Raw genomic sequence first — 71,434 nt, 5'->3', positions numbered from 1 at the left:
AAACAAAGACATATTTACATAATTATGCAACGAGGAAAGGTAACCTACAATAGAGGATATAGGGTTGCATAGCAATTTTTCTCATACTTCCGACTGCTTATCAAAAATTCCGATTGCTTTTCTCTTTCAGTATATTCTTCTTTTGATCCGATCCTCACCCCTCACTAGAAAATTCAAAGATAACTACAACTTCCTCTTCAACTAAACATACACACACACACTGGAAACAACGAGGCTTGAGCTAAGCCTTGCTTATTCAAAGAATTCCTTGTCATCTAGGTCTTAAAACTAACAAAGTACCTCTTCTAATTCTTTTGTGATCAACATTTGTAAAGTTTTCTTTTTGGAGCAAGCATCTCTAAATGTTAAAACACCACAATTGCGTGGAAACATTCTACAAAGTGATTGTAGACCCTTCTTCAACACATTAACCGCAATGTCCCAAAGCATATATAGGATCTATTATAACAAGCAAAAATAGGTCTCTTCCCTGCCCGCCCATTAATTGTAAATTTATCCTAGTAATATGATAACAAAAAACCTTAATTATTCTCAATTACGGACCCTAAGGAGAAAAACCTCTTAGTTCAAAATCCGAAATAGTAAATTGCTAGGCTCAACCTTATCGTGATTTAAAAAATAATAGTAATGACAAATCGATTGAATATGAAATTATATAGTAAGTAGTAGATTGCATCCCACACTAACCTTATACAAAAAACCATGAAATCCAACAAGAAATTCATATCAAAACACATAAATATAAATTCAATTGCATAATAGCAATACCATATCTGGCCCATAGCTGAGGCTCAACTCCGCTGCATTCACGGATCAAGATAGGAAGCTTTGGGTTCAACGTCTTCAAATCTTTGTAATTCCTCTGAACAAACTCTCTGCACCCAAAAAATTTGTCATCGGTGTAAGAATTAATGTTAGACAATTATAATTAGGAGAGAGTATGATAATAAGGCCACGGGGCAGTATGTTTAGTAGCGAAATTAGGGGGTTTGGTAAGGATTAGAAATGAGATTTGCAATCTCTCTTTATTAGGATTTTTTTAAAGGGTATAGTACAAAGTTTGGAGAAATTAATGAAGATTTATTACTTATTTGAAAACCCTTAGGAGGTTTGCCCCAACCTCAACTTAGATGCCATGGAGATCCAGACTACCTCAAAGTAAACTATTCCTCCATCTTGTTTCTATTTTTAATCATTATTTTTCGATCCAATAACTAAGTTATAATTAGGTTAGTAACAGTTAAGATCAAATATAAGTCCACATTTCTACATTACCTTTGAAAACAAGTAGAATTGAAAACGTAAGTGGAAAAAAATTCAAAAAAATACGGATATTATTAGTAAACAAATCAAAAGAAAAATCTTATACCTGGTTTGGGCACTTGCAGGAGAAGTTTGGCAGAAAAGGAGTCGAAGCTCCTTCATATTTCGAGATAGATGTCCCCGCCAAGCCATCTTTCTTATTCTTTCACTTCTTCAATAATCTGTAATACCATAGACAATTACACATAATAAAACACAAGAAAGAACAGAATTTATGGACAGACCAATTCACCTATATAAAATTCTAAACTAATTCCTTTATTTTTAACTTTCCAGTTTTAAAACAAACAGAAAAGGGAAGAAAAAGAAAGGTGTGATTTGCAACAGGATATCTGTAATTTTGAGTTACACATGCTCATCAATATATAGCATCTATAAATGCTCATCACCGCAATGGTGTGAAAACATCTCACAGATCTTGCAAACCCTTCTTCAACACATCAACCACAATGTCCAAAGTAGATAATGGATTTATTAGAACATGCAGAAAGCTCTTTTCTATGACCACAAATTGTAAAATTACCAAGTAATATAGTAAGAAGAAACCTAATTATTCCCAATTATTGCCCCAAAAGAGAAAAACCTCCTTGTTCAAATTCACTAGTTGTAAATTGCAACGCTCGACCTTATCCTGTTTTAAAATAAAAAAATAGTAACTCAATTGAATATTAAGTGATACAATGAGTAGTGGATTGTGTCAATTGAATATTAAATGATACAATGTGTAGTGGATTGTGTCTCATACTAACCTTCACAAAAAATCATGAAATCCAACAAGTGATTTAAATCAAAACATACATGAACATAAATTTGATTGCATGATAACAATATCATATCAGGCTCACAGATGAGGCTCAACTTCACCACATTCACGAATCAAAATCTTTGAGTATAATTCTTTGAAATTCCTTTGAACAAATTCTCCATGCTCCAGAAAATAGTCATCCAATTGGGAAATAATGTTAGATATTTGATTATCGTTAGGAAAGAGTGTGATGATATAACAAGGCCACATGTTAGCACGTATAGTTGCTAAATCAAAGGGTTTGATTAGGATTAAAAATAAGATTTGTAATCTCTCTTTATTAGGATTTTTTTTAAATAGTATAATATGGAGTTCTGAGAAATTAACAACGTATTACTTATTTGAAAACCCTTAGGAGGTTCACCCCAACCTCAAATTGAATACCATACCTCGAATAAGACCATTCCCTCAACTTGTTTATATTTCAAATACTTTTTTTTGGATCCAATAACAAAGATATAATTAGGTCAGTAACAATTACAATCAAATCCAAGTCTACATTTCAACATCAAGTTTCAAAACAAAGAAATAGAATTGAAATTATATGAGGAAAAAAATTCAAAAAACAAAAAAAAAGAGAAAAGAATATTATTAGTAGATAAATCAAAAGAGAAAACTTATAGTTAATTTGAGATAGATTTCTTTTCCAAGCCATCTCTTTTCCTTTATTTCTTTCATTCTTTCTTCTTCGGTAGTTTGTAATATTATAGACAATTATATATATAGCTCAAGGGCCCTGAATGTTTGCTTTGCAAAATCCCGCAAACACAAAACTTTGTGTTTGCAGTGATTTGTGCTTTGAGATGCTTGGTAGTACCAATTGGAAAGTCTTGCAGAACTTTCCGAGTGCTTGGTTGTCAAATGAAAACGCCAACAAAAATAATAATAATATTTTTTTCAAAAAAAGAAAAATCTAGAGTTTTGTTGGATCATATAACACTCCAAAATAACTGTATTTTAGACCTCCAAAATCTATCAAGTAAATTTGTTGGGCCATATAACACTCCAATTACTTTACACATCCAAATCCGATTCATCATTTGCAATGGTTGGTCTGACCAACCGACACGCAATTTCACATGTTTAATAACAACCAGGTAGAAATCAAACTTTGCATTATATTGATCATTCCTAGGATTACAAATTGAAAAGGAAGTTTATATGACAAGAATGACTTCTGGAAAAAAAAAAGGCATTAAGCACTTGGCAGAACCATCACTAGTAATATTCAGTATAATAAGAAAGAAAGAATGGCTCAATCATCTTTACATATAAAATGAAATACAGTAAGAGTTGACAAAAAAAAAAAATATACAATATCAAGGCACTTCGCAAGGATTTGAAAGACTTCAATTGACTCCTCTAATTCCAGAACACATTTCAATAAAAATCAAAGCGGAAAAACATAAACCCTCACTTAAACTGTTCAAATGTATTTTTACAATAGCTACATGTCAAGAAGTCCCTAGTTTGAATCATTTAATAACATGGAAAACATAAACCCTCACTTGAAGCCTATCTGTCAACTGCATAAACCCCCACTTTTTATTTTTGTTCTTTTTAACCATCGCAGGGATGGTTGAGTGGCAGACTTGGGTGTCATTAGGTTTGCTCCCTAGTTGGTCTCAAGTTCAAATCCCACCAACTATATTCCTGTGGTGGCCATGCACTGGCTTGGACCAAGCAGGCACCAGCCATAGCCTGGGTGCAGGGTGTAGGGACTAGTCAGGATACGCGCAAGCTGGCCCGGATACCCTACGTTATCAACAAAAAAAAAATTTTGTTCTTTTTGGATGACCAATGTAAAACATACCCTCACTTCATATTGACAGAATTTCAAGGAAAACATACCCAACTAAACAAATATTTTGACAAGTGATCTACATTACATGATATAGGCCCAACCTAGGAAGATGCACATATGTTGAATCCCCATCCATAATTTTATTATGCACCATCTTATCCATCCAAACCCAGATATATGACAGAATTTCAAGGAAAACATACCTAACTAGACAAATATTTTGACAAGTGATCTACATTACATGATATAGGTCCAACCTAGGAAGATGCACATATGTTGAATCCCCATCCATAATTTTATTATGCACCATCTTATCCATCCAAACCCAGATACATGTTACCAATCCAAATTATGTCAAGCCACTTGGACCAACCCCCAACCTTGTTCAAGACAGTTCCAAACTCCAACACCCCACCACACTAAAACAGGCACAATCAAGTAGGAAATGTTATGGTGGCTAGTGGGTACTCCATATGGTCTGAACTGCTCAAGTCCACACACTCCACCATATATAAAGCTTGCCTGTTAATGTAGAAATAACAGAGTAGTACACAGCAGATTGTTGAGCAGGCTATCCTGAACAATCTACAATCTCAAAATGTAAAGATGAAGCCTCCCCCTCCCCTCCCCCCCACACCCACCCACCAAGCATAGGAGTTGGAACCACTAGACATGATTCATCTGCAATCACAAACTCCCACCTAAAAATGAAATCAACCAAACAAATCTTGATGCATCTTGCACCAATATAACAAAATGATAAGATCAACAATCATGGGAATTTCATCTAAAATTCAAAGCATGGGAAACCTTGAGGTTTCTTCATATATATGATAAATTAAAATAAAAGAGAAATCATAAGAAATTTCCTGTGATAAAAGAACTAAACCCTAGCTGACCTTCCAAAATTTAAGAAGAAAATCCAGAAATTTCGGTTGATAATTCTAACTGGTATTAAATTTCAGAACTTCTCAAATTTGGGAAGATCAACCCTAATAGATAAAACACAGTTCTATTCGAAGATCAATCCCTTGAGAAACCCTTGTGAGTCCAAAATCAAGGAAAAACACAATGTTGTTTGATCTGAGAAACCGTAATGGAGAAAACCTTAAAGTTTGCGATCTCTTGTGCAGAGAGTGGAGGAGAGATTGTGTGAGCCAGAAAGATCTATCTCAGCTCTGTATGTGAGAGAGGTGGAGAGAGAGAGGAAAATGGAGTCTGTGAGTGAGAGTTTACCTGCAGATTTGGCTTGAAAGAGATGGACAGAGCCAGAAGGGATAACCGAGAGAGAAAGTCTGTGAGGTTCAGCCAGGGATGTCAATGGATAGTCGAAAATTCGAACCCGATTCGAATTCGAAAATTTCGGATAGTTTTATATATTCTAATCCTTATCGGATACAGATTCGGATATTAACCTTTTGGATCCGATAATAAATATTATTTTATTTTTGTTATTTATTATATAAATAATATAATATATAATATATATATATATTTTTAATAATGAAAAATCAGTTGAATAAGGAAAAATTATGTTTTTCTTTTTCGAATTCTAATCGTATATTATCCGATATCCGATAAGATAATCAGATTCGAATTTGGATAGAATTTTAGAACATTCGTCGGATTTGAATTCGGATATCAGATAAAAATTTCATATTCGGATTCAAATATTGATGTATCTAAACAATAAGCATCCGTTGACAACCCTATGTTCGTTGGGTTCGAATTCGGGGTTCGTTGCTCGAGAATGAACTCGGTTAGTAAGAGTAGATTAAGATGAGGACATTTGAAAGTTGAAGTAATAAGTAAGGTAAAAAAAAAAAAGGAGAGAAAATGACAGATTTTGAAAATTTAAAAAAAAAAAATCATATATATATATATAATATGAACATGAGGGTATTTGATCATTTTTCATTAGTCTATTAGTAAATATCAAGGTCAATGGGGCATGTTATTATTTTAAAATTTTAGGGAGACTTCTCAAATAATATAAATGTGGAATGGGATTTAAAAAAATTAAAAGTGGAACATAATTGAATTTGCTACTTTTAACAAATTCACAACGAACCGTAACATGAATTGGTTCGATTTGAACTAATTCGTGGTTCAATTCCTTTTTAATGAAGTGGGTAACTCAGGTTCAGCCCACAATAAATCTCCCACAAAGTTTTCTGCAAGTTTTTTAGCTGGAATACTTTGTGTGTGATTTTTACGTTATTTTTGTGGGGTTTAACGAAGGAAAATAGTGGGACCCACTTCTAGTTGCAACAAACAAGCACACATAAAGTGGAAAACCGTGGAAAAATTTGTGTTTATGACGTTTTGTGACCTTCCACGATGCAAACAAACAGGGCCAAGAAAAAAAAATCGTGGATAGATTGATTCACCTAAGAAGCGAATTATAATAACAACAGTAAAAAAAATAAAAAATAAAAAATAAAAAATAAAAGAGATGGCTTAGAGAGGACATCCATCTTGGAATGTAAAAGAGCTACATACTTTTCTGCGAAACTTCTCATGCAAGTGCTCAAACTAGACATGAATTCTTTCATAATTTATCTACTACCAATCTTGGTATTTAACAAAAAAAAATCTTGTTATTTTTCAATTTCGCTTCTTTACTTTCAAACTCCATGCAAAAATGTATATTTGGATTTGATTTTAACTATAATAAATCTAATTATAGTTTAGTGATCAAATTCGAAAGCAAAGATTGAAAATAGACCCAATTGAGAGAATGTTTTAATTTGAGATAAATCATGATACTTGACTTGATGAGATAGCAAACTTGTGAGGATTTTCAAAAAATTAATAATTCTTTGTTGATTTATCAACACTACACACTAATTTAAAGAAAATGGATTATGAAAATATTTATCAATATGCACCAAGTAACCTTATTATATACATGGTTCAAAATATCAAAATTTACAAATTGATGAGTATTGGTATTGCTAAGACTGATACAAAGTATCGAATCTAAAACATTGAATGTTTCAGAATGTATCAAATTGTATCGGAGCGTTTCAAAATGTATTGGAATATTTTGCTTGAGACCATCGATTTTTCTCTTAATTGAAACATTGCCTCAGTATGAGATTTTAACCCATGATTATGTCAACATACTCTCTCCTAACTATAACCATATATTTAACAGTAATCGAAGGTGCCAACTAGTTTAATTGGTAAAGTTTATGGGTAATAATATCGGACCTGAGTTCAATTCCACATCATCAAGTTATTGATCTCATTAAAAATAAATATTGATAATTCAAAAAAAAAATTATCTAACATTAATTCTCACTCTAATATTTTTTTAGGGGGCACAAATAATTTATTTAGAAGAATCATAAAGATTTGAAGACATTGGATCAAAATTTTCAAACTTGATCTATGATGCAAAAGGGTTGAGCCTCAGTTATGGACCAACCATGGCATTGTTATTGTGTAACTACTTTTATATTTACATATTTTGACTTGAACCAAGTGATAGACTTTATGATTTTTGTGTAAGATTAGTGTGAGATGCAAAACATTACTTATTTATTTTATTTTATTTTTATAAATACACTACGTTACTTAATACGTATTCATTTCAACGAGTTTTCCCATCCGTTTTTAAATCATGATAAAGTTGAGCCTGACAATTTATGATTTTTGACTTTGAACTAATATGCTTCAATCCTTTAAAGTCATAATTAAAAATAATTAAGTTTGTTTTTACAATATTAATAGGGTAACTCTACAATTAATGGATAGAGGAGAGCTTCTTGCATGACATCATAAATCTATTATCTTCTTTGAACATTGTGATTGATGCTTTGAAGAGGGGTTTGCAATTGATATATGAGATGTTTCCACACAATTTGGTGATGAGCATTTAGAGACACTCCAAATTGATGAGCATGTGTTCATCAAAATTATAGAGATCATATATATAATAATACACTACTCAAGCAACAGAGTAGCACTTCATTATTGTGTTTTTAAAGTCTGTTCAATCACTCACTTACTATATATTAGCTTAACTAGAACAAGATTGCAATCATTTCACCTAAAGACCATAAGTCTAATATGTAATATGGTACGATAAATCATATGATAGAGCTTTTTATGAAACATCCTTATAAAAAAAGCAAGACCAACATCATTCAACCTATTGTAAAATAGGCAGATCAAGTTTCTTGAAAAATTAAAATATAATATAATACTTTTGAACTTGAAAGAAAAATCCACAAAAATATGTGTCTTAGCTTTACACTTGAAATGTAAAAACTTATCTACAAAGAACTTTTAAAAAAAATGACATTAAAAAATTAAACATTAAACCAAAAATCTTATCAATACCTCTTTAGTTCAGGTCTCCAAAAAATTTATGCATGGATCGCCTTGGAAGAATGAAAGTTTTCTTGTAATCATTCTCAGAAACAAAAATAAAATAAATAAAGATTTTCAGCATTCACTCAAATGTATTACAAAGATTGATAAATAATTCAAAAATAAATAGCATCACTTTCTATAAACAATTCATACTCTCAAGCCCCCATTTCTCTACCCCAAACTCTACTTAAATTTTTACTTAATTTAACCTTCTCTCAACCCAAGCTTCTACTCAAAAACTTTCACCCACCCCTTAACCTTTAATCAATAAAATCCTTACTCATTCTCCCATCTTCTAATCATCAACTCACTCAACCCTCAACCATATTGTTCAACTCTCAAGTATCAAGTTCATTCAAGCATCAAGGGACAAGATGGGTGTAGTCTAGGTTTATTATTTAATTTGCATCCTCTACTTTTAACCCTCTAATTTTATTTTTCTCTTTTAAAAATCTCATAGGATGTAATGCATACCATCTTCCACTTCTGGTAGGTTGGACTAAGGTTTGATCGAAATGGTGGGGGTTGAAGCCCTTTTTTCCTTAATCTCATGCATCATGTTGTACACAATGCACATAGTCACATATGCATGGTAATGATGAAGAAATGTGTCACCCTCTTGATGGGGTGAAACACTAAGTTTTTAGCCATGCATACATGCATTAATGTTGGCGCCTCAAGGGAACTCCATCATGGAGTCTCTTTAATAGCTCAAAACCAACATTTATATTTATAAAAATAATGTGGTTATATAAGTCATAATTTTTCATAGGATGCCCCTAATGTCACGTTAAAATTAAAATCCTTTGTCTAAGAGAACATTTCACTCAATGCACACACACTACCCCTATCATACATTCTCATGCATTTTTATTGTTTCCTTAAGATTTTACAAAAAAAAAAAAATGACCAAGCAAGATAATCACCTTTGGTGGAGAGGATGGGTGCCTAACACCTTCCTCATCCTCTAACCGGACCTCATTACCTAGATCTTATATAGACCATATCCTTTTCATATATGAGAGTCACTAAATTGAAAAAATCAATTTAAAAAAAAAATCATTTCGACTACCCATTTACACCCATTTCCAAAAAAGAATGGTAGCGACTCCAACAACGTAGCATTAAGGTTCCATGATGAATATCTCATGTCTACACATGTGTTAAAGAAGGTAAAGTTAATATAAAACAAGATGTAAATGGTCATCGGGATTTGGAAGTAAATTTAATAAAAATGTCATCGAGAATTGGATGTAAAGCTAAAGTTAATGCAAGAAGAGATATAGATGGTATGTGGTATTTAATAAAGGTGAATCTCAAATACAATTATATGGTTAGTCCAACAAAGTCAAGATTTTATAAGAGCAATAAAAGATTGAATGAGTAGGTGAAAAAATAACTTGAATTGAACGATAGTGTCGGGATATCCGTATGCAAATCATTTCTTTCATTTGCAGCTTGAGCGGGGGACATTGAAAATTTGTCATTTAGTGAAAAAGAAGCTAGAAATTATGTTGAAAGTATAAGACGTTTGAGGCTTGATAAAGATAATGTTGAAGTGATACACCAATATTTTATGCACATGCAAAAATAGAACTCAAACTTTTACCATTTGATAGACATTAATGGTAATTTGCGTTTAAAGCATTTATTTTGGGTTGATGCAAGATCTAGGGTAACTTATCAATATGTTGGTGAAGTCATTTCATTTGACACTACATATTTAACGAATAAATATGACATGTCGTTTGCACCTTTTGTCGGAGCTAATCATCATGGACAATTCGTATTATTGGGTTGTGACTTGCTTTCAAGTGAATCAATAGAGAGCTATATATGATTTTTTATAGTTTAGTTATCATGCATGTCAAACCAACCACCTAATGCAATTATCATTGACCAATGCAAATCTATACAAGGAGTCGTATCTGAGGTATTCCCTAGGGCTCAACATCATTTGTGTTTATAGCACATAATGAATAAAGTTCCTGAGAAATTGGGTAGTTTCAAAGAATGCAAAGTAATTGTTAGAAAATTGAAAATGGCAGTGTATGATTCTTTAAAAGTGAAAGAATTTGAACAGGCATGGGGGGAAATGATTGAAGAATTTGCATTGCAAGATAATAATTGACTTTAATCTTTATACGAAATTCGACATAAATGGGTCTCGATGTTTGTGAAAGATCACTTTTGGGCAGGAATGTCCACGACTCAACGAAGTGAGAGTATGAATATTTTTTTTGATAGTTATATGAATTCAAAAACTTTTCTAAAATAATTTATTAGTCAATATGAGATTGCATTGGAAATGAAGTATGAAAAGGAAGCTTTGGCAGATTATAACTCATTTCATAAAGAACGGGAATTAGTTTCGAATATGCCTATGGAGAAGCAAATGCACTCACTTTACACAAGCAACATATTTGTAAAATTTCAAGAAGAAATGAAGAATGCAGTAAATTGTCGATACACACTTCTTTATCAAAATGGGCTTCTTTTTACATGTGAAGTAAAAGAAATGATGACAATTGAGGGGATTAGTGAACCCATCATGAAGAAGTTTGAAGTTTTTTCAATGTAGTAAAAGTAGAAGTGCAATGCATATGTCATTCATTTGAGTTTCAAGGTATTTTATGCAATCATGCAATATGTGTTCTTGATAATAATGATGTCACAAAGCTTCCGTCTCAAAACATTGTAGAACGATGGAGGAAGGACTTCAAGCGTTTGCATGGCCTCTAGCATTCTAATGAAGTTGGTAGATTTATATGTGACCCAATAGATCGTTATGATGACATTTATAAGTAATGCCACAAAATTATAGAGACTAGATCCGTGTCAGATATGAAATACAACTTAACATTGAATGCTATTAAAAAAGTGAAGGATGAATTGCTTGCTTTCAATGAGAAAAATCCCGAAAAAATTCAATTGGAATCGTTGAAGAAACAAATACTGTCAATATTATTGATCCCATTCAAGTTAGGCGTAAAGGTCGGTCTCATGAACTAAGGTTAAAGTCTACGGTTGAAAAGGTAATGAATGCAAAAAAGAAAAAGGTTAGTATTTTTTTTGTATTAAAAAAACTGAGTTTTTTTTAAAATGTTTTAAGCTATGATTTTAAAATTCTATTATAGACACGAAACAATCTAAATAACATATCGTCATATTCTGTCCATGAGACTAACAACAACCAACAGGTTAGTATTTGTTGTTTTTCCTAGATGTGGGTTTTATTTTAATATAAATTATTTACTAACAATGATTTTATATAAATATTGTCTAGATAGCTATCCGTGGAAGAAGTGAATTATATCAACCAACATTCTATATCTTTTACGCAACCAAGCATCCAAGATTGAGCATCAAGTTAACCCATTCATTAAAATACAAGAAAATGTAAATATAACAGTAAGTTAAATGATAATAAGTACGTATATGTATTGAATATTTATTGTTGAGTCTAATTTATGTTAATGTTTAAAAATTTGTAGGAACAATTCGAGTCGATTGGTAGCAAAGTTGGGGTGCAATCATCTATTAGTAATCATTCACCTTCTTTTGTACCAATGGACCACCAATTCATGTTCCAAGATTTGTCATGAAAATTTGGTAATATCTATTAGTGTTGAGCATTTTAAGCAAAAATTTAATTGAATTCTGTTAGTATCTTTTGGCTAACAAAGTTATTTTAATTCAGGGAATTACTAGTTATGAAACGAACAAATTATCGGGGAAGTTGCACATTTTGTTAATTTACAAAATTTTGGAGACTTCTAGTTAGCAAGTCACAATTTGTGTTGAAGTTTGGATCTATTTTTTGTATTACAGGTGATTTTCTCATAAGTAGACAGTATATAACATTTGTTCCAAAACTTTTGTGTTGTTTTTAATTATTTTGAGTAAATTAATTCACTTGGATATGTTCTTTTAAATGTTAACTTTATATGGAAAGTTAATTATATACCTTATATTTGTGCAGGGCGAGGGCTACACGATGTCAAAGTACCGACCCAAGATGGGAATATATTCCTTAGGCTTCTAATGACATGTGGTTATTGGAAGCCTTGAGAGCATTGTGTTATGGGATTAGAGAAAATGAACGTGTTTTCAATTGGAATATCCGGTTATAGAAATTTGGATTCTTTGTGGATATTGGGTTTGATATAATAGATATCTTTTTTGTATGTTTTGGAGTGATTATGTAATGGTCTTGATGTCTAGAAAAATAGTTACTTTTCATTTGTATTAGAGAAAACTTAATTAAAAAGTTATCTTAATTTCTCTCTAAACTAGTTAAAATGTAATTTTTATGATTAAGACATGATTTTTACTATAGAAGATTGACATTATAATGCGAAATTTATGTTTCTTAAGATTATGTTTTTTTCTTCTCTCAATTGTATTTTTTGACAAAAAATATCTATTGCTCTTTATTCATGCATTCCTTTGGATCAGGGTTACAATGACCCTGATCTTTCAAAATCGAAGTTTCCTCTCTTGCATGAGTGGCATTTTCGATTAGGGCTTGATCGTTATTTATGAATCATTGAAATGATATATGTCTATTATCACCCAATAGTGAGATGACGCAATCATAATTTGTTTTTTGAATTTCTAGTTATAGGTTTTATTGCCTCAATTGTGCATATAACATCGAATTGTAAATATAATCTAGTTTGTCTTACTTACAGGTTCTTTCTTGTGTGTGTGTATTATCCATCGTTGAATTTATGGAATATCTATTAATATAGGTTGAGAGGTGGATCAAGAAATTGGAGGAAACAGAAATTAAACGTAGATTATCAATCAAAACAACTTTCATTTTGGTGTCCTTAGTGGTAACTTACAGAATCCTTTAATTTCTGTCTAGAATTTTCCCTTCTAAATTTTTGTCTGATGCACACATTTAAAAAAAAAAAAATTAGGTAGGATATCTGTGGGTCGAACACATATACAAGTTGGACAAGGTTACATACAACAAGTACCATCCTTATACATCATGGATGCTTAAATATACAACTGCGAATAAAGACATTGTAATGGGAGATACACATTGACTTTTGTACCAAATACTCAAACTATAAATTCAACAATTGGACACAAAAAAATAGACTTGAAATCAAAGAAATTGAAAGAAAACTGAGTCCACTTTCCAAGTATAAATTGAAGACTAATCCATATGAATATAATAAAATCAAATACTCTTTTACAAGAATAAAACCAACCCACTTGAAACTACAAAATCTACAAGAAGACGAAAGAGGTGAAGATATGGGAGGTAACCCATCTCTATTTAGATCATATAGAGAATCGACAACTAGGGTAATGTTAGTGATATATTTACAAAGGAGAATTAGTTAATTAACATTAAAAAAATGTCATTACTTGTGAAGATGGGTTAGCTGACAAGATGAGAGGCATAAACTAGAGCTACTGCTTGTGCCCACACCTTCAGTCGAGCTTTCACATCTCTTGGATCATCATCTACAACAATTAATTAACAAATTCATTAGTTTTGAAACTTCTTTTGGCTAAAATAAGATAATTCATGGTCTTTACAGATAACAACAATAAAAACAAGATAGAATTATCCAAATAGAGAAATAAAAGAATCTAAGGAATTAAATTATCTAATCCCCAAATCATAATTATTCAATAAACTAGGATTATGGATCTTATTCTACCATATTTTTTTAATGTTAACATAATTTCATATATAGTAGTAGATATCATATTTGGGCCTAAACCACTTCTTGAAATTAGGTGTAAATTATAATATGGGACAGAAACAACTATGAGAAATTCGTTAGGCATTGAGCATTTAGCCACTGTTAAGTTCCAAATATAATTCATATAATAATCTTTCCATATAAACACTTGCATTAGAAACTGAGTATATATACTTTCAGAAGGAAACGGAGAACTATAGAATAAACCATTTTTTATTGTCAAAGGTTCATGGACCATCAAGACATAATTGTAGAAACTTTATAAATATCAATTATTCATAAAAAGTTATCAATATTGTTGTATAAAGAATCATACCTGATTAGAGCTACCTATAAGGTCAGAAATCCAATCTGAACATTCATCAAATTGGTCACACTGTCAGCGTCCATGGTAGCCATTTCTCATCTTGCGATAACAGCGAGAATAGACCCTTCGAAAATGCTGAGAAAGCGACTAATGGATGTATGAATAAATGATGGTGTAAATTCCAATTGTCTAGGCCCCCATGTAGCTCTTAACAATTTACTATATAAAAAAAGAGACCCAAAATGAACAACATCATTCCCACTCAATTCTTGATGGTGGCTTTGATGTACTGTCTTGAACGAATTGGTCCACACCTCTAAAACTATTCCAAATTCTCCAGGCCACATCATCAAGAAACTTGTGCTTAAAATAGAACCTGAAAAGTTTCATTTTTCAAAAGAAAAAGAAGAGGATAAGAAAGTAGTAATATACATGGTTCAAAGTTTTTTTCTGGTCTGTTTTTGAATTTTTCGGCGGAACATTTCAGTTTCGGCTAAAACCAAAACAAAAACAAAAAATTGAATGTTTCAATCGAGTGCATCTCAATTTTTCTCTCGACTGAAACATTGCCTCAAGACAATATTTGAAACCTTGGTAATACATATCACACATCGATACTAATAAAAAAAACTTATGGGTGAAATAAACTAAAAGCTTCGTCACTTTTGCAGTTGTGTGGTGTTTCTATTTTTTAATTAGTATTTATTACTTACAATTTTATAATCAAACATGTTGCTGAAATACCAAGCACGAAATCATTGAAGTTGAGATAATTAGGAGAAAAAATATATATTTAAAAAAGTATATTGGCAGAAAATCTAATCGAATAAGCACCAGCCTTCCATCATTAATGCTTTAAGTAGATTTAACACTTGATTCATAAAAGCACACGATGTTAAATCAAGTTTGTTAAACGGAAATAACATGCTCCAATGGGCTTTATAAAAATCAAGCATGAAATCATTGAAGTTGAGATAATTATGGGAAAAATTATATATTTAAAAAAGTATATTGGTAGGAAATCTAATTGCATAAGCACCAGCCTTCCAATCATTAATGTTTTAAGTAGATTTAACTCTTGATTCATAAAAGCACACGATGTAAAATCAAGTTTGTTAAACGGAAATAACATACTCCAATGGGGTTCATAAAAATCACAAACAGATTACAAAACAACTAATTACATAGAAACTGAGGCATGGAGCAACATCAGTTAATGACAAATGCATTGTTATCAATTGTTGCTCCTCAGGTTGCTCCTCTATTCCACCTGTTTTTTTTTTTTCAACTCTTATTTATATTGGAAAAAGAAAATTGTCGCTCCTTGATGTAAGACAACATGGTAGGATAGGCTTCTATTAGGTTCAAACAAGGGTGAAAATATGCTTGAATTTATGATTTAATGGGCTTGGAAAATAGAGTTAGGTTTATTTATTTATTTATTTATTTATTATTTTTTTTTATAGGTGATTTTTAACCACGTATTATAGAATTGAAGTTAAAGGGTGGGTGTAAGGATAACATGAATTTTGAGTTTAGGATTTTTTTTTTATAGTACCCCATAACCCTGATAAAATATGAGTTTCACTCTTAAAGATGATAACATGCATCCAAAACAATTAACCTTCATTCTCCTTTCTATCATTTCATTGGAATTAAAGTAACTACGGCCCCGTTTGATTCAGTTGCCTGAATTTGCTGTCAGCTTTTACTGTCAGAATCTACTGTTAGAATTTGCTGTTAGAAGTTGAAACACTAAAAAACTTGTTTGATAGAATTTTGTAAAAGTGTTGTGCTATTGACCAGAATCTGATAATTATTGTTTGATACAGTTTCTAGAATCTGTTGTATTAGGGTAAAATGATCAAAATATCCTTAAGGTTGATAGTACACTCAAAATGCATAAAAAATTATCAGAATACCACTATAAATATATAATTACAATAAATATAATAAAATTATATAAAGATCATTAAAAAAAATAATTGTATTAATTTTAAAATATTTACAATTCTAAAAAAAATTATAGAAAAATTTATAATTCTATAGAAATTTCAGCAGCATCTCCTCTTAAAATAGACATATGAAATTTTCCTGATAAATAAAATAGAAAGCACACATATACATTTATGAAAACATTAAATAGAAATAGATATAAATTCTTGCAAAAAGGCTCGGGTCCCCATCATTCTGAGTTATAGCTAAAGACAACCATATAGGATAATTATAATTAATAACATATCAGTGGCCAAAGCATGATTCCAAAACCATAATATTAGAAATTATTACTGAAATGCCTTAAGAATAAAATCACAGAGATGCCCAAATTAGGACATCTGTATCAATGACTACATTGACCTGCTATAAGAGAAAATCCCAAAAGACTATTATCAGAAACAAAACATGAATTCTACTCACATGAGATAGAGCTTGACCAATAAATTTCAGTATAGAATCAATTTTAGAAGACTATTGAATCCTACAAAACAAATAGAGAACAAATAACTACTATTTATTTTAGAAATATTTGTACTTTATAACTTTTTGAAGGAAATAGAACTTCTACAATGCCAAGAACATAACCAAATACATCAATTTTCCAAAAAGCAGAAGAAAAAAAAATCTAATAAAAAAAAAAAAAATTCAGAAAAAAACCCAAATACAAACTCCCTTATTTCAACCTATAAAAACTCCTATATTTCTTAGAATCTGCAAGTTCCCACAAATACCCATATTTATTTATGATGGGGTCACTAAAAAATCAAAACAAAATATACCTAAAAACAGAAAAGGATCAATTGAAGATCATAACATATTTTCCTAAACAATGAAACAAAGAAACAGAGAAAAAACTCAACAAAAATAGTTTCATCTGAATCTCTGAAATCAAAACAAACAAAATCTACCTAAAAACACCCTTAAATCAGAAAATAAAAAATACTCAATTGAGATTTTCAGGTTTAGTGATCATCAACGAACATTCTACCGACAACAAATAAATACAAGAAAAAAAAGGTAACACATAGAACAAGAATAAAGGTGAGAAGAAAATTACCTTTATAGAGAAAAAAAAATAGATAAAGAGCTTGATAGAGAGAGGGGTTGATCACCGTTTTGATAGAGAAATTGAAAATTCCTGACTTGGAATCTTGAATCGACAATTGGATTCTTCTTCTAGAGGGATGTGGTGTGTGAGGTTCAGTTGAGATGAAGATCTAGAAGGATGTCTGAGGTTATATTGACAAGAATAGCTACGTGAGGTTATATCGACAAGAATAACTACGTGTTGCTGAGAAGAAGAGAGAGAGAGAGAGGATCAGTGGTTGTTCGAGATTTTTTTGAGAAGAAGAGATGAAAAGAATAGCAGATGTGTGATCTGTTGAGAAAAAATTGAGCTACTGTGTGCGAAAAAAACAAGCTCTGCTATGTGCAGTTCTTCGACATAGAAGGGAATGAGAAAAGAAGAGAAGAAGATATTATCGAGGCATATCGGTCATTTGATGTGAACGTTTTTCGGTGGTGGATTCTCCCTCAAATGCGAATGATAAAAGCACCTTTTATCATCTTTTTATATATGCGTTTCGAAACGCAATTTCAAAAAGCTCTTAAGTCACGTTTGATTCAACTTCTCAACGTAGACGCAGTAAAATATGCGTTTTGAAGCTGTATCAATCGGGCTATATCATATTTATGGGGGTTTGGAATTGCTTTACTTTGAGATTTTAGAAAACTCAACTGCCAACACAAGGAAACAAATATTCCATTAATTTATAGATCAATTAACTATCAAAAAGGATTAGTAAGAATTTATTACTTATTTAATGCTCAAATTAAATGAACAAAAACCTTTGCTAACAAGACTCTTAACTCTAGAATTTACTAAAAATAGTAAAATAGGAACTTACTATACATGGTAAGTTTGCAATTTTATTAGAAACAATAAAGTTGAAAATTATTATTAAAGAAAACAAAGTAATTTATATACTAAAAATTGAAAATTTTGTAATCTTTCCAACCCTTTTTGGGGCAAGCCTTCTAGGTTTGAATTATCCCAAAAGTTCTCTTAATGAGCTCGATTCCAAGTCACTCACATTGCCAACAATAATGAAGGTGATATGGGTGGTAGAGAGGCATAATTTGCCACTCAAAACAACGAGGTTTGAATACAATTATCAATCAATTGTCTAAACCCAATTCTTCGATAACCATAAACACCAACTCTAATCCAATTAAACATAGCCATCTTAATGGGATCAAGTTTTTCCTATCCACAACTAAATATGATCGAAACAAACGAAAATATAAAAGATTCCAATTTTACTTCATTTACTAAAGAACTCCATAAAAATAAAAAATAAAAATCCCTAAAGATGATCCACCAAAAAATTCATAAAGAACTAACCAATCCCAAAAATTGAAGATCAACAAAACAAAAACAAATCAAACATAAGTACCTCAGGGTGGTTCCGAAGCCCATATAACCTTCTCAATGGCCACGATAGAACCCGGCTGACTCCTTGCCACAATTGAAAACCCATCTGACAACACTAACACTTAGTGCTTTAGTCTACTGGTTGGACTTGTACCAAAAGAATCCAAACTTGTCATCTACAATAACATGAAAACAAACAAATTCAAATTTACCAAACTATAGCAATGCTTGTTATGTAGCTAGCTAATCTTTATAATACATCACAAGTATTACCAAGCATTTCAACAGTTTGACTAGTGGTACGGGTAGAGGAAGTTAGATCCTATATATTCATCAACGCCATTCCCAATGTTATGGAATAAATTTTATACACAAAAATGTTCACTAATGTTCTTTGGCTTCCTTCCTAGATCAACATTTGAATCCCCTACAAACCATCAACAACAATAAGATAAATGATCACAAATTCAACCAAATTTAATCCTCAAACTCATAGATTCGAATCCTGTACAGAAAATCAAATAACATAAGCATAAAGTTAAATTCAGAATATAGCCATAAAATAGCTAGGGTTTAAGTAGGGATCATACATCGTTCAACAAAACACAAAATTAAGCTCAAAAAGCTACGATTTGAGTTGTCAGAAACTTCAAAAATCATTATTGACATGCTTTGGAAGAAAATACTTCTTATAGGCACAATATCAAATTGATTGTGATTAAATGAAAAAGGGAAAAGAGTTCTGTCGAAATACTAGCTCATCTTCTTTTAAAAAAAAAGATTTTCTACTTCTATTAAAATCATCAACGATCAAGACAAGTCCATGAAAGAAGTGCAATCGCAGGAATTCAAATAGGGATTGAATGGAAAAAATAGACACAAACCTTGATAATCCTTCGAAGTAGGTTGGTGTTCGCCACAAGAAATTAGATTTAGAGAAAGAGAAAGAGATTCATAGCTTTTTTCACAAGAAATAAGAGATCGATCATCTCAATTAGTTTTAATGGGATCGAAAGGAGAAGATTGACGCAAACCTTGATCATCTTCACAACATTGTTTTCAACCCTGATTGATCTAGAGAAATCAAGAGATATATACAAACGGAAGAGAGATCTGAGAAGAATATTGAGTTTCTATAGAGAGAGACTAGAAAGGTTCAAGAAAGGTAGTTCAGTCGAGAGCAACAAACAGAGAGAAACAATTCATAAAGATTGAGAGTTTTATTATTATTATTTTTTTAAATTTAAGGTTTCACTTAATGATGTGGCAACTAACTCATTAAGTGGGTGATGTGGATACTAAGCCACGTCAGAACTGTGAGAATCATAGTGTCCAGCCTGTGTCACCCCAACATTACTCATGTATCATTGGTCCTAAGGAAATTGAACTCATATTTTTATCTTTTAGTGAAAAATAAGAGTATGTTGATTTTTTACATAATAAATATTTATTTGCATTAATTGTTAAATTATTTATTGTAAATAAGACATTTAATTTTAAAAATTAAATACCCTTATAATTCGTTATGTAGAAGACAAATATTTAATATATAAATAAGCATTTATTAGGTAGAAAAAAAAAAAAAAAAAAAAAGATTACACCATTGTCATTTTTACTAAAAGACAAAATGACAAAATGCATGGATATTATTGAAAAAGAAAAATGCCTTCGAGAAGAGTGCCCCATTTTATGATTGTATCCCTAATATAGACGATTTTAGGGGATGAAACTGAAATTCAGAAAAATTTCCATTGCGACGTAAATAGGGACCCCACTGCAATCAAGCAGTCTCTCTCTCTCTCTCTGTCTCTCTCTCTCCGAGTCGATGAGAGGAAGAGAAATACTTCGGAAAACGAAATTGCAGGCTTCGAAGCCGATCGAAAAGATCCAAGCCCTAACCCTAATCCTATAATTCTATTCTTTTTGATCAAATCTGCTTTCTGATGTTGTTTTTTTTGGTCTCAATTGTTTTTACTTGAATTATTCTTCCTGGTTTGTTGGATTGGATCTGATTGCTTTAAATCTTTGAAGTCCTTCTGTCCCGAAGAGAAATCTCGTGTTCTCCTTTTAGGGGTTTTCTTTTGCTTTTTGAGAAAGTTAAGGTTTTTAGATCTGAAGAACTTTGGTGAAGTTGGGGTTTTGGACTTTGGTGTTATTTCTGCTTGTAGAGTATAAGTGAAGTTAGGGTTTTAAGAAGTTTAGTTCGAATTCTTCTTATTGGTCTGTTGAGGGATTTATTTTGTTTTTGAGGGAAAGGTGAGGGCACAGGAGAGAAATTGAGCTGCCAATGCTATTTGTTATTGTTTTGGAAAACTTTTCGGTGATTTTTGAGCGACCGAAAAGGTTTGTAGTTCATAGTATTGGAATCGATGTCGTGGGCAGGCCCAGAAGATATCCTTTTTTCCACCTCTCTTGCAAGCTATCTTGACAGTAATCTCTCTCTCTCTCTCTCTCATACATACACACACTCACACACAGTCACTTAGTTATTTTAGCTATAATTTTTGGTTAATTAGTTCGTAACATATTAGTTTATGTGCTCTACTCTATTTGTTTTTCTTATGTGTTGTTTCTTAGAACTTGGAAGATCCTATGCTGTTTTTTGTTATTTGTTGCTAGGATGATATGAACCCAACCAATACACAAGAAATACCTAGGTGTTAACTTGGTTTGATTTCTCTTCTTGTATATGGACAACACCAGTTGTCTCAGATAAGTCATCTGGTCTTAGACGAAATAAATCATTTAGCTTGATTTACAATTATTTATTCATATGTATATATTTATATGAAATGATTTTATGAATTAGCATTGAATATCGGTATTGTTCGTGTACACATTGAATATACCGATTGTACAGTTGTCAAACGAGACAACGTGCAAGATGATACACATTGAATATTTGTATCGTTTGTGTACGATACCGAGATGAATCGCCCGGATGAGATTTGAAACCATAGGTGTTAATGGTGCGTAAAGTTTGAGCCCATATCTCTTTGGGATCCTAACATACTAGTACATTCCACTGTTGATGTCCATGTTGGCCCACTCTGTGGCGGTTTTCTCTTGTACCCTTCTCCCCTAAGGTAGTCCTTTCCATAGGGTTTTCATTCCACTAATGCCCTTAGTGCCCACTTTATGGAGGCTTTTACTTTGATATCCTTCTTTTTGGGCCTCAGGTAGCCCATTCCCCCAGTCGCTCACCTGAGCTTTTCATTTTTGATAATTAATTTTTTTTTTAATTAATGGGGGCGGTCGAAATGATATGAACAACAATACACCAAAAATAATTACACCGGGGTGATGTTAACTCTGGTACCAAATGATATGAACCCAACAAATACACCAAGAAGTCTGAGGTGTTAGTGGTGAATACAGTTGAGCCCATATCTGTCACATCCCGAAATCCCAACACGAATCCCTATGATTCATCAATCAGAATCTCGAGGTATGAGGTAATCAATCACACAACTTGATAGAACATTTACAAATAATAATACTTATAGAAAAGAAAATATACGCAGTGAAAATAAACATTTGACTAACATCTATACGAGAGTCTAGAGTAAGCAGAAGAAATCGACAAACACTGATATAAAACAAGATCCTCAATCTCATACTACATTAGGTTACAAAAATGTCTAAACTAACATGTTTCTTATCTACGTGCAAAAATTGCTAGGATCCTTTACTAATCCTCAAAGACACGGTGGCGGCAAGACATCAATCTGACTCTCCTCAAGGACTTCCTCAAAAGACTCCTCAAAGAACGGCTCCTCAATAGCTGAATAATCTGAAAGGGGAAGGATAGGTCAGTAACGGGGGAATGTTACTCAGCAGGTTGAACGCCGTTCTAACAACGAGTCATACATGCACGAGTAATCATTTGAACAGTTAAATAATGCAAGTTTATCATAATATAACATACGATAAATGTCTAAGCATACTCAATAAACAGTTAAATAATTTCAACCTATCATTTCTATCATTTAAAGTAACCTATGTATCTTTTAAATAAAAACATCTATCAAACATCACAAAATAAGGAAAATATACATAATAAGAACACGGCGGTGTAGTAGATAAGAGAGCAGAGGAACACGCCGATATAACCGTCTCGGCTATGATAATTCGTTATTTCAAACTTCTAATCCGACGTAGAATCCCATTGTTATAATCTGATTTTGTGGCCGGTCCAGCATACCACAATTGGATGACCATTTATCCGGTTCAGACTGGCCGTTGACCAAGAACACAATACTGAGTTCAACTAACAATGAGGTCGACCGTTTGACAATTACAAACTAACAGTGATCACTAACTAGCCCAGAAGACTCCTTGCGTCAAAGTCTATCAAGAGGCAATGCATGTGAACCCCGCCTACCTCTACATTATACAAAGACTGTCTTTACACGTAACGTTCCCCAGGAAATAAGTAGGAGAAATTCCCGGATCTCATAAGCTGTAATATGCTTTAAGGTATCCCATACTACCGAAGAGCATATGACATCTAGCGCTATCCTAGATTGACTCGCCGCTTCCGGATACACAGCAACGTGCCACTCTTGATGGGTTTTCTACGATCCTTTTCTGATAAACAAAATAATTTATTTTTGTATACTATATACTAATTTCTTTGTATCGAAAATACAAACAAGATTTGGTAGTGCTCTTCAGTGATAACCATCTGTCATTTCCATCTATCAATCATCCCATCCATCTATCTATCTATCACGTTTTACGTGGCATGATCACTACGTAAAACTGGAGGCACTGTCCCAACAATCAGTTGAGAACATATGTTCTTTCTACCTATCAATCAATCAATCGTCTAACTTCGTACATATCTATCAAAGTATCTTCGCCTTTAAAGTTGTTTGAAATCCATAGAGCATCAACTAATTCCTTTCTATGATTTTGGTTGAGTAAAAATGCTCGAAAAACGTATTGAAACCATAAGACATAAAAGCTAAAAATATGTGAAAATTTGGCTAAGTTAAAAAAAAATGATTTTTCAAAGTTGTCGGAATTAAAAATCCCTCGACAACATGAGAAACACTATAAATTTTTTATTACTTAATTCAAAGGAACGCTTAAGATATCATATTTTGAATATCAGGAAAAAACGTCGAATCTTACGTTTTGTTTTTGAAATCAAAAATCACATTTTGATACGATGAGATTTGAATTTTAAAACCATTCCCAACGTTTCGAAATGGAGGGTAAAACTTTAACTTTATAAAAAAAAAAACTTAAAGTAATTGGAAATTACTTCAAAGTTTTTAATGAAATAAAAGTAGGAAATGGGTATACATACTATATAGAAGCAACACAAAAAAATTGGAACTAAACTCAACATTTGGATTTATTTATTTATTTTTTTTCGAATTGCTGATTGTTTTTGTTGAAACTTGACAAAAATCAATACAAATCTTATACTATTCATAAAATGCATAAAATACATCAAATAAATCAAATGAACTAAAATAAATAAAAAATAATCATGCAAACATGATCCAATACGTTCAAATATGTATAAATATGATGAAATAATCGATCTATCGAAGATCACATGGATTTTCTAAGAAATTATTACATAACTAAAAGGTAGAAGGGAAGGCAACCTACATTGAGCTATATTCGACGGTTGAACGGAGTTTAAGATCGCCTTCGCCAATCTCCAAATTTTTCCTCTTACGAAAATCGAATTTCTTTGCGTCCACGCGTAGTCCTTGACGACGTGCACGGCTTTCCTTCTTGTGGCAAAGCTTGAATCGTTTTAGTTCGATGTAGATCTGAGTTGTAAATTTTGAGGGAAAATGGATGAGTTTTGTTTGGAGAGAAGAGAAATCAGATTTTTCTTATAGAATTTAGATATTTATAACTTAAGTGGGACGTAAGCATCATTTTGGGAGTTGTTTTTCCCGAATGCCAATTTAGATAATCTTAAACTCTATTTCGGGTTATTTTTCGATACGAATCTAATAGTATGATCGGATTCCTCAATAAATTCACAATAAAATATATGTATGACCCAAGATTAAGATTTTTCCATCGTCTTCACATTGAGGTATATATATCCACTTGGATATAAAAAAAAAAATACTTTACATCTCTAAAGTGTGGTTTATCTATTTGGTAAATATCTAAAGTGAAATTTGAGGATTTTGTAACTTTTCCGTCCGAACTCGAATTTGAGCGTGCTTACAGGGTAAAGTATGTTTTTCGATCATTTTGAATCCAATGGCAAAGTTAAATTTCGTTAAAAATGGACAGAACAAAACTTAAGTATTTTATTTTAAGTCCCTTTGTTAGAATTTCTCCCAATTTCACTATTTTATTTTCTCGAGATACTAATTAGAATTCGGGGTATTACAATATTTCTTTGGGATCGTAAAATAGAAATTGAATTTTGTTATGGTATGTAGTTTTACTTACTGTGCATGTATATTTTTAGGGGAGGTGATGGAGTAGTTTGCATAGAACATTTTACTGATCACAAAAAATAGAATGAAAACTTTGTGAAAGCTATTGCAACTAGGAATAATGGGCTGAAAATATGGCAACCAAATTGGCTGTAAACTAATAATTACATCTTAGTCTTTGTTTCCATTTTCCCTTATTATAGTTTAACTATTTTGACATAATATAGATGTTTAATGTTAACAAATCAATTTGTTCAAAAACTAACATAACATAAACATGTTTTATATTTTAAATAATATTTGCTAATCATGGGAAATGTTTTTCCCTTTGGTTTTATATATGTATAACAAAAATTCGAATAATTAAGTGGCTTTTTCAACATTCCTTTTTAGGTGATACACTTCAAGTTTCAAAATCTCAAGAGATGTTTAGAATTGGACCATAATAGAATTTTGGTCTATACCAGTGCTATAATATAAGATTGGGGAAGAAGATTGGAATTAGGGATTGAAAGTTAAGCGATGATATGGGCTCGTGTGTGTAGCAAACAAAAAATATTTATTTTAGCTCCGTCATTAGCAATGGATTTGAATCTAAGAGAAATTATAGTTAAGGTTTGCTACCTTGAGATTTTCTTGTCTTGCCCAAGTGGTTTGATATCTTTTCTATTTTAATTTCTCAATTATTAAGTATTACCAACATAAACTTTACTTTGTTCTTTGGATATTTCTGACAGGAAAATATACATTTTTTTTAAGTATAAAATTTCATTAATTAAATAGCTGGAGGATGAGAGTCTCCAAAGAACAAACTCCAAAACCAAAGAAAAAATGCAAAGGAAAAGGAAAAACAAAACAAAGCAAAACAATGACAGCCCTCATAGAGGGCACCAACTAAGAATGAGGTCAACCCTTCAAAATCCTTGTTCATCTTGCGCCAATAGAATAAAGTCCCAGAATATCCAGAATCACATCCCTAGTCTATCGCTCCTTGCCCTGAAAAATCCGTCTGTTTCTTTCCTTCCAAATGCCCCAACCTATGGCAAAGGGGAGGATGGCCCACATATATCTCTTCCTGCCAGAAAAAATATTATAATTCCTCCAAACAAACAGGAGTTCCACAGACCATGGGAAGAGACCCAATCAATTTGGAAAATTTACACCCAGAATATTCTGGAATCCACAAAATTCCAGACTGGAAAATATATATTTTAAGCTACAAGTTAAATTATGAGATTTTTTTTAGAGTATGGGCAAAATGGTAACAATATCCTTGTTCCCATATTTTTAGCTTACCATCCTTGGTGGCAATAACTTTCAAAAGGTATCCTTTTATGCAATTTTCACCAAAATAAATGTATGTACCCTAAGATATTATATGTCTTGCAACATAACATAGACATAAGTTTTAAAATATGATGGTTGTTTGAAATAGTATTAATTGTATATTCTAAAATAATTTAATAAAAGCCATTATGGATATTATTAGTTGTACTAGGTGTAACATTTTCGCCAAATTTAATAGCGTGAAGACAATTTTGCATGTACTAGACAAGTATTTGGTTGCATATAAACTGCTTGGTGTTTATTATATATTAGCATACTTCTAAGCCAAAGTAAAAACAATTAAATATATATTACTTTCCTTAGAGCATCTCTAGCGTGTTTATGAAAAAGGCAAATTCATGTGGTCAGAATGGAAGCAGCTGACTACATTACTTTCCTTAGATCATCTCTAGTGGCATGCTAAAAAGGGATAGACATGCTAAATTTTAACATTGCTACCACAAAAAGAGCTCCAACGTATGTTCTATACAATGTGCCAAATAAAGTATATGTATGCTTTCTTGTGACAAAAATAGCACCAGACTTGGCATACTTCAAAATATAGTATAAAACATCTTTTAGAATTTTTGATCAATTTGCCCCATCCAAAAGCATCTCCCAACAATAGTCACAAAAAACTCCAATTTTTTTTTTTTTGAAAAAGTCTCATTTAAAACTCATTTTGTGCCTCACGATTAAAACAATAAAAAAAAAACTTGACTTGACCAAAAAAAAAAAAAGGTATATTTTACGTTTTAAACATGTTTTTTCAAAAAAAATAATTAAAAGTAATAAAAATTAATTTTCTCTATGTTGGTCTATAATTAATTTTTATGGTCTTGTGGTTGTTTGTGATTTGGTTCATAATTTTTTTTCGTTATGAGATTTTATGATAATGTCTTGCTGTTATAATTTTTTAAAACTTTTTTCCAACAAAGTGTTATTTGGCTCAAAGATACATTGATGGTTAGACTGTTTTTTTGGCATCATAAAATGTATAATTATGTGTGAAAACATATTATCATCCATAGATTTTCACAATCTTTTTTGTTCAAAATATATTGGAAACTTAGAATAAATGTTTAGTGTATCATATATATGTTACATTTTTTTTATTTAAAATTTGTGTATATTTTTTATATTTATCAATTTTTTTTTTCTTGTTTTGTTCTCATTTCTTTCCCATATTTTCCGAAGTTCTCCTTTGCTGTTTTAAACTCGTATTCCGACTTGGTGACTATGCTAACAACATCTATAGACAATTTTATTCGGGTTTTTACCATTTTCCCTTCAAAGTATATCCCAATGGATATAAATGCTTTATTGAGATTTCTAACCCTTTCCCTCCTTTTTCCCAAAAACAATGCATATTTTTAGAATAGATGACATTCTTTTGAAACACGGAACATTGGAGCGTCCCATGCCAAATATAGCATTTTCCCGCTTTATTTATCTAAAAAATGAGGTGGAGATTGGAATAGCATTACCATTGGAGATCCTCTTAGGTTTAATGCCTTAGTCTCGAAGTACTTGAAGACATGACAGTTGTTTCCACGTATATGTCCTGGCTACTCAGATTTTATATTTTTAACTTCACAGAGAAACTTCTCGTCTTGCTTCGAGATGGTCGAAAACTCTTGGGGATACTTCGTTCTTTCGATCAATTCGGTGCGATTCTCTTCCTCCATTACTTCGTAAGGTTTTGTGCATTTGATTTTCTTTTGCTGTAGTTGCTTATGGATTTATCCTCTGTGCACAGCGAATGCTGTTCTTGAAGGTGCGTGTGAGAGAGCAATTGTGGGAGACCTTTATTGTGACATTCCCTTGGGTCTATATGTAATCCGTGGGGAGAATGTTGTCTTAATTGGCGAGCTGGTATTCATCTGTTATCTTTAGTCTTCTGTTGATTGTTAGTGAATCTGCAACTCGTTATTTTCTAAAAATTTGTTCCTGGTCGAACAGGACCTGGAGAGAGAAGAGCTTCCCTTACATATGACTCGTGTTTCAGCTGCGGAGATAAAAAAGGTAAGTGCTACTACCGGAGGGTCTTTTAGTGTATTGAATCTCTGAAGCTACTACTTTTATGTCCATGCATGTGCTATGAAGCAAAAAAGGCGTATTATGGTTTCTTAGATGGGAGATGGTTTTTGGCATAAAATATAATTCTTAAATAGCATGCATCTGCTGGGAAGTTGGTGCATGCAAAGTTTTCTTATCATAGAAATTCTACTCCTTCATACATGGATGCATTTATGCATTTGCTTAGCTATTGCATCACACCTTATTATGCCATTAAAGTAACATAATCATCATCATCAAAGCCTTGCTCCCAAAAAATTTAGGATCGGCTGCCATTAAAGTAGGACAATAATACATTTCCTATATAATACTTGCATGGAATTTCTTTCAGTTTTACCTTTTTAACCTAATGTATGTGTTTATAATTAGTGGCAGTTATTATTAGTAGAGCAAAACAAAAGAACAGCTACAATGAAAAGTCAATGAATCTCCAACATACAGGAAATGGCAACCATTTATGTTGTCAAAAGCTGTGCCTAGACCCTGCTTTGGCCGCCTAGACCATCCAAGTGCCTAGGCCTTACCTGCTTTAAGCAGGGTTTCAAAAAGTGGGTTAAAATGATACTTTTATGTAATATTTTTGTATAAATTATGTTCTAATGGATATTTAATCAATTTAGAACATAAAAGGGTGTCTCAAATCTTTAGCCAAACTTCTGAGATGTGTCTAAGATTAAAAAACTAGTAGGTGGCATGTGCAAACACACATGGATTGCAAACACTATTAAAATTACTTTAAACAAATTATTATTTTTAAAGTCTTTAATAGATAATCATATATTTTCAAATTTATAATTTAATATGTTGTAATTTTTTTTTTTAAATTCAAAATATTTACAAAGGCTATTTAGATGATAACATAATAAAAGGATATTTTGATACTTTTAGAAAACTAAAAACCAACTAATGTGGTTATAGGTAGCTTGTAAATTCATTTATCGTGACAAAGATGACCTTGATAATAATAAAGGTTAGATGTAAATGTGGGTGCAGTTTCGGCCTTCCAAATTTTGGTATCAACAAACACCGTTTCATTCTTCTCTCATTATATAGTAAAGATTTGAGAAGGGCATCAAATTACTTCAATATTTGCAGTTATATTGTTTTCATATTTATTACATTAGTTGTATTGACTTATATGCCTACTCAGTAATTGTAACTTGGTATTATCTTAGTAATGAGATATTTATATTATTTATTTTTTGCATGATCTTTACTACGTACAAAAAAATAAATTTTTTTTTTGTCACTTAAGTCCCGCCTAGGCCCAGCTTTTACCCACCTAGGCCCTAAGGGGGTCCGCTGCTTAGGCCCTGCCTAGCACTTCATTTAGCTAATGAGTTGGCTGTGTCATTTAAACGTCTTATAGTTTTACATTTACATGTACAATTTGTACAGAATTCACCCATAAAAAAACAAAAATTTGTACATAAGTCAAAGACGTGGTTTAATAATAAAATTATATGTATCTAGGTAGGTCCCCTCGACCTTCTTTTGTCATCTTTCCTGTTTGTCGTCCAAGAGTATTGGAAGAGTTACCTTCTGCCAATATAGCTGCTAACAAGGAAGAGAGAAAATTTTAGAATTTCCAATGGTGCCATATATTAAGCTCTGTTTGAGCCTCTGATCCAAATTGGCCAATGGAGCTGCGTTTGTTCAATCCCATGACAATTTCTAGAAATTCTTGTCAGATGCTGATATCAGCTGGCTACCTTAGAAAAGCTACTTGTTAACTGCACTAGAAGAATATTGCTAGATTCTAGAATCTTAGCAAAAAAATCCTTTATATTGGAGGCCCTTGATATGATTGAGGTCATTGCACCTTTGAAAGATCTTTGAAAACTATAGCTCTGTATTTCCGTTGTTGCTGCTATCCCACAACAAATGGATCATTGATGGAAATCACAGAATCCCCAGTTGATATATTTAGGGAAACTTTAAACCCACACGAAGAGAAAGATTAGCAATAAAAAATTTGCCCAAATCTCCCTTTTTTGTTTTTAATTTTTTTAGCAGCTCTATTGCCTTAAAATGCATTGTCCTACATCACCTTCTACCGTGACAAAAAGTTCCTGAATATGTGCGGTTAATTTAGTTATCTAGTTCTAGCCTGTAATTTTTGTATTTCTGTTAATTAGTTCGACTCATTTATGGGGGTGTCCTTTGACCATATACCTGATTGCGGAATTTTTTTTTTCAGGCACAAAAAGCGGAAAGAGATGCTACAGATCTGAAAGGCTCCATGAGAAAGAGAATGGAGTTCCTTGATTTAGATTGATGTTTTACTTCTACAACTTCCGACCCCGTCTTTTTCATTTGGTGAGTTCATGCCATGTTGTCCGCAAATATTATCGCGGTTGGTTGGTGCTGGGGAGACCTAAAGTGAGGAGGGTACTTTGCTTCTTCCATCACTTTGTCCTCTGATTAACTTCCCCAGAAGTTGCAATATCTATAATAAACTCTCTCCTCAAAATGATCTGAAGTAGTTGTAAGAGAATGTAACAGGGTTGATCGAAATGGTGTTTTGGTGTTTTTGCAGTTTGACAAAAGGGATGATGGTTGGTTCCAAAATTTATGGTTGAGGTCTTGAAAGGCTCTTTTGTCTCTCTGTTAGGGTTGAACTTTGATTCTCGTTTATTGGCAAGGTGTAGAGATTGGTGATATGTTTTTTGCTTTGAAATGACTTTTTGGACAAAGTTTCCTTGTAAAATGGAAATTACTTTGAGAAATTGGTTGCTCTTGTTTCATTTGAAGTGGGTTCTCTCTAGCATTTAAGACATTTGCTTTGCTATTCTGTGTCAAAACCCATGTTGCATGTACCTCATATGCCTTATAGAGGCAGACGTGAATCTCCTTTGTGATCCCAAAGGGGTTATCGCTTTCTTGTTTGATGGGCATGTGTTGATGATCACTTGGTACTTCAAAATGCATGTTCATTTTAACTATTTAGCTCTAATTCTATGGTCAATATCTTTTTTTTATCTTTCTATCATCATGTATAATGGACTTTTCAAGTGTTTCAGGCTAACCATTTTTATAAGACACTAGGGCGGCACCAATGTTGCACCCCACACACTTGGTATTGGTTATATTTCAAAAGCCTTTGGACTATGTCTCAATAGTTCCAAAATTTTATTGGTTTCCTCCTCTTTAGTCTCATTGATTAATCTTACATTATTTATAAATTTATGTCATGCACTACTATGGTATAATACAATCTCTTCATGGGGATCCACCAAAATAATATTTAATTTATTTAAAATATATGTAGGTAGGTCTACATTTTATGTTAGTTGTGTATGTATTATTATTAATGATAATTTTAAAATTAAATAAAATATTTACTATGAGAATTACTGTAGAGATGTCTTTATGATACTGATATATGCTAAGTTATGAAATTTATGGCATTTTGGAAAATCTAAAAATTTAAGATGGATGAAAATAGACAGATGGATATACTTTCTTGCATTCAAGTAGAGATTATTGGAATTTAGGCAACTTAAGAGATGGCTGTAAAGATGGTGTTTAAAATTACAAAAACTACCTTAAATAGTACCATTATTAATATATATTATTGGGGCCATTTTGGATTAAAAAAAAAAAAAACCAATTAATTTATTGGAAAGATATAACCATTTGGGTTTTCAAATGTTTGTCTTTGATGCATCCATGGACTATTATTGAAGGTGTAAACCCAATATAAGCCGTTTGGATACATTTAACCAAAAAAAAAAAAAAAAGCAAAGCGAGAGAAGAAAAGCACCTTTGGATTTGGAGTAAAATGATTTAAATTTTAGGTTTAAACACCCAAACTATGAATAAATTCTGAAGAAAATAAAATATGAAAATGCTTAAGTGTCATTAAAATTGACATCAAGTCTCACATTGCTGATTCTGATGTGGATGTATGTACAGAACCATAGATGCTTTTCATTGAGATAAAAGTGAAAAGCATCTATGGTTATGTGTGCACTTACACATCGGCAATGTGAGAATCGATGTCTATTTTAATGTTACTCCAGCACAACTCAATAAAATAAATTCGATCACAAGAAAATATCAAAAGAATAAATCAGCTTATTAATAAACTTAAGAGAGATTCTATTGCCACACCAATAGCACACCAATTCATCCTCTTCACCAAACTTAAACTAAGGCCCTGCTTGGTACGATACAAATGATTTGTTGGAATCTAATTTACAAATGCTTGGTTACATTCTGAATTTTTTTTTTGCATTGCAAATTATTTGCACATACCTCTTAAATCCTTCACAAATTTCAGCAAATAATTTGCAGCCCAAAAAGTACTGCAAATGATTTGCTTGGTACCAAGCAGAGCCTAAACACCAAATTATTTTACACTTAAAATCCTACCATCAAAATCTTGCTTCAGTCTATGGATATTTAATTCCCTCTTCACCACATTCAATAACTTCTGGTTTTCAGTGCTCTATAATAAAGTTATTATTATCATTAGTTTGCTAATACACATTTTAAGTGATAAAAAGCCATGTTTTGTAACAAACTTTAAAATCTTAAAATTCGAGCTTGAAATTCCACATATGCTAGAGGATTGAGCTTTGTTCAGTCAAGGAAAGTAAGGTAAGATATCAAGGCCTCAGCTTTGGGAGCAAATGCAATGAGATCTGCACGTTTTGCCAACTCAAAATCTTCGAACTGGAATGCGGGTGCACAGGTGCAACCCACCAAAGAGTAATGGTTCTCGCCATCCCTTAACGGATTTTTTGTAAGTGAATTCCCATCCGAGGAGCAGCTCTGTATGTCCATTGTAGGATATGAACCGAACCACACGTTGGGAGGTACCGTGTATTGGAGTTTTTGACCAGCTTCTATGTCTGATCCTAGAATGGTCAGTTTGACATCACCGTCGTTGCTCAATTCAAATACCTGAAAAAAATTGATTTTAAAAGGAAAAAAAAAAAAAAAAAACTAGACAGTTTGTGGTCTCGTGGGTAGTAATGGTTATCCCAATGATTTGGGATTGGCCAAACAAATCCTATTCTTCTATTTCACTATGTCTGGAGCCAAGTTTTCCGTTATTAAACATGAATTCGTACCGTAAGAGGTTCTCCTTTGTAAAAATGCCAGGTTTCGGCGCATGGGATGCGGTGGAGGTGTGAGACATCTCCAGAGGGAAGCAAGAAGTAAATAGCTGTACTGATGGGACGATCGACCTTGTCTGTACAGAAGCTTTGGTCAGAAGGGAAAATGCAAAAATAAAAACATGATAAAAGAGAAGCTCAAACTAGATTTTGCCGTTTGATTTCAGTCTTTTGTAACCCTAAAACGAGTTAACATTATGCATATACTCAAACTAGATTCAACACATCTATCACAACTTTACAACACTAATTGATAGCTCCCTCAGATTTTGCAAAATTAGCTTCAAGAGTGCCTTTGCAGAAATTTGTAGGGAGGATGATGTCTTCAAGCAATATTGAGACAACCTACTCATGTAGGGTGGATGATGTCTGAAAAATATGTTTCATCCCAAAAATCTTGGTTATAGTTAGCCATTTTGGCATTCAAGACCAAAATGCCGTAACCACATCTCATCTTTTCTAATAAATTAATTGCAACAATAAAAGTACAACCAATCATCCAAAATGTCAAGTAATTTACATCTTAATCTTGCGAAAAAAATAGGAGCCACACAAAGGATTATGATGATGAAATCATCAACATAATCATTGAAGCCTTATCCCAAATATTTGGGGAAAGCTAAATGGATCTTACTCCTCCATTCAATTTTTTCCAAAGATACTGGGTCTTCCTCTCATTCTTTGAGCACCTTCAACTTGCATATTTTTTCTAATTGGGGCCGTAATCGGCCTTCGTTGAATATGCCCAAATCATCTCAATCGACTTTCTCTTAGTTTATCACCTACTAGATTTACTCCTATATTTTCCCAATTGCGTCCATTTCCGATTTTATCTTTTCTAGTCTTTCTAATCATTCATCTCAACATCCTCGTCCTACCTATCTCTATTTATTATCATGATGCTTCTTGATTGCCCAACACTTTGCTCCATAAAGCGTAATTGATCTTACTGCCAAGTGCCAACTTATATGATTTTCCTTTTAATTTGATTAATATGCATTGTTTACACAACACTCTAGAAGCACAGATCCACTTTAACCAGCCAGCTCTGGTTCTATGGGCAACAGCTTCCTCAATCTCTCCATACTTATATCTAATAGACACGAGACAATGAAAATGGTCACTTCGGGCTATTTTTAGATTCCAACAAATTCCTTTAACGCACTTAAATGCAATACAAATACAAATAGACAGTTATCCATAACAAGATCAATAAACTTGAAGAATACCCAAGATGGCAACTTGAGAAGCTAAATTAGCTAGTCAATTCAAATAAAACTTCAGAACTCCTCACTGGTGAGGAATCACTTGTATAAGAGAAAGACCTCCAATATAATTTAGAGTTGAGATCCCATATAGAACGGTGTCTACGTGGCACAATTTGATTAGAAAATAAACACATTGGGCTGCGTGAACGGTTTAGGAGCCAAACGTGTTTTTAAACACCAACTAAATCATGTCACGTAGACATCTATCTTATTTTATAGGAACGAGACACCGTATTGGATCTTGAGTCTATAATTTAAGTCAAAACCCCATTTATTAGTACAGTCTTACATCAAAATAAAACACACTTGATGAACACTTGATAAAAAAGTAAACAGACAGGAAATTGAATTAGTATTACTTGGGTAAATAGAAAAGAAGCATCCATTCACCACGCCTGACCATATGTCAAAATGAAGATAATATGTTAATTTTTTTTTTCTAGGCAAGCAAGGTGTTGTCAATGTTTTTTTTGCTAGGCGGGATTAGTGGTTAGCGTAAGAGAGGTTCAGGGGTTTGAACCTAAGACCTTGGGAACAACCTCCACAAGGTCTTACCACTTAGGTCGTGGGATGAACTCTCCAGATGCCTTTACCAACTTAGCTAAGTTGGCACCTTCAATGAGGTTAATGTACTTGCATTGAGCAAGGTGTGTTTTAAATTACCAAAACCGCCCTATATGCCCACTTGCTTTTGCAAATAGGTTGAGTAGCTGCTAATTTTCTACTTGTTCAGGATAGGTGGGAATGGATAAGAGCGAAGGATTCGAGATTCTCTGTCAGATCGTTCAATAAATGGCTCACTCCTCTTGCAGAGCGAGCCATCTCGAGCTCCATCATTTGGTCCAGGTCAGTGCCCTCAAAAATCTCCTTCTTTGTTTGGTTGGCTTCCTTTGGAAGAATTCTTACAATGGATAACTTGATTGCTCGGGGTTGGATTACTCCCAACTGCTGTCCTCTTTGTTTGTCGGAAGGGGAATCTGTTGATCATATTTTAATTCATTGCTCATTTTCCTATAATATATGGTCAAAGTTCCTTGGTTTATTTGGTATTGATTGGGTCCTTCCTCGTAAGTTTTCCTCATTGTTGGATGAGTGGACCAGTAATGTCTTTCATACCAAAAAACGTTACCTGTGGGCTATGCTACCTTCGGCTATTGCTTGGGGGATTTGGAACGAGAGAAATAACAGGGTGTTCAATGACAAGACTAGAAGCTCACAGGCAGGGTTCTTGGAAATCTTGGGATTATTATACCTTTGGTCTAAGCAAAACATTGAGTTCGCGGGAAATTCTTTTGCTGATTTTGTTTTTAGATGGCCTTTGTTATGTAACCACTGATGTTGTTTAGTTCTTTTCTTTCTTTTGCTTTGTGAGGCTTCCTCGGCCTTCTTGTATTTTTTCTCTTCGTTGCAATATATTATACTTTTCAAAAAAAAAATTTTCTACTTGTTCAAATCATGCAAGAATTCCAAATAGAAATCCACAAATGTTACCTAAAGAACAGCTTGTTCATAACATCAAAAAAATAATAATAAAGCCAAAGAAAATTTATAAATCATCCATACCCAAATCCGGAAACTACATGAAACACACATCAAAAGCACAACATAGAAGGTCATAATCATCACCAAAACCTTATATATGCCACATAGTCGGATTGAAACATGAATCTTATTCATTTTCAATTCTATTTATGTATCTTCATTGAACGTACGTATCTTCAGATTTTTTCTTACTTCTTCCATCCATGTCATTTTTAGCTTAATCTTAACCTTTAAGCATAAGCATTGAATTTGCATACACAACTTCTTAACTGTTGAATCAAAAGTGCAACTGCTCATATCTGATGAGGCTCAACACACATCAGATTTCAAATCAAAACTAGATCTTCAATTTTTTTGTTTGTTTGTAAAGTTGAGATTAAAGCGAAATAGCTTTTAAACGACGCACTTTGGTTTCCTAAAGACATCAACATATTGTTTTAGGTCTGATCTAGATATCTCATTAGTGTGACTTTTTGTACTAAATTCCCAAATTTAGAGCTTGCCCACTTATTGAAATGTCCTGATCAAGAAGCATACGTAACCATACATGATGGAGATATACCACATCATTTCTTCTGTAAGAATCAAAGCCAGATTCTAAAGAGTACCCAAATTCAACAACAGAATTGAAAATAAAATCTAACTAAAAAGGGAAAAAAATCCAAACCCAGATCAGTAAAAACGATAAATGATCAATTTAAGAGATACCCAGAAGATTAAAATAGTTAAAATATTAATTTCAGTAATCAGATCATAATAGTCATGAAGAGAGTCTGATCCAAACAAAGCTTTTCAAGTTATTTACAAAAACAGAAACAATAGCTAAAAATATGATTTTTGTGGATCATTTTGCTTACACTGTTGTGGAAGTTGAGATTTATGGAGAGTAATTGAAGAATCTCTGAATGTTTCTGAGTAGAAACCTCCTTCAGGGTGAGGTTTCAGATTCAACAATGCTGCAACCTCTGAAGCTTTCATTCTCTCTCTCTCTCTCTCGTTAAAAAAATGTCTCCTTTTTGGCCTTTTGAGTATCCAAAGTCCAATCCCTGAATGGTCAAAAGTGGAACACTGAAGGAAAAAATTATAAATTATAATGACTCTCTATGCCTGTCCTGGGTTTGTGCCACGTTGCAGTCATTCAATGGGCCCCGAGCAAAATTTTATTTCCTTTTTCATTATGGGCCTATTTCAATATTAGCTCGAAGCCCATAAAGAAAAAACACTTGACATGGTAAAATCTAAGACTAAATCAGCTGGTCTTTTGGCTCTTTTTTTTTTTTTTTTAATTAATTTTTTTTTCAAACTATTTAACCAATATATTCCCATTTTAAGAGCATAATATAAGGAAGAATTAATAATTATAATGGAGATTGCAGATATCCCAATAAAGTCTTAGATGTTAGCATTCATATAGAGTGATCAAGATCATAATTTATCTAAGTTTTTGGGTTATTACCCATATCATATATTAATAAGATTACATCTCACAGTGATGATAATTTACAAGAAAAAAAAGGAAGAATGTGTTAGGAGATAGTTGTAGTAGAAATTGTGCTTATTTACCTGGGTCAAGATTCAATGACTCATGAAAAAAATACAAAATTCGGATAATTAAAATATAAAATCCAACAATTAGAAAAATAATATGTATTAATATTTGGTCAATCCACTTTTTTTAATGAGTGGCCACCATCTTTTACACATAAAAGAGTGCTCAATTTGAATTCTATTTTATTTTCTGAAATCTTATGCTATAATAACAAGTCATCTTTACTGATTTACTTGCTCCTTATATGGTTAGATTATGGATGAAGTTTTTGTAATTTATCTTAGCAAAATATGTTAAATTTATGCTTAATAATGAACACATGTACATTCCAATTGAATAATTTAACAAGATGATCCAAAGTATTATGCAAACTAATTTGGAGTTTCGACAGATCTAACCTTACGAGGAGCAACGACAGAAAAAAAAAAGAGAGACCCTTCTTTGCTTCTATTTCTTAGCTCTCCATCGTTGAACAGTGAGAAGTTTAAGAAAATCAGATCAAGATTACAACATATATATTTCATTGCCCCATTCAAATACTTGAGCTTGGAATAACTACAATATGCGTGAGTCTAAATGGCTAACCAAGTCTCCCTCAAAATCGTAGAGACATATCGAAGTCGATCTTACACCAACCCATTGTTAGAGATAAAATAATTTTGATTTTGAGTACTCTTTACGTCTTAAGAAATCTGAAATAAAATTTGGAAACTAAACAATTTTATAGAACAAAGATTTGAGCTGCAATAGAATTAGCATGGTCATTGAGATGCATTAATGTTCCGAAATTCAACTAAGGCCATGTTAGAGAGGGGAAACCTTCAATAAGTACCACGTTCCGAAGCTTTCTGAATTTGTCTCAACTTATCGAGATTTTGTATTTATGTTCCATACTCAGATCTCCTAAATTTAGTGAGGAAAACTTCTCATAATACTGTTTGAACAAATGAGAGAAAAAAAAATCAGAAATGGAATAACAAATTCAAACACTTTGCTTACAGAATGCAAGTATGGGGGCGCAACGACCCCAATTAATCGATCATCTTAAATCAATAGACAATTATCTGGGATCGAATACGATTGGGTTCTCAAAGAAGTAAAAAATCCTAGAAAAGTTGTAGAATATCACTTGGGTTCTAAATTATATCACTCAACCTGAATTGAATTTCCTCACTGAGATCTATTCCTAGTGTGCAGGGAAATTGGGAGTCCTTCAAATAAATCCATGATAGCAATCTCAAGATCCTCGACTGAATACTTGATGTACCTCTCTAGGTGCTGTCCATCCTCTATACGACTCCTAAAGCGGTCTAGAAAAGATCGATAAGCAGGAATCAGCTTCTCCGATATAGATATCCGAAGTTCCTCTCGAAGTTGAGGATCGGATACTGACCATGTTGCTTGAACCCGATGAGCTTCTTCAAACTTTGAATTAAAGGTCTTCAACCTCTTCCCTAACGTTGACTTTGACACCCTAAATGAGAAGACCCATCTCACACGTAGCCCTTCATCTCTTAAGCAATATAGAATCCTGATCCATGTTGATGTAATATAGTTTGTGATCTCTTGTTTGAATTTCAAAGTTAGCTTTCTCAAGTAGTCATCTTTGATCCTCTTGTGGAGCTCAAGAGATCCTTCAACCTTTTGAACAATGTATTGTACATTGTTCATGAGAAAAATGCGAGACAGAGGAGCATCTTTGTAGTACTTAGACTTGTCCTCCAACTTGATTTGTAGCAACCGAAGGATCAATTGTAGATGGAGGGCTAATGGTGATTGATTCTCCAGTTCAGGGAAATCGATATCTGGGGTTGTCGGATAAACAAAGATTTGCGATCCTGTTGATGGGTTCAACCCAAACAACTCCACCATGGTCTGCCTGTAATCAAATACAAAAATGACGTAATTCATCACACACCGTGTCAAGGGATGAATTCTCCCTCCAGGTTCTAGAGTCTTCGATTGATCACGCAACACCAAACTTGCAAATTTCGAAAGTGTCTCTCTTGCAGTCTCAGCAAGACTCGATATTATCTTAGCAACCTGAACTCGAACGGGTTCTGATGAATTCGATCCACATATTACATCCACATCGGAGAGAAGATCAGATAGCGCGTCAAGGAGATCTAGTATCCTGAAGAGCTTCTCGGTTGGTTGTGGATTAATGCTTATAACTTCATAAAAGTTGAAGAGCTTGATTGTGGGGTCTTTGACATTTTCCATGCAGAAAGCATCATTGATGGATGCACCAAGCCATTCACTTTCAAAAATTTTCTTACAGAGCCGCGTCTCTCTTGCTAAGAGAATTTGAATGCATACTTTTGAGTCTTGTATCCACCTTAGAATCTTTGCTTCTAATGCATCCCATTCTAGTCCTCGAACATCACCTATGTCAAGCTTGTCGATCCAAATGCAGTGAATACTAGCAACAATTACGGGTTTACGAACACTCACATAGACATGAATACAATCATGTAGATATCCAGCAATGATCATCCTTTCAGCAATATTACGGAGATCGTAGATCACTTTTAAAGGGTTCAGATCCATCTCATGGATACTATTTATCGATCGATAACTAGAACTACTTGAAACTTCATATTCATATTCTAGGTAGCCTTCATCGATGGATTCGTGAGGAGTTTTGAAACCAGCACTACTTTCAGTTACACAACTTGACCGATTTGAAGAATTCGGAGTGATAAGTGTGTCAACGTCGGTTTCAATTGGATTGGTGTGAGTGGTGATCATCATCAGTATGTTACGGAATTCATCTTTGAGATCCATGGCGATCTTTCTAGTGAATCATATCATACCATCTCTTGCTACTGATACTTTGGAGTCTCATCTTAAGATCATTAGCTTCTCTGCTGCTTCGAATTCGATGGGGGTGTTGTTCTTCCCCACTAATTCCATTGATTCTACTCAGAGATATAAAACTAAAAATCTAAGAAAAAAAATGTAGAAATCTATTTGTTATTTATGAGAAATTATACTCTTGCAAGGAAGCTGTGGTTATTAGTTTGTTGAATCTGAAGTCTTCTGAAGACTTCTTTGCAAGAGAAGACTTTGGCTTTTGACCTTTCAGAGCTCCCTTGCAGATATTTTCTTTTTTTTTTTTATGGCTGTCGGCTGCCATTGGAATTGTAAAAAAAAAAGAAAGACAAATTATTGTTAAATTGTCACCATGTATCTCTGTTGACTAAATCCCGGTTCGATTGAGATAAAGCCACATTTGAAAAAAAAAAAGATAATGAAGAAAAATCACTTCTTTATATTTGGGAGTTCAATGGCCGTCCATTATTCAAATTTATTGATGAGATCGATTTTTTTTTTTTTTTTTTGAGTTTTAAATCTGATATAGATCATGAACCATACAAGGATGAAGTATTTTATTTTTTAAGACTATGAACTCTAAAAATGTGATTTAGGTTAGGAACTATAAAATGCTACCGGGTGCTATAGGAAAAATGTGCTATAGAGGTCGCTCTCGTAGATTTTAAGGGTAACAATCGGTCGATTTTAGCGTGGGTATCCATGTTATTATAATTTGGACCTCATTTATATACGAGAAAATTACTTAACAAAGATTAATATAGAATTCTAATTACTTAACAACGATTAATATATAATTCTTTTACTAAATGCCCCCAATTTTCGGGGTCAAAACTTAAGAAACCAATTCTTGAACATTTTTCAACCAATTGCCTCCTAGCATTACAACAACCATGAAGATAATTTGCCGCTTCGGAATTATAAGTAGTGAATTAGTCTCTTTGAAACATTTAACCTAAAAAACTAGTGCCATTTGGAAACAAATAAATCAAAGAGGTGATTCAAGAAATGAATTCACCACTTAAAAACAATCAAGCAATGAAAACATTGCTTCTTTGTGGCAAATGTTTGAGTTTTAAAACACAGGTTGCATTACTTTAGTGGAACAAGAGTGCTCAATTCTATTTTATTTTTCTGAAATCTTATGTTATAACACGTCATCTTTACTGATTTACGTACTCTTTGTATGGTAGATAGAGGATAAAGTTTCAGTAATTCACCCTAGTGAAATATGTTAAATTTATGCTTAATAATGAACACGTGTATATGTTGAGTGTTGCCTCCGCTCCCGGGTGTCACATGCTCACATATTGTGCCCCAGTTTGCCCTGTGATCCAGATCGATCTTTGGTTTGTTGACATGGTCTCAAGCACTAAGTTCATGCAGGTCACAAATTTGAATCTCCTCAAAGGAAATTTTCACCCTTATGGGTGCGGGAGAATGTTGAGTGTTGGGTTATCCGCCTCCATTCCTAGGTGTGCTGACGTATTGTGCCCCAGTTCGTCCCGTGACTCTCTTATATTCATAGTTGCGCCTTCCCCATTAGATCGGTCTTTTGGGGTCAATGGTTGTCAACAATATATTCCAATTGAGTAATTAAAGAAGATGATCCAATGTACTACCCAAACTAATTTGAGTTTCAATGGATCTAAGCTTAAGAGGAGCAAAGACAAAAAGAAAAAAAAAAAAAAGATCCTTCTTTGCTCTCCATCGTCGAACTGAGAATAGTTTAAGAAAATCAGATCAAGATACGAGCATCTATATATTACATTGCCCTGTTTTGAGAATTGAGCTTGGAATAACTATAATGTACATAAGAGTCTACAAGGCTAACTAAACCTACCCATAGTTTGAAATGTTCAAAACTAGTACTCCTGACTTAAGAACATAACTAAAATTTCGATTTCTCTGCAAATCCGAGAGAGAGATTTGACGCGGTAATGTCTTTTGATGAGGAATTAAGTAGTCAGTCAAAAGTTCATGTCAGCTGAAACCTTGCTGAATGATCTGATATTGAAACGTTTTGAGCTTTCAATTTCCATTCTTTAGATAATAAACCAGAAATGTTAGAGATCAAATAACTTAGATTTTGAGGACCCCACGACAGACAAAATTTAGAATAAAATTAGTAAACTTAGCCATTTTACAGAACCAGAAATGTTAGAAATCAAATAAAATTTACTTACAAGGCAAAACACTTTGCTTGCAGAATGAAAGTATGGGGACGCGATGACTCTTGCAACTCTGAGATCTCCACCTGATCTTCCCAATTACTAGATCGTCTTAAATCTATAAACAAATTATCTGAGATCAAATTCGATTGGGTCCTGGAAATTGTCAGAAGATCCGAGAAAAGTTATATAGAATTTCATGGTATTAAATTCTAGCACTTGACGTGAAATCAATTTCTTCACTGAGATCTATTACTAGTGTGCAGGGAAATTGGGTGCCCTGCAAAGAAATCCAAGACAGCAAGCTCAAGATCCTCGACCGAATACTTGATGTACCTCTCTGGATGCTCCCCATCCTCTATACGACTTCTAAACCGATCTAGAAAAGATCGATAAGCAGGAATCAGCTTCTCGGATATTGACATCTGAAGTTCCTCTCGAAGTTGAGGATCGGGTACTGACCATGTTGCTTGAACCCGATGAGCTTCTTCAAACTTTGAATTAAAAGTCTTCAACCTTTTCCCCAACGTCGATTTTGAGACCCCAGATGTAAATCTCCATCTCACATGTGACTCTTTATCTCTTAAGCAGTATAGAATCCTATCCCATGCCAATTTTTCATAGCTCGCCGCCTCTTGCTTGAATCTCGGTGTTAGCTTCCTCATGATGACATCGTATCCGAACATCTTGGAGAGCTCGGGAGATCCTTTAACCTTTTGAACGATATAGTGTAAATTGTTCATGAGAAAAATATTAGACAGAGAAGCATCTTTGTAGTACCTAGACTTCTCCTTCAACTTGAGTTGTAAGTGCGAAATGACCAAAAGTAGATGGACGGCAAATAATGATTGATCCTCCGGATCAGGGAAATTGATATCTGGGATTGTTGGATAATCAGAGATCGTGTAATCAGATACAAAGATGATGTAATTCATCACACACCTGGTCAAAGGATGAATTCTTCCTCCGGGTTCTAGAGTCGTCGATCGATCATGCAATACCACACTTGCGAAGTTCAAAAGTGTCTCTCTTGCTGTCTCGGCGAGACTCGATATTATCTTAACACCCTGAACTTGAATTGGTTCCGAAAAATTCGATCCAAATACTGCAATCACGTTGGAGAGAAGGTCAAATAGTGTGTTGAGAAGATCTAGTATCTTGAAGAGCTTCTCTGTTGGTCGTGGATTAATAGTACTTATCATGTCGGAAAAATTGAAGAGTTGGATCGTGGGGCCTTTGACGGTTTCCATGAAGCAAGCATCATTGGCGGCGGCACGAAGACCTTCACCTTCAAAGATTTTCTCACAGACCCGCCTCTCTCTTGCTAAGAGAATTCGAACGCACACTTTTGACACTCGTATCCACCTTCGAATCTTTGCTTCTAATGCATCCCATTCTAGTCCTTGAATGTCACCTATGTTTAGCTTCTCGATCCAAATGCGGTGAATGCTAGCAGCAACGACAGGTTTACGGACACTCACATAGACTTCTATACACTCATTTTGAAATCCAGCAGTGATCATCCTTTCAACAATACCACGGATTTCGTAGATCGCTTCCGAAGGGATTAGACCAATCTGAAATATACTATTTGTCGAATGATAACTAGTACCATGTGAAACTTCATCTTCATCTTCATCTTCATATTCTAAGTATCCTTCGTTGATGGATTCACGAGCAGTTTTGAAACCAGCACTACTTTCAGTTCCAAAGCTTGAATGGGTTGAAGAATTTGGAGTGATAAGTGCATCAATTTCAGTAAAAGAGCTCGAGCGATTTGAAGAATTTATAAGCGTGTCAACATTGGTTTCAATTGGATTGGTATGAGTGGCGATCATCAATAATATGTTACAGAATTCATCTTTGAGCTGATCCATGGCAATCTTACTAGTTAATCCTATCATACGTTCTCTTGCTAGTGATGCTTCGAATTCTATGGTGGCGCTGTTCTTCTCCATCAATTCCATTGATTCTACCCCCTCAAAGCTAAAAATCTAGGAGAAAAAAAATGTAGAAATCTATTTGTTATTTATGAGAAATTATTGCAAGGAAGCTGTAGTTGTTAGTTGTTGAATCTGAAGTCTTCTGAAGACTTCTTTGCAAGAGAAGACTTTGGCTTTTGACCTTTTAGAGCTCCCTTGCAGATATTTTCTTTTTTTGATGGTTGTGGGCTGCCATTGAAATTGTTAAAAAAAAAAAAAAAAAGATAAATTATTGTTAAATTTTCACCATGTATCTCTGTTGATTAAACCCGGTTCGATTGAGATAACGCCACATTTGAAAAAAAGAGACAGAAAGAAGCAAAATCACTTCTTTACATTTGGGAGTTTAATGGCCATCCATTTTTCAAACTTTTTGATGAGGTCGATTTTTTTTTCTTTTGGGATTTTAAATCTGATATAAATCATGAACCATACAGGGATGAAATATTTTATTTTTAAGACTATGAACTCTAAAAATGTGATCTAGGCTAGGAACCATAAAATGCTATCGGATGCTATGGGAAAAATGTGCTATAGAGGTCACTCTCGTAGATTTTAAGGGTAACACTTGGTCCATTTTAGGGTGGGTATCCATGTTATTATAATTTGGACCTCATTTACATACAAGAAAATTACTTAACAAAGACTAATATAGAATTCTATTTACTTAACAACGATTAATATATAATTCTTTTACTAAATGCCCCCAATTTTCGGGTCATAAATTAAGAATCCAAATCTTGAACTTTTCAACTAATTGCCTCCTAGCATTACAACACACATGAAGATAGAATTATAAGTAGTGAATTAGCCTCTTTCAAACAATTAACCTAAAAAACTAGCACCATTTTGAAACGAATAAATCAAAAAGGCGGTTCAAGAATGAATTCACCACTTGAAAACAATCAAGCAATGAAAACATTGCTTCTTTGTGGCAAATTTTTGAGTTTTAAAATACAGGTTGCATTACTTTTGTGGAACAAGAGTGCTCAATTCTATTTTATTTTTCTGAAATCTTGTGTTATAGCAAGTCATCTTTACTGATTTACGTACTCTTTGTATGGTTAGATAGTGGATAAAGTTTCACTGATTCACCCTAGTGAAATATGTAAAATTTATGCTTAATAATGAACACATGTATATGTTGAGTTCGCCTCCGCTCCCAGGTGTCACATGCTCACACATTGTGCCCCAGTTTGACCTGTGATCCAGATCGATCTTTGGTTTGTTGACATGGTCTTACAGCACTAGGTTCATGTAGGTCACGGGTTTGAATCTCCTCAAAGGAATTTTCCACCCTTATGGGTGAGGGGGAGTGTTGAGTGTGGTGTTATCCGCCTCCACTCCCAGGTGTGCTCATGTATCGTGCTCCAGTTCGTCTTGTGATGCTCTTATAGTCATAGTTGCGTCTTCCCCATCAGACCGGTCTTTTGGGATAAATGGTTGTCAACAATATATTCCAATTGAATAATTTAAGAAGATGATCCAATATACCACCAAAACTAATTTGAGTTTCGATGGATCCAAGGTTAAGAGGAGCAAAGAAAAAAAAAAAAAACAAAAGACCCTTTGCTCGATTTCTTAGCTCTCCATTGTCGAACTGAGAATAGTTTAAGAAAATCAGATCAAGATAAGAGCATCTATATATTACATTGCCCTGTTATGAGAATTGAGCTTGGAATTACTATAATGTACAAGGCTAACTAAACCTACCCATAGTTTGAGATGTTCAAAACTAGTAGTCCTGACTTAAGAACATAACTAAAATTTCGATTTCTCTGCAAATCCGAGAGAGATATTTGACGAGGTATGTCTTTTGATGAGGACTTAAGTAGTCAGTCAAAAGTTCATGTCAGCTGAAAGCTTGCAGAATGATCGGATATTGAAACATTTTGAGCTCTCAAATTCCATTCTTTAGATAATAAACCAGAAATGTTAGAGATCAAATAATTTAGATTTTGAGGACCCAACGACAGACAAAATTTAAAATAAAATTAGTAAACTAAGCCATTTTACAGAACCAGAAATGTTAGAAATCAAATAAAATGTACTTACATCTAGTAAGCAATATCTTTGAAATGGAATAACAAAGCTTGCAGAATGTAAGTATGGGGATGCGATGACCCTTGCAACTCTGAGATCTCCACTTGATCTTCCCAATTACTAGATCGTCTTAAATCTATAGACAAATTATCTGGGATCAAATTCGATTGGGTCCTTCAAAATGTCAAAAGATCCGAGAAAAGTTATATAGAATTTCACGGTTCTAAATTCTAACACTCGACGTGAATTCAATTTCTTCACTGAGATTTATTACTAGTGTGCAGGGAAATTGGGCGCCCTGCAAAGAAATCCAAGACAGCAATCTCAAGATCCTCGACCGAATACTTGATGTACCTCTTTGGGTGCTCCCCATCCGCTATACGACTCCTAAACCGGTCTAGAAAAGATCGATAAGCAGGAATCAGCTTCTTGGATATAGACATCAGAAGGTCCTCTCGAAGTTGAGGATCGGGTACTGACCATGTCGCTTGAACCCGATGAGCTTCTTCAAACTTTGAATTAAAAGTCTTCAACCTTTTCCCCAACGTCGATTTTGAGACCCCAGACGAGAATCTCCATCTCACATGTGACTCTTTATCTCTTAAGCAGTACAGAATCCTATCCCATGCCAATTTTTCATAGCTCACCGCCTCTTGCCTGAATCTTGGTGTTAGCTTCCTCATGATGATGTCGTCTCCGATCATCTTGGAGAGCTCGGGAGATCCTTTAATCTTTTGAATGATATGGTGTAAATTGTTCATGAGAAAAATATTAGACAGAGAAGCATCATTGTAGTACCTAGACTTCTCCTTCAACTTGAGTTGTAAGTGCGAAATGACCAAAAGTAGATGGAGGGCTAATAACGATTGATTCTCCGGATCAGGGAAATTGATATCTGGGATTGTTGGATAATCAGAAATCGCATAATCAGATACAAAGATGATGTAATTCATCACACACCTTGTCAAAGGATGAATTCTCCCTCCGGGTTCTGGAGTTGTCGATTGATCTTGCAATACCACACTCGCGAAGTTCAAAAGTGTCTCTCTTGCTGTCTCGGCGAGACTTGATATTATCTTAACACCCTGAACTTGAATTGGTTCCGACAAATTCGATCCAAATACTGCAATCACGTTGGAGAGAAGGTCAAATAGTGTGTTGAGAAGATCTAGTATCTTGAAGAGCTTCTCTGTTGGTCGTGGATTAATAGTACTTATCATGTCGGAAAAATTAAAGAGTTGGATCGTGGGGCCTTTGATGGTTTCCATGAAGCAAGCATCATTGGCGGCGGCACGAAGACCTTCACCTTCAAAGATTTTCTCACAGACCCATCTCTCACTTGCTAAGAGAATTCGAACGCATACTTTTGACAGTCTTATCCACCTTCGAATCTTTGCTTCTAATGCATCCCATTCTATTCCTTGAACGTCACCTATGTTAAGCTTCTCAATCCAAATGTGGTGAATGCTAGCAGCAACGACAGGTTTACGGACACTCACATAGACTTCTATACACTCATTTTGATATCCAGCAGTGATCATCCTTTCAACAATACTATGGATTTCGTCGATTGCTTCTGAATGGTTTAGACCAATCTCAAGTATACTATTTGCCGAACGATAACTAGTACCACGTGAAACTTCATCTTCATCTTTATATTCATATTCTAAGTATCCTTCGTTGATGGATTCACCAGCAGTTTTGAAACCAGCACTACTTTCAGTTCCAAAGCTTGAACGGGGTGAAGAATTCGGAGTGATAAGTGCATCGATTTCAGTAAAAGAGCTTGAGCGATTTGAAGAATTTATAAGCATGTCAACGTTGGTTTCAATTGGATTGGTATGAGTGGTGATCATCATCAATATGTTATGGAATTCATATTTGAGCTGCTCCATGGCGATCTTACTAGTGGATCATATCATACATTCTCTTTCTACTAATGCTTCGAATTCTATGGTGGCGCTGCTCTTCTCCATTGATTCCATTGATTCTACTCCCTCAAAGCTGTCAAAGTTGAAAATCTAAGGAAAAAAATGTTGAAATCTACTTTGTTATTTGAGAGAAATTCTAGTCTTGCAAGGCAACTGGGGTCATTATTTGAGATAAATTTGACTTTTGACCTTTCTAAGCTGCCTTGCAGTTTTTTTATGGTTGTTGGCTGTGGAATATGAAATCTAAGTTTCTCATTTACTTTTCAATAGACCACTCCTCTCTACTAAATTATAGGAAGAGAGAAAAGTTTGGTTGGTTTTTAGTAATTTTTTTTAAAAACTTAATAAGGGATTTTAAATTAAATTTTTAGGCTTTTGTTGTTCAGTTGCTAGGATTTTTTTTAGGTGGCAAACTGTAGGTAATAGTTAGGTTGAAGAGCTTGAAAATAACTGATTTGGATAAAAAATTCAAGAGTGTTTTTTTTTTTTAATTTTTTTTTCATATTAGGGGTTGAAGAAAAAGGCATTTAGATCATTTTTATTAGTCTTTGAAAGAAAACCTAAGTCAAGGGATAATGTCATTATTTTAAAAAAGTTGGGTATCTCAAATATTCACCAACACTCCTACATGGAAAATGATCTCATTACCTTTTGTTTGGGTTGAGAGAAGAGAAACCCATTAAGAGAAGACAAGACAAACTCAGTTTCTGTCCACCGTGTTTGGATTGACAGAAGAGAAATTGGGACAACTTTGGAATTTTAACCTGTCTTAAAAGAGACCTAGGATTGCTGTGGAATTTTCTTTGAAGATTTTTTTTTTTATAAATGTGGTATGCTTGTAAATTCAATCTTGTAATGTCTTAAGGGCTTTTCTTTTGTTGCTTTGGTAAGTCTTCTAGACTTTTAAGGTATAGTATACTATTTATTCTTAAATTAAAGAGATGTGAAAACCTGAAGCTCTTTGTACGCTCGTTGACGCGGCAGTGCATAGACCATAGATCTTTTTCTTCGAGATACACAAGGAAAAAAATCTATGGTTCTATGCACCGCCAAGTTAGGGAGCGTACAAAGAGCATCATGTTTTGGGGCGTCAGTGTATCATTAGACTAAATTAAATATTCTAATATGTTCAACTTGATTATTTTGGAGTCTAACTTCCAAAGGTATCCGGATGTAGGCTTTTGGTGTCAGATAATAGCATTATATACAGAAAAATCTACGAATTTCATTTTTCATGGCATGCCAAAAAGAAGAATTTGATTCAATAGTTGTACAAGTTGATAAAGTTGCCATTCATTGGACATGACGGATCATAATCTAAAATAGTTAATATTGAAGTTGCGCAAACTAATTTATTCTTGAATGGAATAAATCAACCTCTCCCGTAACAAGGAACATGTCATCTTGAGATACGAGATGAGAGGACATGAGTATGAGTCTATCTCTGAAGTTGGGTAATGATGTTTGAGTTTGTTATCCCATCTCAATACCTGCAGAGTCAAAACTAGAAGTCGGATTGGTGGGCACACAAATTGAATTATTGAGGTGGGAATATGACCAATTCTTAAAGTTATAACTCGGTGCCAGCAATCATGCAATAATTATGAAAAACTTGGAAAATAATAGCAAATCATGAGGTAAGCTACTTAAGAACAACAAATTTCCGTACTACACATTGAGTGACTTGGGCATTGGGGTGTTTTTGTAGGTACATCCCTTGATGCTTTAAGAACTTGGATCGAGGTCTTGATAAAATCTATGGGTGATGTACCATATACCTGGATTCAGTTCCCACCACTACCGAGTTATGATCTCATTAAAGATATATAGCCTTACCGTTAAAAAAAGAAGCAAATTTTCATTACAAATCCAAAGGCAAATTGTAGATTTTTGACTCTACGATTTGGTGTCATCCATGCGATAGTAACCAGAAAGCTACACTCAAAGATGGAACGATGAGAAGGGGACTCCAGAAAATCAGCGGTCAGATTGAACAACTGTTATACAATGTTTGAATTCTAGAACCAGGACTCAAAAGATCCAACAGAGACACATCCTTCACTAGTGCTACCACCCGATCCTCTGGTAGCACGAGACAATGCATTGGTGTGCAAATTATTTATTTATTTAGTTTTAAATCAACGCAAAAGGAAAGACTGGGTGAATTATGGGCATTGCCCAATTCTGTTTGGATGTGTCGCAGCTGGCACATTTTTACGTGTTCATCGAGAGGTCTTAATGTAATTTATGAAGTATGCTTACTTTTTCATAGTAGTGTTTTTGAAGGAAAGGAAGACGATTTCCATATTATTATCCTTAATATAAAATCTCCATTGTTCCCTTTTTATTCCAATTTCAAGGATTGCAGCTGAATTTTTGTTAATTGAAGATCTTGAATCAAGATTATTACAGTTTCAAATGTTGCATGATCACATTTCGTTTGAACATGCCAACTTGCTAAGTTGTCAAGGTTTGTGAGAGTTGATACCACAACTCACATTCACCCTCTATATACTGACCATAAACTCTCTTGTCTATCAAGTAAAAAACAATCATCTTATTGTTTGACATTGCAGGACAGGCATCTTAGTTGCAACTCATGTTTTATGATTCTGCCGACAAGTGTAGTACCCATGTACAGCATGTTGGAGTCTAAACTTCCAAAAGAATCCGAGCGAAGCCATTTTGTGTCAGATAATTTCCTTATATACAGCAAAATCTAAAAAAAAAAATTTCATGGCATGCCAAAAAGAAGAAAATGATTCAATTGTTGCACAAGTCTGACAAAGTTTCCATTGTGATTTATTTTAGATCATGGTCCTTCATGTGCAATGAATATCCATTGTGTATCTTTCATTTCTCTCTTTTGGGAAATGGTATCCCTTGTGATTTATTTCATTCCAAGTATGGGTTGCCACAGATGAACACAGCACTAAAAAGAAGTTTTTGAACTAAATATCCATATACTTGAACATGAAATAAACATAGTTTATGTACCTAAGGATGTGGACTCTAAATGGCTAATGAAGTCACCCTCAAGCTCGTAAAGAATATCGAACTCAATCTTACACCAACCCATAGATTGAGATGTTCAAAACTAGCAGTCCTGATTTAAGGATGATGATGATTTAGGTGTTTCAGGACCTAGAAACCACTCAAAAGTTCAGATCAGCTAAAACCTTGCAGAGTGATCTGTTATTTAAACAGTTCGAGATTTTAAATCCAATTCTTTAATGGAATGAACAAGAAAAGTTAGAAATCATATAAAAGGAATTGGATCAATGATTTAGTTTCCCTGTTTGAGAAATGGTATCTCGTGTAGTTTATTTAATTCGGGGGTAAAAAAATTTGCGGATAAAAAGTAGATTTAGAAGTATATATTCAAATACACGATCATGGAGTCTATATGGTTAACCATATCGGCCATAGTTTGGGATGTTCAAAACTAGTAGTCCTAATATAAGAATGGAATAAAAAAAAAATGTCAAGTTCTCCGCAAATCCAAGTGAGATATGTGACAGAGGTAATTAAATTTTGGATAGAGGACTTAGTAGTCTCAGGACATAGAAACCACTCAAAAGTTCATATCAGCTTAAACCTTGTGTGGTGGGAAGCTGTGTGCCCTTCAAAGAAATCCAAGATAGCGATCTCAAGATCCTCAACCGAGTACTTGATATACATCTCTGGGTGCTTCCAACTCTCTATGTGGACCTTAAACTGGCCTAGAAAAGATCGATAAGTAGGAATCAGCTTCTCTGATATAGATATCTGAAGTTCCTCTCGAAGTTGAGGATTGGCTACTAACCATGTCGCCTGAACCCGATGAACTTCTTCAAACATTGAATTAAACCTCTTAAACCTCTCTTTTAACAGTGACTTCGAGACCCCAGATGAGAAGCATCTTCTCACATGCAGCCCTTCTCTTAAGAAGTTTAAAATCCTGACCCATGCAAAATTTTCATAGCTCTTTGATTCTTCCCTAACTCTTTGTGTTGACTTCCTCATGAAGTTGTTATCTTCGATCATCTTATGGAGCTTGGGAGATTCCTTAACCTTCTGAACAATGTAGTGTATATTGTTCATGAGGAAAATGTGAGACAGAGAAGCATCTTTGTAGTACTTAGACTTGATCTCCAACTTGGATTGTAGGAACTCAATGATCAAAAGCAGATGAAGAGCTAATGGGGAATGATGATTGATATCTGGGTCTGTTTGATCACCTAAGATTAGTGATCCCATCATGGTTCCGACCTAAACAAATCCATCAAGGTCTGCTTGTAATCAGACACCAAAATGACGAAATTCATTACATACTTTGTCAAGGGGTGGATTCTCCCTCCAGGTGCTGGAGACTTCGAACGATAGCGTAGCACCATATTTGAAAATTCCAAAAGCATCTCTCTTGAAGTCTCCGCAAGACTCGATAGTAACTCAGCAGCCTGAACTCGAACATGTTCCAATGATTTTGATCCGAATAGTACATCCACTTCGGGCAGAAGGTCAGATAGTGCATCATGGAGATCTAGTATCTTGAAGAGCTTCTCGGGCGGTCGCCGACTAATACTAAGCGCTTCGATGAAATTGAAGAGCTGAATCACTGGGCCTTTAACGGTTTCCAGGAAGCAAGCATCAGTGGTCTCGGCACCGAGACCTTCACCTTCAAAGATTTGCTCACAAAGCCGCTTCTCGCTTGCAAACACAACCTGAATGGATACCTTAGCCGCTAGTATGCACCGTCGGATCCTTGTTTCAAATGCATCCCATTCTAGTCTCAGAGCATCACGTATGCTAAGCTTCTCAATCCCAAGGCGGTTGATGCTAGATTCGACCATAGGTTTATGAACACTTACGTAGACTTGTATACATTCACGTTGATATCCACTGGCAATCATTGTTCCAATGATACTGCGAAGATCGTAGATCACTTCCAATGGGATCAGATCAATGTCATGCATAGTAATTGCCGATCGATAACTAGTAGTACTACGTGTAACTTCATCTTCAAGGTAGCCTTCTATGGTGGATTCATGAGCAGTTTTGAAATCAGCAGTAGTTTCAGTTACAGAACTCCATGAAGTTGGAGAATTCGGTTCGGTCTCAATTGGATTGGTGCGAGTGATAAGTATGTTATGGAATTCATCTTCTAGCCGAGAAGGTTTGAAATCACCACTACTTTCAGCTATAGTAGTTGAAGAATTTGAATCAATAAACGCATTAGTTTCAATTGGATTGGTTTGGGTGTGAGCATAAGCAATCAGTATGTTTCGGAATTCATTTTTGAGCCGACCAATGGGGATCTGTGTCGAACTCTTGATCTTATTATGATCACTGGATATAGAAACCGACTTCATTTGGATCTCATCAATGGTGTATAAGTATTGATCAGCTTCTTGTCGATATTCATCGAATAGCGTAGGCTCTCTTGCTTCTATTGACACTGGGGAGTCCCATCTTAAGATTAGCTTCTCGTCAGCATTGTATTCTATAGCGTCGTTTATCTCTAGCGATTCCATGGCAGAAAAACAGCTTCTCAGAGCTGTAAAGCTAAAACTCTTGTTAGAATACAAACAACACTTGTGTTCTTTTTATTGTTGTTGTTGTGGTGGTGGTGGTGGAGGCTGGGGAGAGAGAGACTGTGATAACTACTTGTTAGAATACAAACAACAGTACAAGTGGTTGTTATTATCACTATTATTATTATTTAATATTTTTATGATAAATTATGATCTTGCAAGGAAGCTATGAAATTTGTCTGAATCTGAATTCCTGAAGTCTTTTGAAGACCACTTTGTGAGGCAAACGGATCTTCTGAAGCCTTTTCATTATGACATAGGGATGTTGACATTAGAACAAGGAAAAAAAAAAACAAAAACAAAAACAAAAACAAAACCTCAGCCCTCAATGATTCATGGCCTAGAAGAGATTTAAAAATAAATAAATAACCATTTTTTATCAAAAAATACTAACATTTTACTGATTCTAATATATCAAATACGTGGTCCTAATGGGGAAATAATTTTCTTTTGAGCATAGCTTTCTGGTTAGTATCTCACGGACGATGCCAAATTGAAGAAGCAAAAAATCGACAATTTGCTTAGGAGGTGTCACTTTATAACCCAAAATTCCTTCTTGTCATTTTCATTTTATTTTCCATTATGGGTCCACATGTTTGCATTCTAAAACCAGAACTCAAAAGACCCAAGGAAGCGAAAACAGTATTATATATTTTGTTAACAAAGAAGAAATATTTCCGTGGCCTGTCTTTATTACAAAGCGACAAATATGCTGCTTGCTTGTTTTCAAGCGGCAAATTCTTTGCTTGTTTATTTCAAAGCCATGGATTCATTTTTTTGATTAATTGTTTCAAATTCTTTGCTTGTTTGAAGTGCCAACTTAGCTAAGTTGGTAAAAGCATCTGTGAAGTTTTGATCCCACAACCTAGATTCAAATCTCGTTGAACCCACCTTCACGTTGACTACTAACCACTTTGCTTGCCTAGCGAGTAAAAAAGAAAAATCATGTAACAACAGAGTTCAGTGTGAGATACAAAAAACGCTTCACTTTTGGTAGAACAAGAGTGCTCAATTTTATTTTATTATTCTAAAATCTTTATAACTTAAGTTACTGATTTATGTTCTCTTTATATGGTTGGATTACTGATTAAGTTTTTATAATTTGACATATATAGAGCAAAATATATTAGAAGTACGCTTTATACTCCAATTGAATAATTTAACATCACGATCCATAGTTCTAGCAAAACTAATTTAAGTTGCCACAGATTTAATCTTTTGAGAAGCAATGACAAAAAACGAGACCCTTCTTTGCTAGCTACTATAATTCCCGTAAGTGTGTGGAATCTTATGGTTAACTATAATTCACGTTAAGTGTGTGGAGTCTATATGGTTAATTATGTCGCGCTCGAGCTCATAGAGACGTATCAAACTTGATCTTACACTTACCCATAGTTTGAGACATTCAAAACTAGTAGTTCTGATTTAAGAGCGGACTCAAATTGTCGAGTTCTCCGCATATCCCAGTGAGATATGTGACATAGGTTTATGTCTTTTGATATGGACTATAGTAGGCTAAGGACCTAGAAGATATCAGATGAAACCTTGCAGAGTGATCTGTTAGTGAAAAAGTTTGAGCACTCTATAATGGGATGAACTAGAAAAATTAAAAATCAAATAATTTTGAGGACTCTATATGTCGAAGAAATCGGCAATAGAATTAATACACCACCAATTTGCCGAAATTCAAGTAAAGCTTTCTGAATTTGTCTCAACTCCTCTAGATTTCATGTGTCGAAAATTCGTATCTACAACTGACTTGCTATTTTTATCAGGAAATCTACTAAATTTAGTGAGAAAAATTGCTTATAGATATATGAAGATACACTAATTTAGAACAAATCTTGTATGAAAAAAATGAAACAAAATCTGAAATGGAATAAAAAATCAAAACACTTTGTTTACATAATGGAAGTATTTTCACCTGATCTTCCCAATTACTTGATCGTCTTAAATCCACAAAAAATTATCTATGATCGAATTTGATTGGGCTCTTGAAGAAGTCGAGAAAATTCTAGTTCATAAGAACACAAAATTTACCTAAATATTCCCTAAAAAATTAAACAATTTCACCTACATGAACTCAATTTCTTCACTGGAATCTCTTTGCTGTGTGTTCGAGTTGTAGAATTGTTGCAAATGGAAATTGAACAACTAATAAAAACTTTGGTGAACAAAGTTTGTTCCATAGGGACAATAGTTAATTTGGATTTTCTTTCGAATCGAAACCAAAACAAATTTTTTGGAAAACAAATTAAAAACAGAGAAGAGAAATTGCAGTTAAGAAGTAGAATAAAATTGAAATAGGAATTGAAATTAAAGCAATGTAAAAAGTAGAAAGAACAAATCAACCTTTGCAAGTTAACTTGAAAATCGAAACAATTCTAATTTGATCTCAATCCACACAACAAACCATTATTCGTGGATTGAAGGATAATTCAGTTAAGTCTTATAAATGAATCCAAAGTATATGTGATTAGTGAATTAAGATGGTATTATCAGATTTCTATCTCAAGTTGTCACTAAGCATGAGTAAGCTTGATCTTATCTAAGCATGAATCATCAAAGTGAGAGCAATCAATACAAATTGGATAATCCAAACTTAATAAACTTCATACAAACACAATTAAAATAAGTATAATAGAATTACTTAAATAAAATCAAGAAAGGCTCGTTCCATCATTATTGATCTCTCTATGGAGAATCTAGTTGCTCATTGCGAGGAACTAGCTGCAACAATAGTAAAATGGAGAAAGTATGGTGGAGAAGATGATGAGAAAATTTTGTGTTGCACTTTGATTCCAAGCTTGAAAGTAAATTAAGAACTAGATTAAGGTTACAAGAAGAAATACAGAAGAAAAGAGAAGATATGGCTCTTTTAGTTCTTACTTTAAAAGAACTCTCTCTCTCACAAATAGGAAATATAGAGCAAAATTAGGAAGAAATGAGAGGGACCCCTTCCTTTGGGACAACCCCTCTTTTTATAGTATTTCTTTTCGGGTTTTTGGGTCGAATTTGCTGATAGTTGATTCGAGAAGGGTCCACCGTTGCAACGGCCAAAGAGTTTGGAATGTTCAGCACAAATCTCGAGACACAACTCCTCGAGATTACCATGACGCACCACAAGGGTGCGCTGGCGCTGTGACGTGGCAGAATTGGGGATTGGCTTTTGGCTGGCTGCTCCCATTTGTCTTGAACATTGTAACAAAAGTTGTTACAAAATTATTTGTCTCCGATTTTTGCCCTTTTTACCTGCAAATAGTAAGAAATTTATTAGTTAATTGATTTTGGCACATTTATACAATTTGTGTCTATTTGGGGAAAATACCCATCTAATGTGGATAATTTCTATACAATCATGGTCGCATAATAGACTTTATGGGACCTGATCACTGTGTGGTCAGAAACTGTGCGCCCTTCGAAGAAATCCAACATGGCAATCTCAAGATCCTTGACTGAATACTTCATGTACTTTTTTGGGTGCCTCCCACTCTTTATATAGCCCATAAACTTGCCTAGAAAAGACTGATAATCAAGAATCAACCTCTCTGATATGGATATCCGAATTTCCTCTCGAAGCTGAGGATCAGGTACTGACCATGTCGCCTGAACTTGATGAACTTCTTCAAATATTGAATTAAAGGCCTTAAATTGCCGCTTTAACGCTGACTTCGAGATCCGAGGTGGGGAGCTTCCTCTCACAACTACTCGGTCATATCTTAAGCAGAAGAGAATACTGTTCCATGTCAATCTTTCATAACTTGTTTTCTCTCGCCTGAATTGCCTTGTTAGCGCCCCCAAATTATCTCTGATATTGTCAAGGAGCTCAGGAGATCCTCTAACCTTTTGAACAATGTAGTGTATATTGTTCATAAGGAAGATGTGAGACAGAGAATCATCTATGTAGTAATTAGATTTGTGCACCAATTGGATTTCTAGGAACTGAATGATCGAACGTTGGTGGAGAAATAATGACGATTGATTCTGTAGTTCAGGCAAATTGAGATCTGGGACCTTCGGATCACTATAGATTATATGTGATCTTGCTGATAGGTTCGACCCAAACAACAGTTTCATGTAATCAGATATTAAAAGGATGTAATTCATCCCAAATCTTGTCAAGGGGTGAATTCTCCCTCCAGGTACAGGTGTGTTCAAATCATCATCAAATTCCAAAAGTGTCTCTTTTGCAGTCTTCATGAGACTCAATAGTAACACAGCAACTTGATCTCGAACGGGCTGTTCCAACAAATTCCATCCAAATAGTATATCCATATCAGAGAGAAGGTCAGATAGATCGTCAAAGAGATGTAGTTTCTTGAAGAGCTTCTTGGGCGTTAGTGGATTAATACTTATGTCTTCAGAAAAATATAAGGGCCGGTTCGCAACGCCTTTGATGAAGCAAGCATAATCCTGAAAGATTTGGCCATAGAGCTGCTTCTCTACTGCTAAGAGAAATCGAATGCATACTTTTACCGCTTGTACGCACCTTTGGATCTTTTGTTCTAATACATCCCATTTTAGTCTTTGAACATCACCTATGTCAAACTTGTTGATCCAAATGCGGCAGAAAATAGCAGCAACAACAGGTTTACGAACACTCACATAGACTTGTATACATTCATGTAGATATCCAGCAGTGATCATCCTTTTAGCAATACTACAGAGATCATAAATCACTTCTAAGGGGATAGGATCAATCTCATGGATACTATTTATTGACCAATAACTAGCACTACTATGTGAAACTTCATCTTCATATTCATATTGTAGGTCGATGGATTCATGAGCAGCACTACTTTCAGTTACACAACCCCAGGGAGTTGAAGATTTCGGAGTGATAAGTAGATTGTGGAATTCATTTTCGAACCGAGCATTTCTGAAATCAGCAGCACTACTTTCAGTTACACAACTCGAGCGATTTGAAGAATTTGGACGATAATTATAAACGTGTCTATGTCAAAGTCGGTTTCAATAATTGGATAGGTGTGAGTAGTGCTCATAAGTTTGTTATGGAATTCATCTTTGAGCCAATCCATGGTGATCTTTTTATAGTGGTACTGACTGTGGAGTCTTAGTCTCAAACCAACAGCAACCACGGAAACTTACATATATAGAGATACATGGAGAAATTATTGTTGGGGTGGTGGTTGAGGTTGGAGAGAGAGAGAGGGGGGGGGGGGGGGGGGGGGGGTAGGTGAATTCTTGAAGTCTTTGGAGACCTTGTGAGGAGAGCAGACAGTCCGAAGTTTTTTTTGTTTTTTTAGATTAATGCTGAAGTGACCTCAAGATTGTACCACATATCGCACTTTCCTGATGTGGAAGTATGTAGGAATCATAGATAGTTGATCGCTTCCGAAGGGTTCAGATCAATCTCACAGATACTACCTGTCGATCGATAACTAGTACTATGCGAAACTCTGTTTTCTAGCTAGGTAGGCTTCTTCGGTGGATTCATAAGCAGTTTTGAAATCAGCACTATTTAAGCATGGAATAACTGTAATCAAGTTGTTCTCGATCTCATAGCAACTTATCAAACTCAATTGGACAACTACCCATTGTTTGAAATTGTCAAACTAGTAGTCCTAATTCAAGTAAACAAACTGATCATTAACATAAATCACATCTAAAGTTGGAGGGGAAACCTTAAAATTTACTCAATCAACATATATGATATATAGTTCATAAGCTAAACTATCCTAGTTATGATTTCAATACTCAGATCTACAAGTACCCTTGCAATATTTATCAGAAAATCTGCTAAATTTAGTGAGGAAAATTACTCATAGATATATGAAGGTACAATAGTTTGGAACAAAATTTAAGATGGAATTACAAATCAAAACACTTTGGTTTTAGAATGGAAGTATGTGAGTGCAATGACCCTGGCTACTCTGAGATCTCCACGTGATCTTCCCAATTACTCGATCGTCTTAAATCTACAAAAAATTATTTGGGATCAAATTCAATTGGGTCTTTGAAGAATTCAAGAATTTCGAGAAAAGTAATAGAATTTCACCTGGGTTCTAAATGCTAGCACTCAACCTGAACTCAATTTCTTCACTGGGATTTCACCCTTGGAAGAAATCCAAGACAGCAATCTCAAGATCATCGCCCGAATACTTGATGTTCATCTTTGGGAGGTTCCATCTTTTTATATGGGAACAATACCGGCTTAGAAAAGATCGATAAGATGGAATCAATTTCCCTGATAGACATCCGAAGTTCCTCTCGAACCTGAGGATCATGTATTAACCATGTCGCCTGAACCCGATGAACTTCTTCAAACATTGAATTAAAGGTCTTAAACCTCTCTTTTAACACCCTCATAGAGACCAACCCTTTGTTTCCCACATGTAGACCTTCAGAACTTAAGCAACATAGAATCCTTGCCCATGTCGATCTTTCATAGTTCATTGCCTCTTGCCATAATTTCGATTTTAGATTCCTCTTGAGGTAATCATTTCCAATCATCTTAAAGATCTCTGGAGATCCTTCAACCTTGTGAATAATGTAGTATATATTGTTCATGAGGAAGATATGAGACAGAGAAGCATCTTTGTAAAACTTAGACTTGCTATCCAAGTTGAATTGTAGGATCTCAATGATCCAAATTAAATGGAGGCCTAATGGAGATTGATTCTCTTGATCAGTGAAATCTATTTCTGGGGCTGTTGGATCACCAGATAATAGTGAATCCGTTGATGGGTTCGACACAATCAATTCCATCAAGGTTTCACTGTAATCAGATATCAAACAGACAATGGAATTCATCACATACCTTGTCAAGGGATGAATATTCCCTCCAGGTATTGGAGTAATCCTAACAACACTATGCACCATGTTATTAACGAACTCTAACAGCGCCCCCTTTGCAGCCTTGGCAAGACTCGATACTATCACATCAGCCTCAACTCGAACATATTCCGACAAATTTGATCCAAAAAATACCACATTCACATAGGTGAGAAAGTCAGTTAACGTTCTATGGAGATCTAGTATCATAAAGAGCTCCACGAACGATCTAATACTTATAGTTTCGGGGAAATTGAAGAGCTGGATCATGGAGTCTTTAACAGTTTCCATGAAGCAAGTGTTAGTGGCGACGGTGGTGCCAAGACCTTGACCTTCGAAGATTTGCTGACAGAGCCGCTTCTCTCCTGCAAAGAGAAGGTGAACGCATCCTTTCGCTGCCCGTATCCATTCTAACATCTGAACATGATCCATGTCTATGCCAAGCTTCTCGATCCCAAGTCGGAGGAATCTAGCATCCATGATAGGTTTACGAACACTAACATAGACTTGTATAAACTCATCTAGGTATCCAGCAGTGATCATCCTTTCAGCAATACTATGGATACAGTAGATTGCTTCCCAAAGAATCAAATCAATCACACCGAGACTATTTGTCGATGGATTACTAATATTACTACATTCTTCATGTTCTTCATCTTCTAGGTAGCCTTCTTGGGTGAATTGAGAAAGAGTAGTTTTGAAATCAGCACTACTTTCAGTTGAACAACTTATTGTAGAATTTGAAAGAGAATTCGGACAGATAAGCATGTCAACCTCAGTGTCAATTGAATTGAAGTGAGTGATAAGTATGTTACGGAATTCATCTTGGAGTCGAGCCATGGCGATTTGTATTATCGCCAAATTGTGGATCTTACTAGGAATAGAATGATTATTGGTGGATACAGTAGCGGACGAGTCCATTGAGTACTTTTGGAGGATCTTATCGACAGCACGTAAGTATTGATCAGCTTCTTGTCGATGATCACCATCAAATATCATACGTTCGCTAGCTTTGTCATCCCATCTCAAGATTAGCTTCTCAGCTGTTTCGAATTCTATGAAGGCATTCTTCTCCGGATCGGAAAAAGCTTCTTCTAGAATTTAAGAAAAAAGTTGCAAATTTTTTTAATTTTTATTTTGTTGTTGTTGCTGCTGCTACTGTATGGATTATTATTATTATTATTTATAAAAATTCTGATTATGATTGAGATTTATATGTATCTTGATAACATAAATCTCAGAGATACTTATCCTGAGGATAAATTTCAATTATATTGGATTTTGCATTTTAAGGATTGGGATCATGTGTGTTTTTTCATGACCCTTATGCAATATAAGAGTCGTGATAATATAGTGGACATGACAAGTTCGGGCATCGTAGATCTGAACGCCTCGAGATACACGATTGCATTTCCTCATAAAAAAGTGTATCCCAAGAAAACTGTGTATCTTGAGACATAGATTTATGGTTCCGAATTTGTCCATATGGCAGAGTCATTTGAGTATGCTGCCTCATTATCAGGACTCATAATATAATCAAAATTTTGCTCAAATGGTGGGAGGTGGGAACAGGTCGGATGGATTTCTATCTATTAAATAATAATTTTTAGACGTCGGGGAAAAAGAAACTCCTATTGGCACCCCAACTTTTACTTATCACACCCCAAAGATTTCTTTAGACGACTTGATATTTCAGATTCCACAAATTATTGATTAACCCTATGAAGACTTCTTCAGATATATTAGATTCCACAATTATTGTTGACCCCACAAAGACTTCTTCAGGACTTGATATTTTGATTCCACAAATTATTGATTGACCCCAGCCGGCCTTGCAAGACTAGAATTTCTCACAAATAACAAAATATATAGTAGCGGACGAGTCCATCAAGTACTTTCGGAGGATCTTATCAACAACACGTAAGTATTGATCAGCTTCTTGTCCATCGAATATCATACGTTCGCTAGCTTTGTCATCCCATCTCAAGATTAGCTTCTCAGCTGTTTCGAATTCTATGGAGGCATTCTTCTCCGGTGATTCCATGACCGGAAGAAACTTCTTCTCAGAGCTGTAAAGCTTAGAATTTAAGAAAAAAGTTATAAATTTTTTATTTTTATTTTGTTGTTGTTGTTGCTGCTGCTATGTGCATTATTATTATTATTTATAAGAATTCTGGTTACGTGTAAATTGCAAGGCAGGTGTGCTATGATTGAGATTTTTAAGTATCTTGATAAGACAAATCTCAGAGATATTTATCCCGAAGATAAATCTCAATTATTGGATTTTGCATTTATAAGGTTGGGATCATGTGTTTTTTTCATGAGTCATTATTAGGAATCAAGGGATCTTGACCCTTATATAATATAAGAGTTGTGATAGTATAATTGACATGACAAGTTTGGGAATTGTAGATCTGAACGCCTCAGGATATACGATTGCATTTCCTCATAAAAAAGTGTATCCTGAGGTGTACAGATCTATAATTCCCGAACTTGTTCACATCATGGAGTCATTTGAATATGCTACCTGGCGAGTCATATCATCATGACTCATAATATAATCAAAATTTTGCTCAAATAGTTGGGAGGTGGGAGCAGGTAGGATGGATTTCTATCTATTAAATAATAAATTTTAGATATATCGACAAATAATTAGGAATCAACGAAAAGGGAAAATTAAAAAAAAAAAAAAAAGAAAACTTCTATTGACACCCCAACTCTTACTTATCATGCCCCAATTAAAAATGAAAGAAAATAAGACTTCTTCAAAACACTTGATATTTCAAATTCCACAAATTATTAATTTACCCTACGAAGACTTCTTCAGATATATTAGATTCCACAATTATTGTTTGACCCCACAAAGACTTCTTCAGAAGACTTGATATTTTGATTCCACAAATTATTGATTGACCCCAGCCAGCCTTGCAGGATTAGAATTTCTCACAAATAACAAAATATATAGATTTCTACATAGTTCTTTTAGCTTTAGAGGTCTGATTAGAATCTATGGAGAAGAACAACACTAACACCAAAGAATTCGAAGCTAATGTTCTTAAGATTGCCATCGATCAGCTCAAGGATGAATTCAATAACATACTCGTCATGATTCTACTCACACCAATACAATTATTGGAACTTACTTTGAAATAGACGGGCTTATAATTATCAATCTGAATTCTTCAAATTGCCCAAGTTCTATAACTGACAATAGTGCTGCTGAACATTTTAAAAATGCTTGGCTCCAAGATGAATTCTGATCAGGACCTAGAAAATTGATTCTATGACCTTATTTATAGAGACTTTAAGGCTGAAAAATACATAAAATCTCCTAAATAGACAAAATACATTGATAGTCCATAATTATTATTATTTTTGAATAAATTATGAATTTTATAATTATTTACGTGTAATAGGTCAAATCGCGAGAGCCAAAAGGATAAATCAAGATGAATGAAGAGGTACATTTTTCTCATCCATAAAATGCTCTTTTAATCTTCAAATTTTATTTTATTTTGTCATCATCTTCAAGCTTAAATTCTATCTACTAAAAACCTCAAGAATATGAAGGGATTTTAAAGTAAAGATTATAAATTTTGGATATAAAAATCAAGGCGCTCTACAAAGGGTCAAGATGAGATCAAACAATGGATTTGAGGACGAGGTTTCATACATTAAAAATAATTACAATAGTGATTGAATAAGTTTGGAAAAAAAAATCAAGGGTTTTTTCTTTTATAAGTTGAAAATAAGGGTATTTAAGTCATTTTAAAATGGTGTATAATAAAATATATAAATCAAGGGTGGACATGTTATCGGTTAGCATAAATAGGGAAGCATCTTAAACAATTGCCAAGATGTGAAAGGAAATGTTAAAAAAAAAAAAAAAAAAGAGGATGCGTTCATATTCTTCTTTCATCAGTATATCTCTATTATTATAATGAGAGAAGGATGAGTTGAAAAGTCGGTAAAATTTAGATTAAAAAATTTCATCATCTTAACATTGAAAGTTAATATAATAAGAGTCATTTTGGTCAAAATAATAAATCTTTTTTCTATTTGTAATAAAAGAAAACTTGAATTGAAAAGTCAAAAGTGATAAATAGTATCTTTCCAAAAATCTAATTAATTTTTAGAACTACAAAGAGAGTGAGGATCCAAAATAGTGTCTGTTACTACGTCATATTGAACTAAAAAGGACGGCATTTTTTTTAAAAACGACTGCACCGTAGCTGTCGTTTTTAGCGCAATATGACGTAGTAGGGCTCCTAAACAATCGTGCACGCAGTCCTATCTGTTTTATCTCCAAACAAAAAGTGGCATGTAGACACACAAACCGTGCTATATCTTTTTTCTATTGGGAGGGGATCCTCTATGGTACATTTTTCCTGCATTGCCCTGTAGTTTTGTTTGACAGTTGAGAAAGCCCCACATCATACAAATACCAAAATCCTTATGTTGAAATGTTGGAGGTCAATAACCGTTCATTTCAATCGAACCGATTAGACAAAAAAAAAAAAAAAAATTCAAGCTTGATCCAAACCATGATCACTACATTGATGGGTCAGATCTTAATTTTTTGGATGGCTTCTCCACTATTGAAGGAGTACTATAGGGTACTACGGGAAAGAAGCACCACAGAAGATCCACTCCCTTTTCTACTAAGCAATTTCCAAGAAAAGAAAACCGTATCGACTGCCCCAAATCACATTGATCAATTTTTACAAAAGAGAAACATTTTCCTTACTTAGTAAAATTCAACACCGCAACAAAGTTTTTTGGTAAAACTCAGATTCAATTTTTTTTCCAAAAAGAATTTCATTTGATCTTGATCCAATGTTTTGAAAATGGACGGTTACCCACATAACTCCCGCACTTAAATTTGAAATTCAACTATGAAAAATAACTTTCTTTTGAAAATATTTTTTTAAAGTTCATAGAAATTTTTACTCTACAATCCACAAGCATCTGATCATGCTTTTGGATGCCACAAGGTGAGCCCAAGGACCCTTAGTGAGGGCGCAATACTTACTAACTTAGTTAGGCTAGGCTGACTCTTTAAAAAATCCCATCACAATTCTCCAAAATCATGTTGGTCAATTTTTCTAATTAAGAAAACATCATTTCCTATTATGCAATTTTAAAAATTATTTAAGTACTATTATTAATATAATCCAAGCCAAAAAAAAAAAAAACCTTCCACAACTTTTCTTCTCTACTATTGAAATTCTAGAGGAATCAATTTTTATACTCTACCATTATTTTCTTCTTTTGTACCGAATGAGGCGCTCCAAGCTCCTATCTACTTCTTCTTCTTGTTATTAAAATCTTATTTCTCTTTTGTTCTCATTTGAATAAATTTCAATAGATTAGAGAATGTAACAAATCACAATTAATTTATGATTTTCATTGTTCCTCCAATAAATTTTATTTCTAATTTTCTTTTGGGTGAATTTTGCAGGCATTGTTCTCTAGAAATCTTGAAATAATCAGATTAAGGTATGTATTTAAGGAAAATATTATCATATTTCTCCATTGTTCTTATTTAAATAGATTTTAAAATATTTTTTTATTTTTTTATTTTTTTATTTTTTAGGATTGAAGGGATCGATCATGGTCTTTCAATAGACCTTAAAAGAATCAGGATTAAAGTTGTTCTTAGATATATTTTATTGGTAAAAAAAATCTGAATTTATTATTTATTTAGTGATTTATTTGTGTTGAAATGATTAGAGAAACCATATGATTTTATTATTTTTTATTTCTTTTGGGTAACCTTAGTGCTGTTTTATATAATTAAAAAATTATAAATCTTCTTCACATATTTTATTTAATTTTTATATTATTATGTCATTTTCATCAAAATAGATAAGATTATAATCCCATATTCATGTTCGTTGCTGTAGAAAAATTATAAATCTTATTTTCAAAATTAATATTTGGATAAATAAAAAATTATTTGATTAGGAAATTTTCAATCTTATCTTCGAAATTGAGTACAAATTAATATTTAATTACATAATAAAAAAGATATTTTTGTAATTTGAAAAGTAACTGATTATAGAGTTGTGGAATTTCAATTGTCTAGATTTTTTTTTTTTGATAAGTGTAATACATTGAATGAAAGAAAACAAAGTACAAAGAGGTCGAGAAAGCCTCTAAATAATCTATAAATCAAAAAGAAATTAAAGCATCAAAGACTATATAAAGAGTTCCATCTAAAAACGAAGTCATCAAAAGTAATCGCTTTGAACTCAATGTTCTGCTTCGCCCAAAGGTATAACAAGCCCAAAATCTCCAAGAATATGCCGTGAGAGCTTCTCATCTTATTGTTAAATACCATGTTATTTCTCTCATTCCACACCCCCCAAGCAATAGCCGAAGGAAGAATAACCCACAAGAATCTTTTTCTAAAAGAGAACATTACTGGCCCACCCTTCTAAAAACATTACTGTCTAGAATGAGCTAGAGAAAGATAAGAATTTTATTATTTTGGTATGTCTGAAAATTAGATTAATTATACTGTTTTTTAATTGCACGTGAAGACATCATAAATTTAGTTCACGATCACGTAATTCCCTTTTTTTTTAAAGTTTCCCTCACGTGCGTCGCACATGCATTCTACTACTATGTTTGAGAATTTTAGTAAGACCCCCATGTGAAATGGTCTCAATTAGTGTTATCCCCTCCCCCACCCCACCCGAAATGCAAGATGAGGTCTGCCCTCTTGGACTGTCATTGACTCATTTAGTCCGTTAACAATGTTAATTTTGATGAAGTAGTATTTTATGAATACCAAAAATAACTTTATAATTTTTTATTTCTACGAAAGTGCTATTCATTACACTTCTCCCTTACAAATAAATTTATCTCAATCGTTGGATTAAATTTTGGTAGATCGTTAGATTAAATCCAAAGAAACTCTAAGTTTATCTTCTTTAAGATGATGAAGATGAATTAGGATTTCCCATCATCTGACCATGCTTAAATCTGTAACTTGAAGCTTTATTTAATGTTTAAGTGAGTTTGATACCGATAAGAGGGTTGAGGCATCGTTGTTTACAAAAGAAGGGTTTTACTAATTTTAACTTAGTCTTATTTTTAACCAAGTTTGTTTTAAATGCAGGTTGAGTGTTTTGCATATGGAGATCTGAAGCATTATGTCAAAGAATGCCATTGGAATAAGTTACCTTTTAGGATATCTGGTTGCACAAATGTACAAAAACTTTTGACGTCCAAGCAACCACATAACTTTGAGCATAAATTTCTAAAATACCAAAAATGCGGTAATTTTCAATTGTTTAATGATATTATGAAACAACCTAAGAAGAACTAGGTATCAACATCTTCAGAGACAAATGCAAGTAGTTTTTCCAAATTGTACCCATCAAGAAAAATTAAGAGTGTCCATTTTAGAATTTTTAGACAATAAATATGAGGATGTAATGTGATGAATTTTCAATTAGAATTATATTAAATAAAATTAGAGTAATTACATTTTTTTTTTATATTTAATTTTTAAGTAGGAAATATTCAAGTTGCCCCTTATTACCATATTGCAATATATTGGTTATGTTCAACTAAATTAATAATAATAATAATAATAATAATAAAAACATTGAATAGAATACCCTCAAATCTTGATTTATTAAAAAAAAAAGTTACAAATATTTGGAGTATACCAATCACTTGGGTTACAAGATGATAACAAATTTTCGGCATCAATTTTTCTCCCACCCAATCCATTGCCACCATCATCTCCCACAGATATCCATATTAAAGAAGAATAATGCTGAAGTGACCTCAAAGTGGAACCTCATATCGCACTTCATGATGTGAAAGTGGATAGGAACCATAGATGTTTTTTCACTCATATCTCAATGAAATGCATAAATGGTTCCTATCCACTTTCACGTCATGAAGTGTGATATTATGAGGTTCCAGCTTGAGGTCACTCCAGCACAACTCGTTAAAGAAACACATCAAATTACAACACGACTAATATCAATTTACAACGATCATATTCGGCCTCTACTAGATGCCATTCAAAAGATTCGCCACCTTAAGAAGAAGCAAGTGGGCATATAACTCTCAACAATTGTAGTTGTTGGTGACCATTAAACTCCTTATCGAGTTTAGTCCAACATTTGGACACAAATTGCCTTGTCCCTCTCCTTGTAAGTTCCTGGGCCTTTTCACTTATTGACAATTGGTTTTGAGATGAATCCCCAAATTCACCACTCTTTATCAAACTCACACCTTATTTGGGCCACTCCTTAGTAGACATACTATGCCAGAGGAAAAATGCATCATTTAAAATGATCAAACTCACACCCTATTTGGGCCACACATGATTCCATCAAAGAAGTGGTCATCAAACCCAGCAGTATTTGATCTTACCAAGGTTTTCCCTGCAACTGCAAATTCATACCTGCGGAAATGGAATAGACTTGTTCTCCAACTTTGGATTGTGGGAACCGAATGATCAAATTTCATAAAATTCGACAGACAGACCAAGACCCACAATTTTTCATTGTCGAATTTTGTTTTTTGGACAGATCGAAACCATCAAATTAATGGAGGACGGGAGAAATTTGATGACTTTAAGCCGTTGAATAGGGGAACATAAAAAATTTCAAAGGCCATGGGGCGTCAAAATTCAGTTTCTAAATTTTGTGAGGTTTGGCCCGTCGAAAATTTTCAGTTTTCAGGTAGCGAGGATGGAGCTGTTTGATCACCAAAGATTATTAGTGATCCCATTGTTGTCTGAGAGCATCACGTATGCTAAGCTTCTTGATCCCAAGGCGGTGGATGCTAGCTTACGGACCCTAACATAGACTTGTATACATTCACTTTGATATCCCGTAGTGATCATCCTTTCAGCAATATTACAGAGATAGTAGATCGATATCCTTTCAATGGGATCAGATCAATATTGTCATGCATAGTAATTGCTGATCGATAACTAGTAGTACTACATGTTGTTAGGATAGTCCCACATCACCTGGGTACTATTGGGAGGTGCAATGTATAAAGCAGGGCAACCCTCTCCTTGCAAGCCGGTTTTGTGAGGATGAGTTAGGCCCATGGGCTTTAACATCAAGGTAGCCTTCTATGGTGGATTGAACATGAGCACTTTTGAAATCAGCAGTAGTTTCAGTTACAGAAATCCAGGAAGTTGGATAACTTGGTTCGGTCTCAATTAGATTGTTGCGAGTGATCAGTATGTTTTGGAATTCATCTTCAAGCCAAGCAGTTCTGAAATCATCAGCATTACTACTACTTTCAATTACAGAAGTTGAAGAACTTGAAATCTATTGAAGACCACTTTCTTGTTGATTTTTTTTTTTCTTAACTCTCAAGTGTTGTGTTATTTTGGCCAACACGTCAATCCATGTGTGCCGCACCCCATGGCCATTAGTAAGATTTGAAATTTTACAAAGGTAATCATGCATGTTAGCCTCACCCTCCGTTTTTGGTACAAGCTCTCCCTCCGAGGGCCTCCTACACTTTGAATCGAGTGGTGAAATCCATGATGGCCTCTCGTTCAGATGTAGACGGAAGGGTATGTTGACATCTACTCTCCTCTGTCTGATTATGGATGAATTGTGCAACAAATAATCATTTTCTATAGTTTTTTAGACCCATAACTCCCTATGATCATTATCCCTCAATTAATCTAGCATCTTATCATGCCAATAGTTTCCCATATTTTCGTAATATGGATAACTTTTATGATACTTCACTTACATGTTGATAAAGAGTAATGCTCCATCATTTAGCGGCACATAGAGAATATCTCATATTATGCCTCTCGCAAGCTATACCAACACTATACCAACCAGTATCCCTACCTCCATAAAGGTTTCCAACATTGGTGAGCTTGGTCCATAGATGAATTTGAGAGACACCTCGCTTGCACAACATATAAGCATATTGAGATGCAATGGAGTCTCAAAATGATTGTTATGCTCCATTAAAT

At 33.9% G+C, this 71,434-nt stretch overlaps 7 protein-coding genes, 1 long non-coding RNA gene, 1 other non-coding gene and 2 pseudogenes across 15 annotated transcripts in view; 1 reads left to right on the top strand and 10 right to left on the bottom strand.

Annotated features, from left to right (window-relative positions):
• Positions 1-5,329, bottom strand: part of LOC147410332 (NADH-ubiquinone oxidoreductase B8 subunit) — a 5,830-nt gene extending 501 nt beyond the window's left edge. Inside the window, exons 1-4 of one of the 4 annotated variants that reach the window (XM_086433957.1) lie at positions 5,190-5,260; positions 1,891-1,975; positions 1,391-1,505; positions 790-896 (exon numbers count right to left, since the gene is read on the bottom strand). In XM_086433957.1, coding sequence (XP_086290083.1) covers positions 790-896; positions 1,391-1,476 — 193 coding nt within the window. In that variant the 5' untranslated portion in view covers positions 1,477-1,505; positions 1,891-1,975; positions 5,190-5,260. Of the gene's footprint in view, positions 1-789; positions 897-1,390; positions 1,506-1,867; positions 1,976-5,060 lie in introns of all 4 variants that reach the window. The other 3 variants (XM_086433950.1, XM_086433949.1, XM_086433965.1) reach the window with 3 other exon arrangements.
• A 2,972-nt stretch (positions 5,330-8,301) lies between these two features.
• LOC147410331 (small nucleolar RNA Z159/U59) lies at positions 8,302-8,385 on the bottom strand. The gene has a single exon (XR_015182854.1). It is a non-coding gene; the product is annotated as a small nucleolar RNA Z159/U59 (small nucleolar RNA).
• A 5,126-nt stretch (positions 8,386-13,511) lies between these two features.
• LOC147410330 (uncharacterized) lies at positions 13,512-17,899 on the bottom strand. Its single transcript, XR_015177730.1, has 3 exons — positions 17,431-17,899; positions 14,385-14,751; positions 13,512-13,823 (listed from the first exon to the last, which is right to left on the bottom strand). It is a non-coding gene; the product is annotated as an uncharacterized LOC147410330 (long non-coding RNA).
• Positions 17,900-20,554: 2,655 nt separating this feature from the next.
• Positions 20,555-31,384, top strand: LOC147410329 (sm-like protein LSM1B). 3 transcript variants are annotated; one of them, XM_086433936.1, is made up of 6 exons: positions 20,555-21,237; positions 28,158-28,226; positions 28,318-28,433; positions 28,521-28,583; positions 30,838-30,956; positions 31,177-31,384. In XM_086433936.1, the coding sequence occupies exons 1-5, from the start codon at positions 21,177-21,179 to the stop codon at positions 30,913-30,915; spliced, it is 387 nt and encodes a 128-aa protein (XP_086290062.1). In that variant the 5' UTR covers positions 20,555-21,176; the 3' UTR covers positions 30,916-30,956; positions 31,177-31,384. The 3 variants fall into 3 exon arrangements, 2 of the variants coding, with proteins under 2 accessions (XP_086290062.1, XP_086290049.1); XR_015176247.1 differs by having other exon boundaries at positions 20,558-21,237; positions 30,838-31,028; XM_086433923.1 differs by having other exon boundaries at positions 20,558-21,237; positions 30,838-31,384.
• Positions 31,385-33,011: 1,627 nt separating this feature from the next.
• LOC147410328 (RmlC-like jelly roll fold protein) lies at positions 33,012-37,633 on the bottom strand. The gene is made up of 3 exons (XM_086433912.1): positions 37,431-37,633; positions 33,719-33,840; positions 33,012-33,548 (listed from the first exon to the last, which is right to left on the bottom strand). Exons 1-3 carry the CDS (start codon positions 37,549-37,551, stop codon positions 33,225-33,227), a joined length of 567 nt encoding a protein of 188 aa, XP_086290038.1. The 5' UTR covers positions 37,552-37,633; the 3' UTR covers positions 33,012-33,224.
• Positions 37,634-38,856: 1,223 nt separating this feature from the next.
• Positions 38,857-41,161, bottom strand: LOC147410327 (exocyst complex component EXO70B1-like). The gene has a single exon (XM_086433905.1). The coding sequence runs from the start codon at positions 40,907-40,909 to the stop codon at positions 39,293-39,295; it is 1,617 nt and encodes a 538-aa protein (XP_086290031.1). The 5' UTR covers positions 40,910-41,161; the 3' UTR covers positions 38,857-39,292.
• Positions 41,162-42,735: 1,574 nt separating this feature from the next.
• Positions 42,736-45,015, bottom strand: LOC147410326 (exocyst complex component EXO70B1-like). The gene has a single exon (XM_086433904.1). It carries the CDS (start codon positions 45,003-45,005, stop codon positions 43,368-43,370), a length of 1,638 nt encoding a protein of 545 aa, XP_086290030.1. The 5' UTR covers positions 45,006-45,015; the 3' UTR covers positions 42,736-43,367.
• Positions 45,016-47,057: 2,042 nt separating this feature from the next.
• On the bottom strand, positions 47,058-49,083 carry LOC147410325 (exocyst complex component EXO70A1-like). The gene has a single exon (XM_086440062.1). It carries the CDS (start codon positions 49,046-49,048, stop codon positions 47,411-47,413), a length of 1,638 nt encoding a protein of 545 aa, XP_086296188.1. The 5' UTR covers positions 49,049-49,083; the 3' UTR covers positions 47,058-47,410.
• A 3,583-nt stretch (positions 49,084-52,666) lies between these two features.
• Positions 52,667-54,597, bottom strand: LOC147410324 (exocyst complex component EXO70B1-like; annotated as a pseudogene).
• A 2,826-nt stretch (positions 54,598-57,423) lies between these two features.
• LOC147410323 (exocyst complex component EXO70A1-like) lies at positions 57,424-59,831 on the bottom strand. Its single transcript, XM_086433882.1, has one exon. The coding sequence runs from the start codon at positions 59,302-59,304 to the stop codon at positions 58,006-58,008; it is 1,299 nt and encodes a 432-aa protein (XP_086290008.1). The 5' UTR covers positions 59,305-59,831; the 3' UTR covers positions 57,424-58,005.
• A 591-nt stretch (positions 59,832-60,422) lies between these two features.
• On the bottom strand, positions 60,423-63,511 carry LOC147410322 (exocyst complex component EXO70B1-like; annotated as a pseudogene). The gene is made up of 3 exons (XR_015176216.1): positions 63,412-63,511; positions 60,677-62,462; positions 60,423-60,596 (listed from the first exon to the last, which is right to left on the bottom strand). The product of XR_015176216.1 is annotated as an exocyst complex component EXO70B1-like (transcript).
• Positions 63,512-71,434: the final 7,923 nt, after the last annotated feature.

Source organism: Akebia trifoliata, chromosome 1 (genome assembly GCF_017979445.1).
Source record: "Akebia trifoliata isolate Shusen 1 chromosome 1, ASM1797944v1, whole genome shotgun sequence".
In the NCBI taxonomy this organism is placed as follows: domain Eukaryota; kingdom Viridiplantae; phylum Streptophyta; class Magnoliopsida; order Ranunculales; family Lardizabalaceae; genus Akebia; species Akebia trifoliata.
Note: the sequence above shows the minus strand (reverse complement) of the source record. Positions and strands in the feature narration are given on the sequence as shown.

Bases quoted from the DNA above. Each gene is read 5' to 3' on its own strand.
- LOC147410328 (XM_086433912.1), bottom strand. From the start codon at position 37,551: ATGAAAGCTTCAGAGGTTGCAGCATTGTTGAATCTGAAACCTCACCCT. The intron at 33,841-37,430 runs GTAAGCAAAATG...GCTTCTGTACAG, and splicing joins ATCTCAACTTCCACAACAGT to ACAAGGTCGATCGTCCCATC. The intron at 33,549-33,718 runs GTACGAATTCAT...AATTTTTTTCAG, and splicing joins ACAAAGGAGAACCTCTTACG to GTATTTGAATTGAGCAACGA.
- LOC147410323 (XM_086433882.1), bottom strand. From the start codon at position 59,304: ATGATCACTGCTGGATATCTACATGAATGTATACAAGTCTATGTGAGT.
- LOC147410326 (XM_086433904.1), bottom strand. From the start codon at position 45,005: ATGGATCAGCTCAAAGATGAATTCTGTAACATATTATTGATGATCGCC.
- LOC147410327 (XM_086433905.1), bottom strand. From the start codon at position 40,909: ATGGATCTCAAAGATGAATTCCGTAACATACTGATGATGATCACCACT.
- LOC147410329 (XM_086433936.1), top strand. From the start codon at position 21,177: ATGTCGTGGGCAGGCCCAGAAGATATCCTTTTTTCCACCTCTCTTGCA. The intron at 28,434-28,520 runs GTATTCATCTGT...CTGGTCGAACAG, and splicing joins TTGTCTTAATTGGCGAGCTG to GACCTGGAGAGAGAAGAGCT. The intron at 28,584-30,837 runs GTAAGTGCTACT...TTTTTTTTTCAG, and splicing joins CAGCTGCGGAGATAAAAAAG to GCACAAAAAGCGGAAAGAGA.
- LOC147410325 (XM_086440062.1), bottom strand. From the start codon at position 49,048: ATGGAGCAGCTCAAATATGAATTCCATAACATATTGATGATGATCACC.